The sequence below is a fragment of the Nesoenas mayeri genome (assembly GCF_963082525.1).
Source record: "Nesoenas mayeri genome assembly, chromosome: 3".
Lineage (NCBI taxonomy): Eukaryota > Metazoa > Chordata > Aves > Columbiformes > Columbidae > Nesoenas > Nesoenas mayeri.
The window spans coordinates 90,308,338-90,379,127 of record NC_137544.1 but is presented as its reverse complement, the minus strand read 5'-3'; the positions used below and the strand labels follow the sequence as shown (position 1 = coordinate 90,379,127).

General features: G+C 45.6%; 1 protein-coding gene across 2 annotated transcripts; it reads left to right on the top strand.

Annotated features, from left to right (window-relative positions):
• Positions 1–11,140: 11,140 nt before the first annotated feature.
• On the top strand, positions 11,141–69,257 carry LOC308038371 (uncharacterized protein). Of its 2 annotated transcripts, XM_080340865.1 has the most exons (5): positions 11,141–11,647; positions 29,385–29,460; positions 30,701–31,191; positions 54,128–54,181; positions 66,287–69,257. In XM_080340865.1, the coding sequence occupies exons 1-5, from the start codon at positions 11,543–11,545 to the stop codon at positions 66,413–66,415; spliced, it is 855 nt and encodes a 284-aa protein (XP_080196991.1). In that variant the 5' UTR covers positions 11,141–11,542; the 3' UTR covers positions 66,416–69,257. The 2 variants fall into 2 exon arrangements, with proteins under 2 accessions (XP_080196991.1, XP_080196992.1); XM_080340866.1 differs by lacking the exon at positions 54,128–54,181.
• The last annotated feature ends 1,533 nt before the right edge of the window (positions 69,258–70,790 follow it).

The following is a 70,790-nucleotide window of genomic DNA, read 5'->3' as shown; positions in this document are numbered from 1 at the left end:
ATATTGCTCTGGCCTTTGGCTCAGGTTTTCAGATGTGAAGACATAAGCTCCTGCTCACACATGGGCCATGGGCAGCTTGGAGACAAGCCTTGGGCTGTGGTTTTGTGGGCCTCTTAGCATCCGTCAGGCACTAACTGCAGCTGTCAGGGCACTGTTCCCCAGCCTTCTCAGCAGCCATTATATATCCCCTCCTGATTTAAAACTGTCAGCATGGCTCGTGGGCCAGGCAAGTCAGCATCAGGGTCCTGCCGAGCAAGCTTGCTGAGCTCAGACTGCCCTGCTAGCACAGAAGATCTGCTGAACAGAGCGACAGGCTTCTGTGGGTGTCCCAGCATTACATGCCATGCGGAGTCAGGTCTTTAGGCAGCAAGTTTTATCTCATGCTGATTCAGATGCCTCTGGTACAGTGAACCATAACCTAAATCCAGATATTGTCCAGACTGTTTAGAGGCTGTCCCTTGCACCCACAATGTACACAGTGTACACACTGTATTGTTTTATATGAACAAGTACACAATAGAATTGTTATGGACAAGTTTATGTGAACAAAAGTTTTGTGTTTGTTTGTTTGTTTGTGTTTGTTTTTGTTTTTGTTTTTTTTTTTACAGCTTGAGATTTTGACTTTGTAGCTGAGGGTCTCCTGTAAAATTTAAGACCAGCTACTGCTGCTCATGTTCCACTGCTGAAGCAAGATGACTGAATGGACAGAGGATGCTATCCTACCCATAGATAAAGAGGATGCTATCCTACCCACAGGTGAAGAGGAGACATCTGAAGGCTAAAACTGTAAATAAATACCCTACACTTCCACATAACATGCCTGGAGTAGTTATAGGGAAAACCAGCTATTACTACCAGAGGAAATCAAAGTGTACTTTGTAATTTGGGACACACTTAAGGTCCTGTATGTGCTGCAGGAATGGGCCTACAATTGCTGTGCCACTCCCATCATCCCCATGTGTCTTTTTTGCCTTTGCAAAATGACATTGTGTGACTGATGTCAGACAGACAGGACAGAGCAATGGCTCCCAGCTCTGAAGATCTGCGGTGTCGCTTACCATGAGGAGCAGGTGGTTCAGGCTCCCTTCCAGCAAGGTGGACACGAGGTCGTCAGTCACAGGAGAGTCCTGGGCTTTACACTGTTCCTTGGGTCTGCCAGATCATGTACAGGACAGACATGAGAGAGTGTTAGTGATTCACAGCTGATCTTTAAAGTAAAGGCAATCTCCAGGCAAACACCTCTAAGCATAGATGAATACACACTCCAGTTGTGAAAATTAATGTGAAAATTATGCCCAAATGTTTCCAGTTATTCAGAAGAAAATTGCAGTGTCAGAGAAGATAGAAATTCCAGGTTAGCTGGAAGGGAAGAATGAAGATGCTTGAAAGTAAGGACTGCTGGTGGCTAGTCAACCAGCAACTTAAACATACATCTGTCATGCTTTTGCCAAGAAATCCTTCCTCTGCAAACCAATCTTGATACTTGTAAGTATATGGTTTAAGTTCATAATATTCTACATAAATGTATATATATATAGATAGTATGTAAGTATATATAGACAATATATGTGCACATGGCAGTATTTTAGGTTTACATCTGTATCAGCAAATGTTCTGGGGCACTACAACTCCATTGTTTATAAAATTAATAGTTGATTCCTGTTGATTTATTCTTGCCATGGTTTTGGCCTGTGCCAGTTAACACTCTTCCAAACAATTCCCAGGCACGACTGAGAGAGTTAGTGTGGGCCAGGGGCCGTTCCCAGCAACCACTTATATCCAAATGCCTTGCTTGAAGGATAAAAGAGTTTAATGTTATAGGTGCAAGCCATCAAATGCCAGGGCCCTCAGTGCCAGCGAACAGTCCTGGGCATGTTTAATTTACTGGTATAGACATAGCCTAGGAGCCCAAGGGATTAGGCAGGCTTTTAAGGGTTGCATGCCTGGACTTAGATACTTGATTTCTCCCAAGATCCATTTAATGGGACCTTGTGTTTTTTGTGAACATGGGCCTTGACCCTTTAAATGTTCTATCACCTTAACTAAAAAGCCTTGCCTTCTGGTGTTAATGACCCTTTGGTGTTTTCCATAAATAGCAGACACCCAGCAGAAGGTAAAGTGGGTTGTAATTACACAGTTTTATTATCACTGCCTTCCTGATGGTGGCATATAACAGCAGCGAACTCTGTTTAATTAACATTTTTTTTGTATTTTTAGGAAGAAAGTCACATAAAACATAAGAGAAAAAATAAAAACATACAAAATAGTATTTTTTTCAAGGCCTGGCTAGTTTTCATCAGGCTTTGTAGAAAATAGTTTCCTTTGCCTTCAGGTAAAACCTGGAGATTTTAAGATTACACTGATTTTGCTCTATGAAAAATTATGGAGGGACTGACTAGAATTTGCAAGGGAACACACCTGCAGCTGTATTTATTTATACAGATCCTTGTGGTATAATGTCTCTTGGGAATGGTGCTATTGAGTTTCCATTATGTGAATATACTCGAGCTTTTAGCTTTTTTTTTGTGTCCTCTGAAGAACGGCACAGAAAGGTCTCTGAGTGACAGCAGCAAATCTAAATTGATATGAAAGAACAAATCTTTTTTTGGTCAGCATGTAATTACAGTGCTCCAAGTTGCATACTTCTTCTGACCCATCTGTCTGCTTTAACCACAGCTCTTTCTTCTAACTCTTTCTGCCTCACTATTACTATAACTTGAGTTTCATTTCTGTCAATGCAGCCACCACATTAGCATCACAATACATAGGCCAGGGATGAGATGAACACTGACATAACGTGTGTCTGTTCTTATCTGTGTGAGTCTGGTTGATCTGGTGGGACTGCCACTCTGCTACGCAATATGTGACTTGAGTATCCAACCATCCCAACCACAGCCCACTCACTGTGCAAACAGGTGTTGGGACAGCTCTGATACTGTGATGATGATACGGTGTGGTGATGATAGCAGCAAAAAACTGGGCAGAAATATATTGAAAGCTATTTTATCTGCTGCTATAATGACTTTCTACCATATATACAGCAAATTTGGCTGGATCTTCAGAAGTCGTCCTTCGGGTTTACACAGCAGAAGAGGGCTAGGAAGAGGTGACATTAACATCTGATCCTTTAGACTGAACCTATCTGTCCCATTTTTATTGAAATTTGCTACACAGGTATGCAGGTCTCCCGGAGATGGAATCTCACACACCTGCTATTTGCACTTGTTTGTGATGTGTGAGCAGGTTAATATGGAGGATTTGATGCTATGTGTCTGAGCTCATTACCCATCTACAGGGGAGCCAGAATACAGCTGAGTAGATTTGGCTGAGAAAGAGGAGAGGTTTTTCAAAAACAAGGTCCCGAAAGTTACTAATTAATACCTCTAGGAATGCTGGCTATGGTGTGGAAATTAAGACCAAAAGAATTTGTTTCTACATTGCCTCCTCTGAATGCAGTCAGGTCATGTGGGCCATACTTGTGTTCTCCTTTGAGGACTAGGGGACTGGTGGTGGGTGTAACTTTTGTCACTTTCTGGTGCCCACCACTTATACACTCAGACAAGGAGAGGTCATCCTAGGGTGGGATTTGGAGGCAGGCCCTGTCCTTTCACTCTGGCCTTTTACACTGTTCTTGGGCTTAAGCACTGACAAGGGAGTGTGCAGAGCCCCTGGGATCAGCAACCTGGCTGGCCATGTGTGAGACATCCAGACCTTTGGATAATAAAGTGCAGCTTCCTGCTTGTGTATGTGCTCGTCAACAGAAAGCAGCTCGTTGCTGTTATGTGGCAATCCTTGTTCTGCCCTCAGCCCATGAGGAAGAAAACAGAGGCAGAGCTGAGAAAAACCAAGCATCCCTCCAGACCTCTTTCCTTTCTCCTAGCAGTGCTAGGTTGGTGAGGGTGAGCCGTGCAGAGGCAAAGTGGTGGTCTCTTGTGCCCTCTGGGGACGAGTGGTATATAATACAGGCGACAGAAAGTGTTGGATAGGATTCAGGACTTTTCACAACGTTTCTCTTAGTCAGCCCCCTATAGGGCAGGTTTGTAGGACAGGAGCCGACCTGGCTGTCCTGTCTACCGATTTGGCAGATCTTGCTTCTGTCCTGACAGCACCTCTTAGCTGAAAAGTTTTACCCTAGAAACAAAGAGACATAAGGGAGTGATGTACAGTAAGGTTTCCATGAAAATATGTCATCCCCACCCTTTATTTGCCCTTTATCTTAGCCCATTTTCTCTTGCCCCATTTTTTGACCATTTTTAGTGCTAGCGTGCCTGCATGCAGAGCTCACAGTTTCTGATGCCAGACTCATTTCCTCCCTCCCAAGGCCATTTTCATCCTTGTTTACACAGCCATGCTGCATAGAGAGCTGTTCCAACTGCGATTTCTGGTGAATAGCTTGCAAATAACTGTCCTTAATTGTGAGGAACTGATAAAGGTTTTAGCATTTGGCCTTGGCCTCTAGAAGAGCCGGGGGCAGAGGAGGGGATGTGGTATGTGTGTACCGATGCAACGTGCATTAACAGAGTTCAGAAAGCAAGGAGTAAGTGACATGCTTGTGATTTATTCTCATTACAAAAATATTCTAACGTAGCTCTTTCTGTGGCTAGTCTAGCAATCTGAGCTTTTGAGGTAGAGGACTGTGAAGACAGGTTGTCTTCTTCTATTCCTCAAAGAGCAGTTTTAGTGGATGCTTGGACCCCTTTGGTTGACTTTGGGCTTTTTTGTGGCCACAAATCCTCAGTCATTAGAGCACTTTTCGGTTCTACAGTTATTTTAAGGGCTTTATATTTTACCTCTGAGCCTTTCTCTGAGGACTCTGCTGTGCTGTCGCTCCTGCAGAGGCCTCAGGCGGTACTCGTACTCCTCAGCTTTCCCTGCCATGCTAAGAGCAGCTCAGTAGCACAAGTTTATGCACTGACTGTCTTCCCTTCCCACTGATAAACTGGAGCTTGGCAGCAGCTGGAAATGGAATGCAGGTAGGCTGACGGGAGTGCTAGCAGTTCTGTGAAACATCACCAGTGCCTGGCTGGTGTTTTCTAATCATCTGATGGCAATTTGAGAGGTCTGACCAGGCTTGCGCTGAGGCACTGTGGCCAGGAGTCCCCCAGGCTGGCCCAGCCAGGGTCCAGCATGGGTGCAACATGGTTGTTGCCCTCCTCAACCATGCATCATGCCCACAGCAGAGACAAGCTGCAAGGCAGGTTCCAACCTGCACCTCCTTTGAATTCTTCCTGGAATTTCTTTCCCTGATAACACTACCCTGGCTCTTTTTCACTTTCCTTAGAAGCACTGAAACTGCTCACAAATACCCATCTAGATGGGGTGCTCAGAAAGAAGAACTGGGAAACCTCTTTGATGTTGAAAGCTGTGTTTTATTTATGTACTTGGGATAAGCCCAGAGGCTGTCTGGGCAGCCAGGAAGTTCTAGAAAGGAATTTCCCCCCATCAAACTAGCAACCACAATAATATTTTCTCCTTTGCTCTGCAGAGACTAAGTGTGCTCACTTCCAGCGCTTTTGCTTAAGAAGTTTCCTGCCTTTGCAGGAACCTAGGGCCTTTTTCTCTGATGCTGCCCTTTTAAGCATAGTAGTTTGAGATTTCTTGTCTTTGACCTAAAGACCTGAAGTCTGAGGCAGCTGATGAGCTGGTTAGCCCTCTCTGTGGGGTAGAATGTATAGACTGGATGTTTCTTTCATGTTTGGACTGACTGCTCCTTGCTAGCTACATGGCAGGGCTCAGAACCACTGTGTGATCCCAGCTGAGGACTGCTATTATGAAGGCATTTGAAAAGGAGGAGACATGAGTTGCAGCAACTGTATTTGAAGGAAAGGAAATCCTTTAGCCTGATGAGGTGATTCCTCTTCTCCAGAGGTTAGAGGGAAGAATCTATCTAAAGCAGAATCATCACTTCTCTTTTCTTGTGTTTCTGAGGAGCCAGGCTGCCCTGCTACCCTGAAGCTTCTGGCTGGCCAAGCTAAACTTTTGGCCCTGTGGGTGCTGTCCAAGTGGATGCCATGGGGGCCCTTCCAGGCCTGTCTGCAGGGGACCAAATGTCTGCAGTACAAGCTAGAGAAGCACGGTGTAAACAGCTGTGGTAATCCTGCTCTCCCTGGTTCTCAGTGTATTAGCCACATGCTGGCTTTCCAATCAGCCTTAGCAATTTGTGGGAAGAGAACGGGCAGCAAGGGAGTTATAACAGAGATGGTGCTGCCAAGCACTGATGTTAAGAGGATCATCTCTTTTCCTTACTGCTGTCACGTGACCTATGTAGGCATGGTCATTGTTTCTCTGTAACATAGCAGGGATCAGTAATTTCTGAACACTTTTCAATTTCTTTTCTGCTTCTTTTCCTCTTTTCATGGCAATCAAAACTATACCTGCAAAAACATGTATCCTAGGTAGTTCATTACTCAGGTGTGCCTAAAACAGATATATCTCAAAAAGAACAAATAGCTGTCAGTCTCAGCGGTCTCTGATCAGCTCTTCCTGACACTTCTTTAATGTCCAAAGTGTTTGCATGGCAGCAGCTGGCTCAGTTCTGGGACAGTTTGTAGCCATTAAGTTAATGGTGGCCATTTCTCACGTTTTGGTGCCTATAGCCTTAGTTAAGGGCTCCTTTGTGATTGCATGTGAGATGTTTTCCAACTGCCTGCCCCACACTCCTGGTATAAAGATCACACAGCCAGAGCCTGGAGAGCACCTGTATGCACTGCAACCTCATCCCTGCAGCTGGATCACAGGGTGTTTATGGTTTGTATGAGGGTAACTTGACTTAGGTTGGCTTGTGTTAGGGCAGACATTGCACAGAGGCAAAGTCCGAGATGATCCTGTCTGGGGGAGCCTACAGGCTTAGCAATTCACACACTGGGAGGAGAAATGCTCTGTGGTACTTGCCGTAAGTGATTGGTGGCCGGCTCGGTGATAGAGCTTGGCGCCCTTTGCCTGTTTTGTCAGTCATACTGTTCTGGGAACTATTCTCATTATTTTTGTGGACTGTTCTTCTCCCCTGCTTTTACCTACATACACTGGACTGTGTCTGAGACAGTTGGTGGATGGCCCTGCTCTATGGAACCATTCAAGATGTGTCTGGCTTTGGGCTCACTTCTTCCTCCAAGCAAGCTCTAGGCTTAGCTTTCATCCTGCTTCTGCCGGGCTTTTAGCATTGCCCTTGGCAGACAGATGCTCTTTCTGTGCCTGGCACTGGCTGTAGCTCCAGTGTCTGTCTCTAGCCATCACCCATTTAGGGTCATAAGTGAGAGGGGATGGATGAGGTTTTTCCAGCTCATCCTTTTGTCTCCCTTGGTGTAATGAGGGGAGATCCCCAATAGATGGCACTTAAACCTCTTCCCTGGCAGGTTTTTTTGTCTTCAACATCGGGATGTTCAGCGTGGTGTCTGCACAGATGCAGTATGACTCTGCTATGGCACAGGGCAGCGTTGGGGAAAGGGAAGCAGAAGAGCCGTTCGGTGTGTGAGGTGGGCCGAGCAAATCCCCGGTAACCTCAAAGAGTGAAAACAGCCCCTCCTACCTTGTGAGAAGTCTTGGCCAGGCCTGCCTAATAGGGCCTTCTGCACCCACACACATTCCTGTTCTTGCATCTCACAGTGTCAGTGATACACCCTGGGCAGGGTAAGCTGCAGAAGGTATTAGATTGTCCTCCAGGCACAACAGGAAACACAGCTCGGAGGGAATCTGTGAATTAAACTGATCCTCTCTGCATTGTTTTCACCCCTCCTGCCTGTCTCTCCTATTGTACTGTTTGGCTACAATTCCCACAGAAGAATGTCTCTGAGGGAAAATAAGATGTGGCACACTGAGAGATAAGACAGTTCTCCAGGGATGTGTTCCCCATGGCAGCAGCATGTGGGAACACATGGGTATTGCAGAAGTAAACTGTGATCCTGCATCAGCTCACCGCCTTCTGCCCTCCTCTGTCTCTACAACCCCATTTGTTCTTGCACGGGGAGCTTGCCACTTGCCTTCCTTCTCCTCCTCGTCTGACCAAGAGGAATTTGAAGAGATCTTCAAGCAACATTGGAGCAGGCGTGTGGGCTTACCATAAATGTTATGTAATGCATTTTTCATGTTTTTATCATGTGACCAGAGGAAACTTGGCCTCTTTGACTAGGTTCGAGATTTGGATATGGTTTGAACTCAGTGGGCAGATCAAAACTCCAGGGGTGAGAAACCCACAGTGACCAAAACCAAAACAAAGCAATCACATGAGATGCTTGGGAAGTGAAAGCACTGAATTTTGCATAGCTCCAGCAGTGTGATCTAGTTATAGGCTAGATTACAGCCTGGAAGCATAAAGCTAGGGGCCAGGAGATATGATTTCTATTCTTGGATCTCCCACAGCTTTCCTCAGTGACCTTCAGAAAATCAACTAACTTTCCTCTGTCTTAGTTTTCTCCTTTGGGAATAATACTATTACTTAGCCCTGGAAAATATTTTCCTATCCTTGGATAGAAGTTACTTGATAGTGTTCTGCAACTGCTATGTGTGTGGTGAGCAACACCTCCAGACCTCTCAGGAAGCTTTCTTTCCAGTATATGTTGCAGCAGTATGACTTGTGGCTGGCATTGTCTACTGGGAACCCATCTGGCATGTCAAACCTCATCCTTGGGGCAGGAATCACATAAGACAAGAGCTGGAGCAGTAGGTTACAGCTCTGCTTTCTGCAAGGGCTTCTCTTCCTCTGGTGCTCTGTTAAATTGCTTATTGCTGGTTGCAGCAGTGTGTCCCTGTGCCTCATTCTGAGGAGGTGCTAGAAGGTGTGGATCAATGGATAGCTTGTGATCTGTTGGTGAGTTGTTCCTGGCATTGTGGCAGTGGAGTGAGAGAAGCCACATATTTTACCAGTACAAGGCACAAGGTTAGCTGGGGAACAACGTGAGAGTTTCTCCTGGGCCTGCTGAAACACAGAGATGCTCATGGCAACACAGTCTGAGGAAACACTGGGAGCAGGTATGTATAACTGGACCTGCAAGAGACCTCAGTGTACCCAAAATTGGTGTTAGTGACTGTTCTGGTTATCTGAAATACAAAGCAAGCAAGAAATAGCTGCTCTGCAGGTATCTGCTGAAACACATGTAGGCTTGCAGAAGATTGCAGAAGCAGAGTTAATACAAGGAATTATAGTATTAGCTTCTCTCACATCACAAGTGCCAAGACAAAGCCTCATCAGCACTTGCTTTTGCTGCTCATTGTTAGTAGCACTATCCTAGCAGCTGGTCAGGCAGTCTTGCACGAACCTACCACCAGCCTGTGGTCACTGCTGCTGTTTTGTGCCTTAGTGGGGTGGTGTGAGCTCAAGTAGAGGCTGTGAGGTGTTGGGGTGGGGTGGCAGGTTCTGCTCTTTGTTTCAGGGAGCTTTTTCAGTTTTGTTGGTTCGGAAACAAAGAACTGGCCCCTGGCATATGCCTGTCCCAAAGCTTGAACCTGGAGAGCTCAAATATGGGAAAGCAATCATACCCAGTAGTGTAAGCTGACTGTGGTTTATGGGTCATATCTTACAGACCCTTAAGAGGAAAGCCAGCATCTCTGGTGCCAGAATAAGGAATGAATAAAGGCCTGGGGAATTTGGCTTTATGTGAAAAAAATGAATCTTCTTAAGTGATATTTACCAGGGTAAGAAACTCTCAGATGTTGGGCTTTGGGATGTACCTTGATTGTTGGTTAGGGATCACAAGTAATTTTTACCTAACATTAGATGTATTATTGCATATCTGTATGGAGGATTCCTGCTTTCATCTGGCATTTTACTCTCTCCTGTTGGAGGCAGGATGCTAGACTAGCGATCTGATAATGTACACACCATTACTTGTTTTCCTGTATTCATGCAATAAGGAAACCAAAAGTATCTAGAAACAATATATGGTGATTTAGAGCCATAAGATTGGATGGTGATTTCAATTTGGTGTGAACTGGGGCAAAACCAGGTGTAAATAAATCTACAGTGTGAATGCAGAACTCACGGGGTAAGTATTGTTTCATAGATGAGATAGTTTCCTGCTGCAGGCATCTTCTATGAAGGCAGAAAAAGGCAAAGAAATGCTGTTTTCTGGCTCAGACTCTGTGCCTGCTGTACTCCTTCAAGAAAAATACTTGGCTAACTGGAGCTGAACTGAGGCCCTTTCCCCTGAAGAAAAGATGTTCTCTTTCTTTTCTGCAGTCAGTATTTTATGAGTGCTCTTTCCTTATCTCAATACAGGTGTGCCGGCTGAGAACGGGGAACTAATATGTTAACCAGCCTGTGCTCCTCTGGAATTCATACACAAGTGGAGACCTCCCTCAGCACTTCTGAACTTGTCCAGGAAGAAGGTTGGGACAAAATGCTCTGCTGACCCCAAGGGACTGGTAATGGGCAAAAAGGACCTTTCACCTAGACACGGGGAGTTTATTGCTGGCATAGAGTTGGCAGCGGGTGAAAGCCCTTTGTTGTTACTGCTGGCAAACCTGTCGGTGGCTTCCTGCAGGTTCAATGAGTCTGGGAGCGTATCAGTCAGTCCCTGATAACCTTCCTGCCTGTTTTGCCAGGGAGGTGCTGGAAGACAGGCCATGGAAACAGAGCACCTTGCTCATGCCCAAGGGCAGCTGGTGCAGCAGGAGCCGGTGCCATCCTGGCCCCGTGCTTGCAGTTGGTCTGAGCAAAGGCAGTGGCGAGCTCCCTGGGTGACTCGCGATGGGATATACGTGTGCTCTCTACAGATCTGCACTCTGGATCAGGGAACAAGACAGGCAGGTCACAGCAGCCTGTTACCCTCCTGCTGTTAGCGGTGCAGCACAAGCAGCTATCGGTCTGCTACATCCTGAGCAGAGCCCGCCCAGGTCGGGGACCCACGGCACGCCGCCCGGAACGCAGCGGGCCTCCTCGGTACCGGACTGCAACTCCCCGAGCCGGCGGAGCTGGCACAAGCGGGCACTTCATCGGGGCCCCTTTAAGTGGAGGCCCCGCCCCGTCCCGCCCCGGCCGGCCAATGGGCGCCGCGGCCGCCGCGCCGTTTGTTGCAAGTTTCCCGTCGCGGACAGGGGCGCGGGGCTGCGGCCGTGCGGGGGTTCGGGGCGGCGGCGCCTGAGGGCAGTGGGGCGCGATGTCCGTCGGGGGCCGCCGGCGTCGGGGCTGAGGGGGGCAGGGGGGGAGCGCAGCCATGAGCGCAGCCCGGGGCCCCGGCTAGGGAGCTCTGCATTCCCTCAATAAGCACTCTGCGCTGAGTGTCTCTTGTCCCTTGCACCACGCTGCCAGCTGGTACCTCCCTCCTTTCTGAAGCGTAACCGGGGAGGGGGTGGAAAGCAAAGGAAGTTTGGTGCTTATTTTTTTTTCTTTAGGCTTTAGAAAGGGATTCCCTCTTCCTTCCCCCGCGGAGGGCTGCAGGACAGAGTGCGGTGGCGGACGATAGAGGGGCGCAGCTGTAAGCCGGCTGTCCGGAGCCTTGCCCCCGCCACCCCCGCCGCCGCGTACCTGGGGGTGCTGGATGCAAGCTCTGCGGAGCTCCTCCAACCGTAGCGGCAGCGGCTCGGCAGATGTAGATGCGTGCGTGTGTGTATGTTTAACCCTTTCTTGGTTCCTCGGATTTGTACCATGCTGAAGATCCTCACCAAAAAGCTCAAGAACCAGAGTTTGAACGAAATTCAACCTTTCCAGCTAAAGGTAAGAACAGGAGGTTTTGTCTCGGTTATTTTTGCACCCTTCGTGTAACTAATAACGGGGCCTTGAGACACTAGTAACTTACAGTGTTTATTACGCTGGGCCAGTTTCCTCTCAGCCAGTGTGCTCAGTAGGAACTGGCCTGGGCTGTATTCCTGCTACTTAAGTCCTGTTCCTTTGCCCTCAGAGTTACAGTGCACAACCTAGTAGGTAATACAAAAAGATGGATAAAGGGAAATGTATCTGTCTATTCCTTAGAAGGATTAACTTTTAATGGTGTTCACATCTAGCTACATAGGCATTCATAGTCTAGTTACCTTTGTATGTGTGCCATCTGTAGTCTCCCAGCTCTCACCTGACTGGAACTCCACTGTGCTAGGTAATGTACAAACACTATTTGTCTAAAATGCCTTTCAGCTCATTATTTGCTTTTCTCTCACTTCTGATCTAGAAGGCTGGAATATAAGCTAAAGTTTGTAGTCTGGCTCACTGTGTTGACCCATGGCTTTCCAAACTCTGCTTACATCCTTTCTTAGTATTAAAAAAAATAAAATAAAAAAATCCCACCACAAATTCACGATAAAGGGTTTCTAAGCCCTTCCTGCCAAATGCAAGGAGGAATTTTTGAGCCATGTGCAATGGGATAAAAATGGAGTCATAATGAGTTACTTACAAAAAAATCACCAGATCCTGTATTGACAAAAGCGTTGTGAACTGAGGATACTTGCTGAAATCAGTAGAGTTACTCTGTTTCAGCATCAGTACTGTGGAAAGTCTAGTGCCTGGCCCCAAATCAAAGAAGGGATCTGGAAAAAGTGGCAGCCTTCATTGCCTGAGTTGGGGGCTGGGGATCTGTATACCAGACTCTAGAGGAGTCTTTTGTATGTGTTACACAGAGGCGGTTTGCTGTGTGGCTGCATTTCTGCGCAGTCACTCTGGACAGGCTGATGGCAACTTTCTTGGAAACAGTGCTGGTGTTTCCTCAAAGTTTGCTGTGTTTGTGTACTTCTTCATGCAGGGATTGCACATCCTGTGGTTCTTGGAGGAGGCAGGATTATATTTTATTTTTAGAAATAAAATAAGGGCAATGCTTTAGGTTGTAGTAGATGGATTCAGTGCAGAATATATCTGCAAAGACACAGGGGGATTTCTTTTGAACACTGTGTTTCTGGGTCTTGTGGCTGTGATCACCTCTTTTAGCTTTATTGTTTGTCTCTTGGAGCCTCAGGTTGTGAAATGATGAGAATCTTTAGAAGCAGCAATCAGGGGTATATACAGCCTTCAGGATGCTTGGAGGAAAGCAGGAGAACCCACAGGAGTGTGTATCTGCAGCCATTTTGTTCATATTAGTGCAAAGGTTTCATGCTGCAAACAGGTGGTCTGCAGTCTCCTCAATAGAGGAGACTTAGGCTTGCACTGTTTCTTGCCAGGCTAATATGTATACCATCAGAGGTAGCATTGCAGTCTGCTCTGGGGAGTGGTACAATGACTGGTATACATGTGTATGGGCAGAAAGCCAGACTTTCAAATTCTGGGTTTATGTAAGTTTTGTAGGCCTTTGGGGACCATGTGCAGCTGCCTGGTCTTAGTTGAGCCTTGTACCAGCATACTAACAAGTTAAGAGACAGCACTGCACAGTCTGCTAGGTGTGGGCAGTTCTTGCAGGTGTGGACATGGGATAGGTGGCACCAGCAGTGAGTGTTGTGGGAGCTTCCTGTGTCTGCCCTGTGCATGAACCCTCTGATGAGGTCAGGTGTCCTGTGCTATCTCCCTCTTGCTGCCTTCAGATGATGTGGGGCTGCCAGGCACAGACTGGACTTCTGTCTTCTCAGCTTCCTCATGTTGGTTTGTGTCTGTGCAGTATGTATTCTGGCATGTGTGGTACGTGCATTATTTAAAAGGTCCAGCCTGCTGTCATTGAAACCTAATGAAAAGTTAGGTGTGATCATAAAATCAGAGAATGAGTGACCAGTTTGGGTAGAATAAGAACTGATATGCATTTACCATCCAAACCAAGAGCTTTCTGAGCTTCAGAAACAGTGTACTTAACCATTCTTCTCCTTCATTACCCACTTGCTTTTGCACTTTATGACCTTTGGAAGTTCCCAAATTCAAGGAAAAGCAAGCTGCTGTTGCGTTTCTAGCTTGCAACACTCCTGCAAAGTCCTGGGAGCCTGTCCCTGGGTAAATTGTCAAATCGTTTTTGTAAGCCTGGGAGATTTGACCAACCTTGGAGTGGCATCCAAGTTTTGGGGATCTTTTGGCGATTAAATTTCTGCCCACTGTAAAGATCTTGTTTTGGTACCATGTGTCCCGAATTGGTTTGGTGTGACTATGGCAGGTCTTCTCCCCCACTTGGAGAAGCTGAGAGGCTGCCATTGCCTCCTGTTTGTGAAACCAGGAAATATATGCAAGCTTTGGGTGTTGATGTAATGGACTTTGTTTTTTCCCTCTACTAAAACTGGTCTTTAGGCAGTTGACAACTAAGGCTGCTCAGAGGGCTTTGACTCAAGAGGTCTGCTAGTTCATGCTTGTGTTGCTGAGGAAGCTACTGTCCCTTTATTGCCCTGTCACCAGAAGTCACCCTAATGGAAAGGGAGGGTTTGACTGACTGACATTGTGTCTGCTGTTGGGTTAGCGTCTGCTGCCAGCAGTTTCTGGTAAGGGTGGCTGGGCTGTGAAGTGTGGTAGTTAAGGCTCAAATTTGAACCCTTACTTTGGAAGACTGGTCCTGCTGAACTTGCTGTCTCCCTAATGGACACTTGTGACCCTGTAGCGGGGGTGGCTCAGTGGCAGCGTTTCCACTCCTGAGCTGTTGTAGTTCATAGTCCAGCCTGTTGGCTTAGGGTCCCATCAGCTGCTTTGGCCAAATCCAAGAAAGGATTGTGAATTGGAGCCTTGTGCCTCAGCCTGTTGTTCCACCTCTTGCTTCAGTGGTCTGGTGTTATTTGCTAGCAATTAGGCCAGATTCAGAAGCTTCCAGTTTTTGGATGGCTGTTAGAAATTGAGATCCAACAGCAGATCTGACTTTACAGGTAGGAGTTCATCTTTGATAGGAGCTGACAACTGGGTCTGTTACAGAGCAGATTTTGTGAGACAGGAGAAAAGTGAGAACAAGGGGTTGCCCCATACTGTAGTGGCATGCTTCAAATAAGGAAAGTGAGAGAGACATGTAACTCAAGGCCTGAAATTTTCATTGGTTGTCCAGTCTCACAGTCTAGTACAGTTTTTTAATTATTTTCTTTTGTAGTTTTGGACTGGTAGCCCTGAGAAACCTGTCCTGAACTATAAGTCAAATTGTCCAAGGAGCTTTAAAAATGCATATCCTGGGGTTGCATGTGTGTTTTTGTGATGGAGTACTGATACTGAGCCCTAAGAAGTACTCTCCAGCTGACTCAGTGAGCTGTCTACAAATGAAATGTCTTACTCATCCCCACAACTTGGGGTAGAGGTTTCTCATACACATGCGTTTCTTCCAAATCCCTCTTCAACTGTTGTGGCCTTGCATGGCCTGTGGCTAAAGTGTAGGTGTCTATTTTCTAAGCTTTGCTTGCAAGCAAGCTCCTTGGGGCAGGGGGCATCTGGCTGGAACAAGTCTGCACATTGCCAGTCAAACTAAGCCCTTAATTAGCGGCCCTAGGTGTTATCAGAATGAAACAGTTGGATTGTGGTGTGTTAAAAAATTAACTGGCTGGAACAAGTAGCTGAAGAAAACTAAGCACTGGATTCCATTCCAACTTTGCTGTTGACAAAAACTACTTTGGAGGCAATACAATTGTTCTAGTCCACAAGAGTTGTTAAATTACTTATTGTCTTGGCATACTTCTTTTTGTCCTGGGCAGGGGTAATTAAGATATGTTTGCCATTTCCTTAATGTCAATCAACAAAATGAAGTAATATGTGGGTCTATTCTGGTGTCAGAGAACTGCCTTTCTCTGCTATGTAGTTTTAGCTTTACACTTGCTTACAAGGAAACTGTGGGTTAGGCATTAACAAAGCCACCGAGTCAGTTCTCTTCATGTACCTTGCAGCTTGTACATATGCATCTGCAGTTCTGGGGACTGGCAAGTTATTTTCTGCTGGCATCTGCATCCAGAGCCAGCTATGAGACTCTGGTCTGGCTGGCCAGCCCTGATCAGTGACCAAGAGTTTTCCTGACCATTCCTATATGAAGGGTGCAGTTGTCTGTTCAAAGTGAACCTCAGGCTTGCAGGCAGTGACTTATGAGTCACTGTCCTGGTGATAGCTGGTTATTCTGCAGTGCCAGGAGTGTGTTATTTAAATTTTTTTCTCCTCAGACCAAAAAAGAATGAAGTAGAATTGTTGTTATTGAGGCACAGTGAGTGTGCTTTCAAAGGGCTGTGTAAGGGCTCATGCTTTGTATGAATGAAAACAGATTAATTTCCTTCTTTCTTTGGGTTGACTGCTTGTCACGTGTTCAGCCAGCCACTGGTCTTCAGGCTGGCTGGAGACAGCTTGGCACAGTGAAAATTTAGCTTCATCTGTCTCCTGTGGAGTGTAAAGGTTTTCTCTCCATCATGGATTTTTTTTTTTCAGCACCTCCCACCAAACAGGTTTATTGCTCTAGGGCTGGAGGACTCTGTTTTACATTGAACCTTTGCTTTTCTTCCTACTAACACCTGATAACATTAGATGCTTCTAGTTGGTATTGATCTCATTCAGGAGGGTGGTAAACACTTGCATGAATATAAGTGTGTAAATATAGTTTTGGCTATTGGAGTATCTGAATATGCCTAAAGTTAGGCTTGTGATAATTTGGACTAAAATTATGTTAGTGGGTTAGAAATACTGTGATAGATGTTTAGCTAAGGAAAAGAATAGAACATGCAATCCCAGTCACTCAGAATTCTGAAAATTTAATACTATGTATTTAATTCTTGCATTTCAGTGAAAAAAAGATTAATCTAATTTGCTTTGCTGGATAGTGCAGTTCTACTTAATTTCCTGCTGTCATGCACTGTCTTACAGCTCCTGCATGTATGTTGCACTGTTCAGGAGGCTAAAAGTTTCCCTGAGTAGGAAAATAGCTTATATTTAAGTGAAAATAGAAAGCAGACTCAGGTCATCATTTATTTTAATTATAGCTCTTGCAAAACAGTGGGTTCACCTTTTTTAAAGTAAAACACAAGGCCTGCATCTGCTTAGGACACCTCTGTGGAGTGGTGGGTGGGCAGGGCACCATTCTGCTGCAGTGTACCAGCATGGCCAGCTTCTCTGGGTGTTCCTGGGGTCACAGAAGTGTTGTTAGGATGTCTAAGTATGGGAACCAAGGGCTGCATTCCCTTTTCAGTGGGAAATACACTCCCACCCACAGTGTAGGCAGCACCAACCCCTCCTACCCCCATGCATTTATCTGTAGCCCCTGTTCTCCTGTTTAGTGGGATTCGGGTTGCCGGGTGACCCAACTCTTCCTAGCAACCAACATCACAGATATGTGTGCACTCAGGGCTGTTTTCTACTGCAGTAACTGTTGTACGTGGCCGTGGGCAGAGCCTGTTTGTCCTCCTGCCACCATTGACCAGCAGAGTTGGCCAGCTGTTTTTGAATAGGCACCAGCACCACCCACAACTGCTCAGCACGAACACCCAGGCAAGGATTTAGAGAAAAGCCAATTAGTTGTGACCTTTATCTGCACAGAAAGCATTCCCTGTGTGGTATGAACTGTGCTGTGACCCAGGCTTGAAAGTAGATGTGAAGGATGTATGGACCAATGTGACCTATGCAAAGCTGTCTCCATGCCAATCTGGGCAGGGGCTTGCCCAAGCTGTGGGAACGTGGCACACAGGTGAAACACAGTTCAAAGTCTGGATCGTTATGGACCAGTTTGGTTACTGCTTGGGGGCAGACAGCTTGGGGTGCTTCTGGGCATTTCTCCCCTCTCTTGCTATATTCTTCTTGCTTTTCAGACCCAGTATAACCTTCTCCCTGCTGTAGACTGGTCTGTTTACATTGACCTATCCTCCGTGTGTCCCTCAGTATACATAGAACTGAATTGTTCAGTTGTTGTAGGACAGGCATTTTGAGGCTGCGGCATCTAAGGAGCTGTCTGAGGCAGAGTGAGCTGATCTTACATTGTGAGTAATCTCTCTTCCTCCTCTATAATTACTGCAGCACACCAAGCACTCAGCCAGGTGAACTTCTGTTGTTCTTTGAGACAACCCTAGCAGAATGGGAATGCTGCAACAGAGTACCCTTGTGTGGGTTGCTTCTCTAGTCCAGCCTTGGTAGCTTCATGGAGGGTGAAATAGTGTGGACACTTATGGAAACTTCCTGGTGTTTCTGAATGTAAGAAAGTATCTTGCTCAGAAGATTTGCACCAAAGCTGCCATGTAGCTGCATGTGTAAAAATCCAAATCCTGGGTCTTCCTAGTTGTTCTGGGTTAGCATGGCAGAATGTCATCTGAGGGTGGTGGGGACTAAAAGCCCAAAGAAGGTTTTGTGAGTAACCGTCAACTTTGCAAGCAGCTTGTGTGGACCAGTCTTTCCTTCTAGACCTCTGTTCCCTGAGCACTCTTAGCCAGCCAGCCCACCATCCAGGCTCACTGTAGAAGTAAAGTCCTGCTGTGAAGCCCCCTCCAGCTTGCCAAGGGCTGAGCTGTAGTGCTGGGAACAAAGATCAATGCCTCTGTGCCCAACTGGCATGCATCTTCTAAATGAGGGTAGTTGGCGAGGAGATTTGGTAAAACCTGGGGAGGTGTCCCTTAGGCTTGGTAGACTGTGAGTCTATGGATTCTCTTCCTCAAATGAGCTGCCATCATGAGGTGCTGGCATGACTGGATTGGTTTGTTGTGGCACCCAGCGAACACACCTGAGAAAAGCCCTTTACAGCTTTGCATGGAATCACCTCCCAACCCTTGTTCCAGCATCAGCCCATAAGAGATGACCTAAGATTTCAGGGCTGGAAACACCTTCTGAGGAAAAGAGGAAACTAGTGCTAGAGCCAAAGCACCCTGAGGAGGTTTTTATTAGTCATGGCTCCCATTTCAGGGATGGGTTGACCTGAGGTTTATTGCCTGACTGCAAGCTAAATGGTCCTTATCTGAATTTAAATTTATGAAAGGACAGGAGATGCTTGGATAAAGTTCTCTCAAATATCTCAGTATTCATTAATGTCCATAATGAGAGCAGACGGACCTTAGTTTCTGGCATTTCTTGGGAACAAACTATTGATTTGCCTTGGGTAGCTGCTTAAGTGATTTGACAGGGCTACAAACCTGTTTTTGAGCTGTTGATTTCAAAGAGATCTCAGAATTCAGGTTGCTGGTGGCATAAAGATCCTATCCCCTCACACTCATTTTGTTCAAAAAATCTGTCTTGTCTTAACCCTTCCTAATGGGGTCGCATTGTTTCCATGATGCAGGCTACTTTTTACCTGATGTCCTTGCTTCTTGGCACAAGAGGCCACAATCTGCCAAGCTCTAAATGGGCATAAGATGAGAAGAAAATTCCCTTTGGTTGAACGGGGAATTTCACATCTTGAGGAAAGGTGCCACGGGGGCAGCTAGATCCTCCAGTTTGCTGAATGTGTGTCTGGATGTAAGCTGGGAAAATATAAAATAATCCTTTCATATCCTGTCACCCGGTTATTACACACAAAGCCAAGTGCTTGTTCTAGACAGTTGTCTGCAGCCAGACTCTTTTGGTGTGGGGGTTTATTTTTATTATTATTATTTTTTGTTGTTGTTTATTTTTTTCTTTGTTCCTAGGCATTGGTTATTCCAAATAAATGAAAGTTCTTTGGCCAAAGGCTAATTAACAGGAGAGACCAGTAGTATTTGGTGTGGAGGATATGAAGTAAAATAATTTAGAGGCTTAAAAAAATCAGCATCTTCCACAAATATATTTTTGTTCATAGAAAACCCTTTATTCTGGCTTGGACAGAACGGGTCATTCTTGGGAAACCACTCAGTGGTATTTTGCAGGGGGCTGCAGTGCAATGCAACTTTTCCCCTGTCTTGCTCCTGACACTGTATGCAGGGGTGTGGATTTAGCAGGTGGTGCATGGACATTGTCTCAGTACCTCTCTGTGGTGAGTGAGGTGAGCTGGATCTGTAGGAACACTGTTGGGTTTTGTTCTGCGCATCTCCTTGTGTTGTGACATTGCAAGTAAAAGCATGTGCTGCGTGGCCTGCCTGTGAATGAGGTTCAAGAGCACGCATCCTATGTCAGACCTACAGTCTGTTTTCCCAGTATCCTCTCTTCTGCAGGTGCCACAGGTGGGCAACTAGCGGAGACTGCAAGAACAGCACATACTTTGGTTTTGGGGACTTCTTGAGACAGAACTGCTGTCTGTGTATTAGTAGCCCAGTGGACGACTTTGACCTAAACCTGTCTACTACATCAAATCTATGTAGGGTCTTTGCATCCAGAACATCCTGTGGCAAAAACTTTCAAACCTTAACCACATGTTGCTGAAGGATCACCTGCTGTTTGTTTAGAACCTGCCTCTTAATAAATTAATTCCATGCTTTCTGGCTCATATATTGGAGAAGAGAGTAAATATTCAAATTGTGGCTTTGTGCCACTCATCTCTAGCCCATCCCTCCATGTGTGGGGTGAAGAGACCACCCCTTTGGCCAGATTGTCCCAACTAGGAACCACTAGAAATCACACAATGCCTACCAGGAAAGGATCTGGTGCAATGAGAGCCATTGCAAGTTTTTACATTGTCTTAACTCTTACTTTAAAAACACCCCATCAGAGGGATCAAAGATCTGGTCTTGAAGGATTATCCTGTGTTACTGGCTTGCTCCACTGTGAAACACAAGGAGTTTGGTGTAAATCTGTAGAGATGAAACAGCTTGTGTCTGCTTATACTCAGAAGGGTTAACACGGTAACTTTAGAGGAGGAGAAGCCTGAAATGTCTCATGTGCTCCAAATGCATTTTCCAGCCTGACTGTAAGGCATTGTTCCTTTTGTTTGCAAATTCTGGCTTATGTAGTTCTTTATGGCTAAGCAGAGGTGAGTGTCGAGTGAGGTCTCCCAACACAGGCAGCTTCTCCTCAGCTAATGAGTATCTTGGGGCAATGGCAGTTGCTCTCTCTGGGTCTTTTGAGGAGGGAATGGAAAAACTGTTACCAGATGCATTGTTTATGGCAGCTGCTGTCAGCTGTGTTTCCCTGGTAGAGGAGACTAGTGGAGCTGGGGAGTTGCTCTAAGCTGTTAGAGAAGCTGGTCTGTGCAGAGAGACCTCCTCACAGCAATGTAATAACTGAGCTCAGCCAGTTGGTCTGGGGTGTAGCTTGGAAGGAATGTATTTAGATCCCTGTGGCCTAAGCAGGAATGGTGAGCACTGGTGTGAGCAGCCATCTCCCACCCTCCCCCCTCAGCAAATGTATTATAGATTAGCTATGCTGCAGGTGCTTTTCCGGTTCTAGGTGTCCCTTGTACTCTCTTCCGCTTATGTCTGAGAGGGTTGTCAGCCTGTGATAAATAGTGCTGCTTTTAATATGACTGTGTTTGGAGCTGAGGATCAGCAGCAAAGTGGACTGTAAAATACAGATGGAGCTAAGTCACTATAATATTAATGCAGGGGGGATGAGGCTTAGTAATGAATGTCTTTAATCCTCCAGGCTCCTCCTTGTCTTTCTGGACTGCTGTGCTTTGTGGTGTCAACACTGCTTCTGTGGATGTGAGCCAGGGGAATGCCAGGGCTCCATGCTGTGAGCTGTCAGAGGAGTTGACCTCTTTTGCAAAGAGATCTCTTTAGAGCACAACCGTTTTGTAGGGTGCTGCTTCTTTCTGATGGGTGTTTCCTGATGCTTTACCACTGTTTTCTTTGCTAATTCCCTTATGAACTATGTGGGTAAAATGCCATCTCCATGTAACAAGTAGATGCTAGTTTTCCAACAGAATCCTTGAAACTTGGACATGAATTAGCCATAAATCTTTATCACATCAGCAAAGCCATGAGCAGGGTAACAGAGCTGGAGAGAAACTTATTGTGTGGCTCTGTCACATGACTGCCAGCTGAGGCCAGGCTGTGCTGAGTATTTGTAATGAGCAGAAGCTGAGTGATGGGAGGAGACAAGAACACTTGCTGAAGACTTACTGGGATGTGACACATCTGGAAACTTCACTTCCAGGTAGAAGTGGAGTTGGAGTGTATGGTGTATCTCACCACACTAAGAGCTATAAACCTAAACTAGCCTCTTAGGCTAACTTCCTAGGGACAGCTTGAGAATTTTGTAAAAATTCTTGCTACCAGAAAGGATGGTACATATCACAGCATGGAGCTGCAGTATTCCCCTGGCTCCCATACTGCAGCAGCAGTCTTATTTGGTAAAACGTAGTGGTCTGGGAAGGCAAGGAGAAAACTGGAGGATTAGAGGCTTTACTTCAGCAGTAATACCTTTGTTACCAGGCCCCATCCACCTGCTGTGTAAGGGCTGTAGTGACTTCATTCCATCGTAATTTCCAACACTGTGAACTGTTAAATCATAGCTGCAGTCATGTTCAGGGCAATGTTTACACCAAGAGACTCTGGTTCTCATAGTGGCTTTGAGGATAAATAAACTGAACGGAGTCCTCTAAGATTTGGAATGTGCTCAGTGTTAAGGACCAAAGTCTGGGTGTCTTTTGCCTAGAAGGCTTTTTAAAGTCTCTTATTTTAGTTGCTAGCATTCCTTTTCCTCTGTTGCCACACAAGTTTGGCTGGTGGAAGGAGCATGTGCATATAAGTGGGTGTCTATATCACTGGTCTCTGCTGAGTAGAACTGAGTCTGTTCTAGTGTCTTTACAAGTATGGCCTTTTGGAGGTTTATCTTGAGTGAAATTTAAAAGGATGATCATGATTTTGTTCTTTTAACAAAATTCACCCAGAGCTTTTGAGAACAGACCCATGGTATGTAGGAGTCAATGGAAAAGGCTTTTGCTGTGGCTCACCTGGTCCCTATGTTTAAGACCTGATCCCTAGCTGTTGTGAAACAGTGGAGCTCAACTGTAGACATAGCTGCCTTCAATTCCCTGTGGCTGGAGAACATCAGATGTGTGCTGTTTCTGGTGACTATGGAGTCCATGTGTTTATGCACCATAGGCTCATTGGTGCTGTATACTGTACCTCTCTGGAGAAATGGTGATGCATTGGGACCTGCTGTATTTTTTAAAATGATTTTTAAATTTGCAAAAGCCTCTAGTGTTTTTATCTTTAGTCTTCCCTTGCAAAATCATCTCAGTTTAGCCCTAGGAAAAGCAGGGGGAGATTTAGAAAAGGAGGTTAGATGTGGACTCTGACTGCTGCAAGAGAAGTGATGTGGGGCAGATAAGAGAGTGTAGAGAGTCCAGCTGTGCTCTGTGTGTTTGGCATGAACCATATTTTGAGCATTCTCTGTGCCCCTTCCCAGTGCTAAAGCCAGTTCTGCTGCACTTGTCTCTGCACAGAGTCACTCCACTTGCAAATGAGGATCCCCAAGCCTAGGGCAGTGCCCTGTCATCTCTGTAACTCTAGTCACGTTTGGCCACAGTTGTAGCTTCTGTCCAGGAGCTGCAGAGAGCAGATAAACATAATCTTGCTGTGCCAAAAGTATGTTTAAATGACATATATTAATTTATTCGTAGAATTACAGGAGGATGAGAGAGAAGATTTAAAACAATAAGAGGACCACACATGCAACTCCCTGCACCCACCTCCCTCTCCCATCCTCACTGTTCTGTGCAAGCCTAGTGCTTTCCCCTTTCAATATCTAGGTAACCCAAGTTAAGCTCACGCTTGCAGAAGTCAAGTTCAGCCGTTGTTCCGCAGAACAGAAGCTCAGTTCCTATGTTCTCTGGATGATGAGTCCCACCACCTGCACTCTGAGAGTTGCCAGTCACCATGTTTACCTGTGTCTGTGTAAAGTAAGTAGTCAATGGAAATGACATTGTGGACTCTGCTACCTAGAGTGACTCTCTGCCTCCCTCAAATCTGTGGAACAACCAGTGGTTAACTAGATTCTAGACCTATGCAGAAGACTACAGGCACAGCATTCCTACAAAAAATAGGAATTTGGCTGTCTTTGGCATGGGAGAGGCCTGTAAAACAAGGGCCCTTGAGGTGTGCTGTGTTCCACTGACCCACCACCACTTCCAGTGACTTGGCCAGACAGCTGCTCTGTCAAGCAGGACAATGTTCAAGGGTTATGAACCCTGGGTTTGAATTGTAGTCATTTGCAAGGAAATTGGAAAAGGAGTTTGAAGGCGGAGCTATTATGAAAGTTAAAAAGGAAAATAATAATAACAATGGAAAAAAAGACTTTATAAAGCTTTTCCAAACTAGGACTGTTCTGGCTGGAAGCTTAACTCTTGAAGGACCCAGAACTAGTTTAGGTAGTCATATCTCACATGTGGATGTTTGAAGAGTGAACTGAATTTAATCTCTAACTCTGTTGCTTTTCTTGAGGAGAGCCTCTTTTACTAGCATGAATTGTCCTTGTAATGCTGAATACCTCTAAAATAAAATTTAAAGGAGAACTTGGCAGAGGAGTTAGATGTTCATTTGAAGGTCGGTTTGACTCACTCTTTCCTTCTTCCTCATGTTTTTCCATGGCTCAAACCTGCCTTTCAGTGTCTCATAATCTCCCTTGTTTTCCCACTCTCTCTAATTCAGAGTTTTTTATAATTGGGAAGATGGCACCTCACTCATTCAAAATCAGGCAGTGTCCCATGGCAACTACAGGGATTGTTGACCTGGTGAAAAAACAGTGTGGAAACTTAGTCAAATGTTTTTACTGAAGCCAGGCAGTTGGGAAGGAAAAGAGCCAGCAGCAGAGCCCTGTGCTGTAGGATGCCCTGTCTCTAGCAGCTGCTTGGTAGGCAGTGTGGCAGGGAAAAGTGAGCTGTGGTTTCACTTCCTCAGTCTGAAGAAATGAAATTGGGTTCCCCGTGGCAGAGATACCACTAATCATGGTGCGCTGCTCATCCTTTTCTGCTTTTGTGCCAGGAACCAGCGAGTGAGACCACCTCAGCAAAGTCTCTTTCCCAGGGCACGTGGAAGGCACTCTACTGGAGTGCCAGGGCTTGAGTGAGCAAGCCTGTGTCACAAACAGCCTTAAATGTGGCAGGACAAGCAGCACTGGCCTCTGCTGGGGAAGTCACCTCCCTGGAGGTGAACTTCCTCCTTCCCAGAGGGGCACTGGAAATGATGCTGTCCAGCCTGTGTGCATTCTTGATTCAATCTGGGAATGCCTGTGGTCAGCTTTATCTTTGTCTTGTCTGCTCTTCACACACATACCCTCTGTTGCACTAAACCACCCTATTGGTGTTTACAATACAGTCATTAAGTGAAGCCTGTTGGGAGAGACTTGTTCTGCCTTAGAAGTGAGATTCCCTTCTCTTTTGTAAACTCCCAGATGATTCTTAATGTAATTACTTTTCATCATATGATAGCAGGTTAATTTCTCTTCTGTAAGCAAAACAAGAGGAACTTGGCTTTAACAGCGGGTGAGGTTTTCTTATCCTCTGGTGTATTTCAAGGCTTCAGACTCTAAGGGTGACTGGACCCTTGAGGAACTGGGTAGCTCTGGCTGCTGCTAGTTATCATTTCTCAGTTGACAAGCAGCAGTGTGATAAGAGAGGCAAAGATTTTTCTCGCTTTTTTTTTTCTTTTATCTGCTAGTTTCTTTTATGTTAAATCTCCTTCAAAGTTATAAGCTTTACACTCAATTTTCCTTAAATACCATCTGGTTATTCTTCACAAAGTCATCTTTCCATAGTGGAGGTTGATGCAAAAATCAAATGCATGGAAAAGTTTGTCCGTGTTTCCATCTGGCGTGGTAGGAGTCCTTAGCCTGACAGAAGGCATATCTGGTGCCATAGATGAAGAACCCAAGTGTAAGACTGAGATCCTCATCAACAGGAGGCTGCTGTCTTTGAACTTCAAATCTGATGCATTTCCTGAAGAAAGACTGGAGGGTGGATGGGTACTCATCCTTTGTTTTCTGGCTTGTTTTGTGCCATGGCTTGTGAACATTTACACATCTATATGCATTGTCTCTTTAATTTTGCAGGTTAAGGTACAGAGTGTACTGGGAACAGTTCTGGACAACCTGTTCTAGTTGACTCAGCTTGAGTAGGGACTTGGGCTAGATGATGCCAAGAGGGTCTTTTCCAGTCTAAACAGTTCTGTGATTTATGTGCTGTGGATGAAGCCATGATCTAGTGGGATCTTTGATATGAAGATGAAGTTTTCTGTTATCGCAGTCACACAATTCTGAGTTTGTGAGGCAAACAAGGCTGTACTGCCTCGGACAAAAGTAAATCTGTAGCTAGGATAAGGCAGAGACTGTGCAAGGGAGGCTGGAGGCTTGAACACAATACTGCTGTGTTTAGTGGAATGCTTTTGAAGAGAGGACAGTGTTACTGTTAAAGCCTGAGAAGAGTCAAGGGAGGGAGCATTTACCTCCTACTAGTCAGAGCATTAGTCTTTGATTCTCTGTGTCTATATTGTGTCTTGAAATTCTTGTTATCCATATACACAGTCCTTTTTTCAATCTACCATTAATCTTTGCCTGAATGATATACTACAGCAAGGAGTTTCATGTATAAAATTTAAACTCTGCAAGATTAATGGTTAGACTATGAACGATGGTTCTCTGTTAGGGAACATGGGAGCTAGGGTCTCATACATAGGAATTTCAGTTCCCACAACCAGGATATAGTCTGTGGAAGGATTTACTAATAAGAAAAGAATGTAACAATACTAAAATAGAAGACCTTTCTGAATGACAAATCTGGGGAAAATGACTATCTCTCATTGAAAGATGTGAAAACCAAGCAGAGATGAGAGGACTTCTGAAAGACAGTGCAGGTGATCGGACATTAGAGATAATGTGACTTCTGAGTTTTATCAGCTGTGTACTTCATGCATAAAATGCACATTTTCTGGATTTTAAGGCTTTTTTAGGGTTAGCCTGTGATGTGTATTACAAAAATATTCTAATTTCTGAGGACATTGTCTAGAGCAAGAGTATAATAAACCAGTGGGTGTAGTGGGAGAAACCAAGTCTGAATATTGGGAGAAATGTACTGCTGATGTGTTTTTCCAAAAGAAAAAACAGGTGTCAGGAAGAGTGGCTTAACAGGTGTCTCTAATTGCCTTGATTCTGAAAAGCACTTGATATGTTGCTCATAAAAAGTGTAGTTGATTTTAGAAGAACGAGTGCTTACTTTTCCATGGCTAGCATCGGGAGGATGATTAGCAAGACTGTGGGAGCCCCTTTTTTCCATGAAGCCTTTTGTATTGTCCTAGTACTTTAATTTCTTTGGGATATCCTGTGGGGCCAAATCCGCAGACTCAATATCTTCTTGTTTGAAAGAGGTTTCTCTTTTCTCACAAGTGCTCTGAACAAAGCCTATAGAGAAGTGTTCAAGGCAACTTACAGGAGATTAGTCTTGGGCTGCCTGTGGGACTGGGAAGACTTAGCAGAGGAGACTTATCCATATGAGACTTAGAGGCTAGCGAAATTGCACTTGTACAGGGAGGAGTGAATATTCTGGAAGCCTAGGACCAGTACACACAAAGGCCTTCAAAATGTCAATCATTGACTCAAATCCAACTCCTATCTTAAGCATCTCAAGCCAGTGACATTGTGCAGTAGCTCTTTGACCTGCATGTGCTAGATGTCATTGCCTCTTTTTTGGAAGCAGCACCATGCCATGTATTGACATTTACAGCACAAAAACTGGAGGTGATGGCTTTCCCACGCAGAGCTGTTAAAACTCACTGAAAACCCAGCTATTTCTAAATGGAAGGTTGTGGTTTTGTTTTGTTTTTTAATGTAGTAATGAGCCACAGACTAAGATCCGTACCTCTGGAGTTAGAATTGGAGCCTTAGCTTTTGTAATGAAGACAGGACCACTGTCTGTCTGTACAGCAGCTAGCACAATGGCATCTCAGTGTCAGCTGTCCCCTCTATGTGAACTACCATGGCACAAACAAGGTATTATACCTGTTCTGGGGACAAATAGAAGTTTATTAATTTGGCAGTGTTCCTCAGTGCCAGCTGCCTTTATTAAATTACGCATGTGTGTGAATATGTACAAGAGAACTGTAATTGCATGGGAAAAACAACCTCCTACATTTACTTTAGGCACATCAGCAATGGCGATAAGTCCATGCCACTTTCCCCATTCATCATTTGGCAGTTGGGCAGTTTAAAGACTAGCAAGGAAGGAAAGTATTTTCTCATTTCTTAAAGGGCAACATGAATATAGAAGGGCAAAAGGTAGCTTCTAAAAAAGGAGGAGAAAAAAGGTGACAACAAGCTTTTGGGGGAACAAAACCCCCAAAGGCAATCCTGGAGGATGGTCACAAAACAGGTGTGTTGACTAAAGAGCTGTCAAATTCAGTATCAGTCAGAATTTCTCCACTATTTCTGTTTCTCTGCATAGGAACCTAGTTAAGTGCAGTTGTTCTTTTGGGTCTCTGGGAGGCTGAAGCACTTCAGGGACGTTTCCCTAGGAACAGTGGTGGAGGTGAAATGGTCCAGTCTATAATGGTTGCATGTTCCCTCATCTATAAAAGTCAAGCACAGGGTATCAGACACTTTTAAGATGGAAAAACAGAATGTAACCTTTTGAAACCTATTGCCACTGGATTCTGTTGTGCCCAAGTAGCTTGTGAGACTCAGCTAAGAATGATGGGAATGTTTGTTCTGAATAAAAAAGTGTAAGCAATAATAGAGCTGACATTGCAGTGATATGTTATTTCAGAACTGTCTCTTTTAATGGTGTCCTTTGACTCATTTGGTTTTGGCCATTGCCAGAGACACATACTAAGCTGCATAGCTCAAAGGTTTGATCTAATAACCTCCAGGTATTCTCTATTCAGCAGAGCAAGTCACTTAGGAATGAGGTAGATAGGGTTTCCTCTACATAGGAAACGCAGCAGCAGTGGGATCTATCTGACCTACAAAAGCTTGGTTTCAGATCTCTTAAGCCTTCTCAAGAGACAAGTACCAAGTTTGTTCAATGTTAGAACATGTTTTGAGTAAGTGGTATTTGAGTATACAGCAAGTGGCTGGTGAAGTCCATTGGCAATGTTCCTGAAAATTCCTGATAGACAAAACATATGAGTTGTCATTACTCTTGGAGCATTTAAAGGTGTTCAGTGGCACTGTAAGAATCTGTGCTGGTGGGGACAACAAAATGTTATTGCTTGCATTTCTGTGAAATCATGTTTTTTATTTCTGTTGCATTCTTCAGAGTTGTTCTGTTGGAAAGCAAAATGAGTCTGTTTGGTGGTTTATGTGTGTATGCCTTCAAGGGGGAAGTGTGGGTACATACATAGGATGGCTAAAGTTAACATGCCACTTCCATTTGTGGGTGCCTTGCAAGATGATAATGCTGTTGACAGGATGTGTCTTTATTTCAGCAGTGGGTTTTGGAGATTCAGTTGTCCACGTGACGTGGATGTGGTAGGCCATGATGGTTGTAAGCTGTGTGTCTGGGGAGTGAAGCGCAGGGTGTGTTCGTTGTGCTTGGGAAAGAGTTGGTGGTGCAGTAAGGTGGAAATAGTGGTAGGTTGTGTGTTTTCTGTTGCTGCAAGTAAGAGGATATGATGGGAGTTTGAGGCTGGGAGATGAGGATGTGTATACAAGGAGGTGCTACAGCTGGGTGTGTGCGGTTAGGTGGGGTGGATGCCAGCAGGATATGAGAGGAGGAGGGTGGGGGAAGTGGCTTGGGCAACAGCAGAGCAATGTTTAGTGTTCTTGATGAAGCCTTTTCTTTTTCCTTGTCCCCTAGATCTCCTACCCCCCAAGTGATGAGGACAGCGATGACTCTGAGGGAGAGAACCAGGAACTTGCTCAGATCGACAGAGGTAAAGGGATGAAATAGGAGGGTCCTGTGATGCTACATCTGAAGTCCATTTTGCTTTTCACTTGTGCTCTTGGAAATGCCTCCTTTACTGTCCACAACCAGATGCATTAAATCAGTCACCTTGAAGTCTTTGGGACCTCACAGGGAGAAGCTGCTGCTATCATATTCTGCAGTTGCACTATTCTTATCAGAGACAGACATTGTTAACCACATGTTAAGGCCCCAGTGCTGCAGACATGGGACAGAGAAGGTCTACATTGGGCCAGCAGCAGAGCTGGGACTAAAAATGTGTCTTCTATTCCATGTTTGTGCACCTGCATCATTGTTTTTCCAGGTTTTCTCTTTCTTGCCATTTTGAGTTTTGACCTTCACTTTCCTCATTCCCCTGGACTCATTGTCTGATTAACTCGCTCCCTTGTTCCTGTACTGTCGGTATTCGGCAGTCCTATTCTTGACTCTAGCTGAGGGTATTTGATAGAGTAAGCGACAAGTGCTCTGCTGTTGTTTTTGGACCTGGTATGAAGCAGCTTAGAGCTGCAGGTGAAATCTGTAGTAAATGCATCTGTTGAGCTATGCTAAGTCTCTATCATTTGTGCATGCCTTATGTTTTTTGTTTAGCCAAATTCAAATGGATTCTTATGCAAAGGCGGAAGTTAAATTTCTGACCCACAGGACATGTCATGTTGAAATTCAAATGTGTGCTCCATGTGCTTAGCATAGAAAGAGCTCAGCATAACAGGTAAAGTGTGCCCAGCTTGTGGCTGAAGGCAGGCTCTCTTGTATGACAAGCCTTGTAATAGAAAGAGGACTTTCACCTCCAGAAACTAGATCTTGATTATGTGAGCCACAGACATGCTGATTAGAATAATGTAACTTGCTTGCCTCCTCTGTTCTCAGAACTGGTCACTAGAACTTAATGTTTTCAGCTAGAGGCAAGTGCCTAACAACATGTTTGTAAGATCATGTCGTCTTCATGTTCAGGGGATGAGGTGGGCAGCTTGCTCTGCAACTAGCCTTCAAGGTGGTAGTTTGTGAGGAGATGTCTAGCAGTCTGGTCTAACCAAAGATTTGGAAATATTCAGCTGAGGGATGTTTCTTCTGGGGAAGAAAAGATGTGAAAACATCTCAGAAGTTTACTTGGGAGGAGATACAAAAAATAGGTCAGGAGAAAGCAGGCCCAGTTTACTAGGGTGTGGGACACAGATCTGCTGTGCCACTCCTCTATCTCCTCCTCCCACCAGAGAGAAGACGGAATTGTACCTTGACCCCTCTGGCCACCAACCAGCTCCAGAACCAGGAGAACCAATGCTGCAAGGTTCGGGCCCTCTTCCATGCCAGCCTTGACCGCCACAGCTCAGAAGAGGAGCTGGAGCGCATCAACCGAGAGTTCGCCGCTGAGAAGCGGAAGTGGTCCCAGGTCAGCAGGCTTGCCTGCTGCAGTGACAGCAACAACACCTCCTCCAGTGATGAAGAAGTGAAGAACTTGTGTGCGATGTCCTTCCGGCCTGTGGCAGAGCAGGCCGATGGCCTGCACGCCAGCCCAAGCCCCGTGCTGTTCAGTGCCTCCCCTCCCAAGAGAGTCCAGCCCCTGGTACGGAGCCCAGCCTCCAGACCTTTAATCTTCACAAGCGTTGGGGCAGGCCTTGAGCAAGTCATGCCCTGTAAGAGACATCGACAAGGATATGGGGATAAGGTCAGCAGGCCCAGTCTTGACCTGGAAAAAATGCAGCAGGTAAGGCAGAACTTCATATGAGGAAAGCAGCATCACTTGAGAGAAGGTGTCATAAGCAAAGACTGAGAAGGATTATTAAGGCAGGGCTCAGTAAATTCATAGAGTTGCTTCTTATGATCACATCTTCAGGGACATAACTGATACTTTTGCCATCTGTCTAGGATAAACTAGATGCCTCTCTGAGGGGTAAAGCTGCTGCTACTTGAGTGGCTCTCGTTACAGTTGGGCTGTTCTCTTGCTACCTTCATTAGGAAGGCAGCATCCATACTGTCTGGTTCATTGCATTACATGGGAACAAAATAGCTGGAGTTCACTTTTTTCAAGTTACTCCTGCTGCCATGATCTCATCTATACCACTTACTCCAAAATAAATTAATTGCTTAGGGTTGTATAAAGAAATACCTTTGTGATGGAAGTGGTTTTGGACTTGATGATAATGGGTATTTCCACACTCGTTGACCTCCTTGGGCTCAGGTCTCTCTGTATCCTTGGAGTTTTACAGCAGTGTAAAACAGTGCTTTTTACCTTCGTAACACTTTACAAATATAAACTATTTACTGTCTGCTTTAGATGGAGTTACTCTTGATTTTGCTGGACTTTTGTAGGGGCCTGTAATGGAGGTATATAAATGCTAGTTTTTCTCATTTCTGCAAGGCTGAGTAATGAGGCATGCCCTGGTGGGGTGGGCTGCCCAGCGCTCTTTTGGAAGGTGTTGCTGTAGAGTTAGTATTTCAGCTTGTTCTTTATTTATTTTTCTTGCCCTGATGTAGTGTCAGTTTGAAAGAGTATCTGCAGACATTTGCTGACCCCAGTAAATTGCAGTAAGTTAAAGATAGTTATTTTCAGTTCTGAATTTCCTTTAATTAGGGACGAATTTCGCTGCTTCTAGTTGGTTGGATGTACTAGTTTTAACCTCACTAACAACACACCCTTTAAGCCTACAAGATGGATCCACTAAAAGAAAGGACTATGTATTTATTTTCTAAGATTCATACAAGTGAGACCCTTCCATTTCCCCATTACACTGCTGCTTATTCTTAGTCCTGCTGGCAGTGTACATCCTGTGAATACATAATACAGGGACTTATTTATGGTTTCAGTACAGTTTTCTTCACCCTCTCTTTACCCTTCTAGCCAAGTTTCTGCTCACAGAACATTCAAAAGGCCCAGTTTTGCACTTCACATCACCCAAATCTTCTACTGATATTGACAGACTTTAATTAGCCTTACATCCTAATGAGAGGGGAAGAAAGCTGTTAAGCCTGTGTCCAGCCTTCTTTTTATCAGAGTACATGGCAGTAAACGAAGAAATATTCCTTTTGGCCCAAGTGCTTTCTCTGATTTGTATCCCAGGCATAGCATCTACCTGCTCTAAGTTCCTTTCAGCAGTGTGTTTGGGAGTATGTTGGTGAAGGTTAGGGGCTAATTTAAATAAACTTTCCAAACTGTTGTGGTTTTGGTTTTGGTTTTTTTTTGGTTTTTTGTTTGTTTGTTTGTTTGTTTTTGTCGTTGTTGTTGTTTTTGTGGGTGTTGTGGTTTTTGGGTTTTTTTTGTTTGTTTGTTTTGTTTTCTGGGAAATGCTGGGAGAACGGTTTGTTTCCTAGTCCATCTGTCCTTCTACACTTCTAGATTAATTGTAGCAAATAGTTTTGCAGAAGAAGTTGAAATCTGAAGTGGAGGTGGGGGTGTGTTTTAAATAACATTATTACTGTAGATGTGATTAACACTTCTAGGTTGTGGAATCCTTGTTATAAATAAAGGATATTCAGCTAGTGGTTTTAGTTAAAAAGTGTGCTGCTTTTATTTTTGGGAGTGGGGGAGAAGTGGAGAGAAACATGCAAAGCGACATGCAGCCTGAATATTGTGTTTGGTCATTTGTAGTATTTTAATAGTTTTAATTGATTTTAACCAGTAACTTCTTGGAGCTTTATGATGACTCGTTGCTTGCTACATGTACTTGTTTCTGCTACAAAATCATGATACAAGTAACAGTAGTGTGCTAGATAGGGTCTTCTACTGACACATGGATTTCCACCAGTTTAGCTAAAATCAGCAATCTGATTTGTTATGATTGTCATCTGAAATCTGGGTCTTGTTTTGAGTTCTGTCACAAAATCCTTGTATAAAGCTGGGCAAGTCTCATTCAGTACCTCCATTCCCCACCTGTAAAATGGGAACAGGGTGTGTGTTTCTTGGTCTCAGTTTCCAATAAAAAAGCCTCTTATTAACTGCCTGGGCAGCACTTGGCATCGTGTGTGTGATGTGTGTTTTTTGTTTGTGTGGATTTTTTTGTTTGTTTGTATTTGGTCAGGTAAACAATGCAAATGAGGAATGATATTAAACTGGCTACTCTAAGGCTTCATCTGGGCTCTGAACATCAAACTAGTCTTGCTTTGTGATTCTTATCCTTACTATCATGTGCTTGCCCGTGAGAATACAGCTAAAAAACATAATCAGATGGAAACTGTTTTGAGCAGCAGATGTGGTTTTCCCTCTTATCACTGAGACTTACTTCCCATTCCTGCAGCTCTGTGGAGCTGACAGATGACAAAGAGTATCAGACAAGATTAATTTGTGCCAGAAACAAGTATGTTCTGAGACAAGAAGACACTTTTGGGTGCATCATGTGGTATGGGTTAATTAAGGGTGGGTGAAGAGATGTTGAGTGCTTTGCCTTTGCATCAAATCCTATTTGTTCGATGGTGGTGGAAAATTGGTCCAGAGAGTTGTAGTGTGGAGCGATTCTGTGTTGGGATACTTAAACTGTTCTTAGGGTGGAACAGATAAGGCAACTTTTGCAGGAAGGCCATGGATTGGTGGCATGTAGTGTCCAAATGTCTTTGTGTTCCAGTGATTTGGTGCCTTTTGGTAAGGAAGGGGAGCAAATTGGGAAACACAAGCAGGTTGGGGGCAGTCTGAGTACTTTTAAGGGTTAGGGAATTGCTGTGTTTCTACCTCTATGGCCTATGGATAAATGGAAATCTCCATAATCTGGGCCTTTCAGTTTAGCCTCCCTCAGCAGGAAAGGCTGCACAGGAGCAGGTTTACAAAGTCCTGTTCTGATTAGGTATCAGGCCATGCCATTCCAGCTTCACACGGCAGTGTGATTCTGCCCTTTTGTGCCTCAGCCATGAGTCTGGAAAGTGGTGGGTGTATTTCCCACCCTGGCTGGTCAGCTGGCCACCCAGCCTCTTCCCTGTTGAGGCTGAGCAAGGGCAATTCAATGCATGCTTTTCTTCACCAAAGGACTAGAAAATTAGCTCAGAAGACTTTTTTCTTTCTCCTAATTGGGCAGAAATACCCTGGCTTGTGCAGACTCCTGCGTTGCTGCAGTGAATGCCCTCTCCCAGCCACCCCTGGATCATGGTCCTTGGACAGCAACATCATTACATGCAGGCCCTGTTGCCAGCCACTTGCTATTTAATGAAAGTTGTGCATGTCCTGAAAAGACTGTGGCTGCTGCCACCCTGTTAACTTCAGCCGACCCGGCTTTTTTGGTAATGCTGAGAGCATGAGGTCAAGGAAAGCAGGGCATCTTTTGACAGCTCAGGGTGAAGGCACCAGGGGGACTGCAAGGGTCAGCTGAGGTGTAAGGAAGTCCATGGTGTCACGAAGACTCCTTGGAGCCACTGAGCTCTTTCCCAGGGAATGAGACTAATTGTTCCTGGCACATTATATAAACAGAAGGGAAGTAAAGGGTCCATTCTCCTGTCCTGTTTAGTGGGACTGTCTGTAGCTCCTTTGAAATCTACTTTTAACAGCTTGAAAAGTCAGAGTGCAGCATTTGCAGGGAGAGATCACAAGAGATGTCTGTTGGAGAGCAGCTTTGGGTTAGCCTGGTGAGCAACCCAAATTGTCCTTATATATGTGCGGATAGGTTGCTGGTAAGGAAAGACTTGTTTTAAAGTACAAGGCAGAGAGTCTGGGTACATGGGTGTATTTCCAGTTACACTACAAAGTCACTGGGTAGCTCTGAGCAAGTTGTGAAACATTTCTGCCATGGTTTACCTGTACGTATGAGTAGATAATATCAATATCCTTGACTTTTGGAGGCTTAATGCATTATTTTAAATACTTTGAGATGCTAGGATGAAAAAGGCCAACACAGAAGACAAAAACAAATCCTGTGCTAACATTTGGATTTCTCACTGCAGACGCTGTACCCTTTTGGTGTGATGGATGAGTGGAATTTTGTCTTGTCTTGACACTGGAAGTGGCCTGGGTGCAGTGTGAGCCCTGATCTGAGCTTAGCTGTGTAACGTCAGACCCAGCAGTCTTCCTGCTGCATATTTGAATGCTGGCATGTTGGTTGGACTGGGCCTGGTAGGGTGCTAGGTACTCAAAGCTTGCTTTGGGCTGATACTGGTTGCACAGAGGCTGCAGGATAGTACTTGCCATACATGACCAAGTACCAGCATGTGACCCCTGGTATGCTGAGGTCTGTGCTTTGGGCTACTACTGGTTCCAGGGTGAGATCTCAGTGTTCTTAGCACAGCTGGGCTTTGCCCTTGCCTGTCTTTCCAGGACTTGACAAATAGCTTCCAGATAGAGAATGTGTGAGCTCATGAGTCCTTTTCACCTCTTGGCCTCCCATTTGAATCCAAGCTGTGACAGTCCCTGAAAATTGTTATCATCTGTTTGCCTGTCTGAGCTTGCCTGTGTGCTGTGGGGGTGCTGGAAAACCCACTGCTGGTGCTGGTGGTAGTTTCATCACTGTCTCTGTCCTGGCTCTTGCTCTCCAGAGTGACTGAACAGAGTTCAGGGACCTGTGCTGCGCGTAACGGCTTACACCATTTCCTAAGCGGCCCATTGCCAGAACTTGCTTTTCCCAGGTGTGAAAAGTTGGGCCATAGCAGTTCTTTGTCCATAACTGAAGTAGAGTATTGAAGCAATTAATAAGGAAGCTGTTGCAGAAACTGATTGCACCATTACAGAATGAGAAATCCTGCTTCTGGTAACCTTCTGTAGTTTTGCTTTTATTTTTCACCCCCAGAAATACTCTACAGCAGCTGCTCCTCCAGCACAGAAGCCCCTGTCTGTCTCAGCCCTGCCAGCATTTGGCACTCAAGTTGCCAGCAAAACAAATGCTATGCCTGGCTGCTGCAAGGCAATCCTAGCATGAGAAAGTTTGGGGCTGAAAATGATTGGTTAGATTGTCTGGTCTACTTGCCTGCAAGGATGTAGTTCTGCAGCAGAAGGCTCTGGGACTTCAAACATGTACCACAGGAATGGGTGATGTGGCATGGTAGAGGTGTCTCATTCGTTGTGTCTTTGGAGAGGCTGAGGAGATGTTCTCTTCTGGTTTGATGTGTTTTATACAAAGACTCTGGCTCAGTGGCACCCAGCTGGTTATCTGGTTTGCTGCTCAAGGCATCAGCAGTCTGACAGTGTCAAAGAGAGGGAGGGTGGGAAGAAAGATGCGCTGTCTGGGAGGTAGAGACTGAATAGCAAGGGAAGGCATGAGGAACCCCACCCTGCCCTGAGGAGGTGATTATTATTCTGCCAGGCAGCAGTTATCTGTGCTGCTTTCTCTATGTCCCCAAAGTGTTCCTGGATGGTTATCTAATCCATGCAAAAACATACTGTAATGGAAGTGCCTGTGTGCTCTCAGGGCTATATGAATCAGAGCATAAAAGAGCAGTAACCCGTGTAGAACATAGTCTAGCTGCTTCCTAGAAAGGGTAATGATTTCCTCTTCTTTCCTGAAGGAGGCAGTTGAGTTGACTATGTCTTCACTGATGGTAAAGCTCACCTGCTGCCTTGGTACCAGCTCGTAAATGTCAAGGGCAAGGCAGGTAGGATAATCCAGCCCTATTCCTAAACTTTCAGCGTCAATCAGCATGACACAGGTTAGAGCACTCTTACAGGATGATTGAGGTTGGAAGGGTCCTCTGGAGAGCATCTTGTCCAACCCCTCTGCTCAGTCAGGCTCACCTGGAGCCAGTTGCCTAGGACTGTGTCTAGCTTTTGAATATCTCCAAGGATGGAGATTCTGCAGCCTCCCTGGACAATGTCTGCCAGTGCTTAGCCACTCTCACGGCAAAAGTGTTTCCTGAGTGTCTTCCGCCTGTCAAGGTCTTCAAGGTCTCGCTGGTGTATCAGCTGCTCTTCCCTGATTTGTGTTATCAGCAAACTTGCTGAGGGTGCACTCTGCCCCATCATTTAGATCACTAATGAAAACACTGAACAGGACTGGATCCAATATTGACTGCTGGGGTACATCACTAATTGCTGGCCTCCAACTAGTCTTTGTGTCATTGATCATAACCCTCTGAACTTTGCTGCTCACCTCACTGTCTGCTCGTCCAACCTGTACATCAACAGCTTCTCTATGAGGATCTATGTTCTCTGTACATTGTTGAAATACAGAATTAATTTCTATGCAAGTCTACTCCAATTCTGTCCTGCTCCATGACATCTGTTAATACGTTGTTCACCTTTCAGGTGTGCTGCTAGCACACTCTTATTTTGATCTCTTTCACCATTGTGTCAGCCCTGGCGCAGAGTGTATTGGTTTCTCCATCCTTAGGGCCAAACACTTCTGCTCTTTATCCCTTCCTGCCTTGTTTTGCCTGAATGCATTTTTGATCTGGTTTTGTAACACATGCTAAGGGATAACAGTTCAAGAGGGAGATGGACAAGTGAGCCACTATACGAGTGCTTCTATCTGGAAATATTTATCTATCTATCCCTTTTTTTCCCTGGGGTATCTGGCCAGATAACTGCCTTTTTTTTTTTTTTTTTCCTGGGAGCTTGCATGTTGGTGAATATAGCTATTGGGACCTAAGTACCACCTGGGATGTCTCTAAATGTGAGCCAGTAGTTAGAGCATCTGCTGAAACATCTGAAACCTGGTTCCTTGAGGTGCTGCATTGAATCATGAAAGTGGAGATTAGGATGGTCATGGTGATTTGGAGTGCACCAGAGAGCTTGGTTGAGGGAAAGGAAGATGAGGGAAGGAAATTAGATGTAGCTGAAGTTTAGGAGAGTATGTGTTGAAGGCAAGAGAGATCTGTGGATAGGAAGGGAAAGAGGTGGGTAAGAATTAGTGGAGACAGCTAGAGAGTAATTTTGTTCTACTGAGATTCTCAAAGGGACAATAATAGCACCTGGCAGCAGTGGCAGCAAATTATGAGCCCAAGGTTAAAGCCAAAGGCTTATCATTTAGATTGGCAGTCTTGCTGGCTACCTTCCCAACCCTGCTGTCTTTCTTTTTTCTCTAAGCTCTAAAGCCTGGTAAGAAGGTATTAGACTAAAGCTGATTCTTTGGCTGCAGACCGGAGAGAGGAGATCAAATGGGCATATGGGCACAACTGGCATGTGTCCTTGGGCTGTGACTTAGGGAGAAGTCCTGAGTGCTACTGATGATACTGTGCAGGGCTTGAACTCTGTGTGTGTCTCTGAGGCGTAGGTAAGTAGGCCCAAAGGGAGCAAATTTGGAAAAAAAAGGTGTTCCCACCTGAAAGTGGCTGCTGGAATCTTTGCATGTGGATAGACAAGGTTGGGGTCTTGACCTCTAGCATTTTTCTCTCAAAGAACAGTTCCTACTGAGCTAGTGGAAGGAAAAGCTCAGTCTGCCCTATCTACTGGCGCTACTTTATGGTGGGCTGCCAGCAGGCCACAAAAAACGTCACCTAACAAAACCTGGAGATCCTGACTGCAGCAACAACACAACTGGTTAAAATGTGATTTGAGGTGGGATGAATGGCAGTGATGGAGTGGGTGCTGCGTTGGATTCTCAAGGGTGGCCACCCTGCAGCATATAGATGTTCTGTTTCTTGTGTGTTGGTGGTTGCAGGTCCTTTTTGAAGAAGGTTTTCTAAGGGATGTTTTGTTTCTTGTTTTGACACAGTACAGTGCAGAAGGATAATGCTGGCATGTTTTCTGTCCCACTTTCTGAATTCAACCCAAGTAGCCTCAAGAGCCTGGCAGATTAAGAAGTTTTTCTGCAATCTGCTTATACTTTCCAGCAAGACTGGTTAGTAGATGTTGTTTGGAAGTGAAGGTAAGGACCTTCTCTACAGTACTCTCCTCTGGAATAGGGCTGGATTGTCCTCACCTCACCCAGCCTTGGTGTGTCTGGAGTAGAAGGGCTGCCTGGGCTGGGTCCCAGTGTGGCTCTTGAGTTGTCCAGATACCTCTCCCTTCCCACTCCTCCCTCAGCATGTGGCTCATTGTGATACAAATATCTCATCATTGCCTGGGGAGAAGAGGAGTGTGCAGGCAGCTTCATCATATGCTGTCACTGCCTATGTTGTATTTGGTCCACGGATGAGTGGATCTCTCTTCAGGCGTTTTAAGTGATGTCTTTTGCTTGTGGTAGTGATCTCTGAAAAAGACAAAGCCTTACAGTTCACCTCTTTAGAGGATCAGTGAGGTGAGCTTGAGGAGACTGGGAAGGGTAAATGGCTATTTAGTACCAAGCTGGCTATTCCTCTTGTAGTCCAGAAAGCATCCGATGATGGTGGTGGTTTTCTGCTTGCTTTTCTGATTTTTATATAGACTAAGAAACTGAAATGAGCAGAACAGATAGGTTAGGCTTTTTCTTTTGTTCATACCCTGCTACCACTACTAAGCATTGAATTCTCAGCTTAAGCACTTACACAAGTGACCAGTCTCTTCGAACTCAGAACCCACAGCCTACTACTGCATAAAAATCAGATGGTAAGAAACTTGTGCAAAAGACTACACAGAAGTAATGGTAGCAAGGAATAGAAAGCAAGAACTTGTTTTTTCCCTTTGCTTTCCACTGGCCCTGCTTAGCCCCCTGTCTCTGAAGTAGGACACCTTCCTCATCCAGCACAACTTGACACTGGTATTTGAGAGGTGACACAGGTGTGCTTTGCACCCTGGAGTTATGCTATGGGGCACTGCTTGTGAGTGAGAAGGAAGGAGGGAGGTGGTGGTTTGGAAGCAGCAGAAACAGGGCAGTCATGTGACGGTGCAGATTAACTATTAATGCCCGGCGTTTGTGCTCCAGTTTTGCCATTGCAGACTGAAAGCAAGCAGCTTGTCCTTTAGCATGTCTGAGACTTGAAAACACAGCAGCCGTTACTGTTCAATAGGCAGAAGCTGGCTGAACTTTTAAGGCCAAGCCTGTGACTAGAGTAAACACTCTAGGAAATACTGTTTTTTGAGACAAGCTTTGGTATGGTAGGATAGCCAGCCTGGCTGTCAACAACACAGCTGTCCTTGGCGTGGGCTGGCGTTTGGCTCTGATTTTCTGCCTTTGCTCTGAATAGCTGGCTCTCCATTGTTGGCTCACATGAGAACTGCACTGCTGGGCTCTGCTTGTGCTTTCTTTCAGCCTGTTGATGTCAATGGGAGTTTTGGGCATTGGTCCACAGCTCATCTCACAGGAGGAGGCACTCAATAAAAGCATCTACTTCTCAAGTAGATGGAGACTGAGCAAATTCACTTCTAAAACTCCCAGGCCTTCTCCAGAGCTGTGTTCCCAGACACATGCTTCTTGTTGAGCTGCAATTGGTTTTGAGGAAATGATGACTGAGTCAAAGACAAACCCTCCCTCTCCAAGCCAAAAACATATTAATTACATTTTTTTCTAAATTTAAGGTTTCAAAAGCATAAATGTCCTGGGGGCCACAGGTAAATTAAAAGCACAAATTAAGATACTTAATGGGAAAGCCTAGTAAGTTTGCTGGTTTTCCTCATAGAAAATAATCTTTTCAATCTCCTGTTGGACTTTGCTCATACAAAACAATTTCCATAGGAATGAATTTGCAAAACTGAGGATCCTCTAGAGTGGTCGGACCTTAATGCTAATGAAGTCTGTGGTCATGTCTATGCTGGGGCAAACTATATTTGTAGTTCTAAAAATGTGCTTGTGTTTTAAAATCCTGGCATAGCTTTGCAAGCTATAATTTCACCTTCATATGTTTGATTATAGAAAAAATGGGTTGAGCAGTTATACAAAGAATAAAACTCTGAATCACTTTGCAAGTTACCTTGTAATCCTATTGTAAGCATGCTCATTTTTGACGGCATAGATAAGTTATTTGCCTACCTGTGGAGATTTTAGGAACTCCCTGTTGCTTCAGAGGCTCCTATAGGCTCTGGTGTGATGGTATGTGGACATAATATGACTAAGAAACAAGGAACAAATCAATTTCTAAATTGCCAAACTAGTGGATCTGTGCAATTCTTAGCATAGATAGAACTATCCTTAAAATGAAGCCAGTGAGATGTCTTGTTTTCTCACTGCTGTAAACATGTTATTTGTCCCTTTATGGGTGATATAGTTTGTGGCTAGGGGAACCACCATAGGTAATGGAATGCCCTGGGTTTGTTCAGGAAAGTCTGCTGCTGCTATTGTTTGCTGCATGTGCAGGAAAGACAAGCCTTGCACTAGAGTGTGGTGTACCTGGCTAGATATGGCTATATGACCATATATTGAGCATACCTTAATGTAAGTCTTGAAACCTAAGCTGTGGTGCTTTGGTCAGAGCTCTGATTGGAATACCATGGTGTTCATGATAGGTGTATTTTCATCATAGTTCTGAATTTGGTGTGCTACTAAATCAAGCTCTTAACTTGTTTCCAACTTAATATAATTTCCTGTCATCCTCTGAATAGCTCTGCCAGCTCTGGTTTCTAAGTGTTTTTAGAGGAATGAGTGTAATTACGAGCAGTGGAAGTGGTGCTCTTGGAAAATGTTTTTCGAGCAGAGAGGCTTCTAGTATGACATCTTTTAGTATTCTTGCATCTTTCATCATGCACCTAATGTTCTTTTCAAGTCTGACTGTTACAAGAAGCATGAAAGGTATTTTTGATGTGCTGATTCTTCCTGTCTGCATTTTGCAGACTCTTTTACTATGGGCAGTTATGCTAAAACAGCCTATGGAAAGACCCTAGAGATGAGTGAAACAGTAAACCACAAGAAGCTGAAAAAAATCAGATTGCTATCTCATGATGGGCTCCTGGTAGGGTTAGAATCAGAGAGCAGCAGTAACTGGTGCTCCAACAGAGGCTTGCCTATGTTGCTTGGTCCACTGTATAAAACTCTGTACTGAGTTGAGACACTGGTTCATTTGCTTTCCAGATGCAAGCATCCAAATCCCTCAAACACCCTCAAAACTATTCATATAAATGTGGTATAAATTTTTGCTTTTGTTATCAACTTTACTCTGCACAGAGGATCTTAATGAACTTGGCCTTGAGACATTCAGGTTGGCCTTTATTCTCTGCTCTTTCTTCTTTTAATTAGATAATCTGAACTCCTGCCCTTCTCCAGTGTGGCAGGTGAATGAGCCCTCTTGGTTCTAGGACATGACTGTTTTGTAAGCATGAGATAGGTCAAAATCGTGAACTGAAAAAAGGAAACACTGGAATGATTTGTATATTAAAATTGTTGTGTGTGTTATGAGTGCTGGCATGTGTTATACAGGCTCTGATAGAGATCTTATTGAGTTGAAGGTTTATTTCCAGCTATTTGCAAAGCGGATCTTGATGCAGACAAAGGAGTGGCATACATGAGGTCAGCAGTTCTCAGACTGGTTATTTGAGCACAGCTGTAAGGATCGCTGTGCTCTGCTGATACCTGTTCAGAAGGGTGGTGACCTGCTTCTGGCTCTGAGCTGGCACATCACTGCTCTTGCACAGGGGAGGTTCAAACATTCAGCAGGAGTAATGTGTATCCTGTGCTGGAACCCATGAAGCTCAGTGCATTGCAGCATCCAGGGAAAAGCACTGTTTGCCGATATACTTCTAGCGCTGCTTGTGTTGGGTACTAGATTCTGTCCCATCCAGACCCATGTGCAGCCTTGAGGATGTGAGCGAGGGGGATACAACAAGAGTATCGGAATCCACAAGTGCTGATCACCGTTACTGAAGGGAACCATGTATGTATTTAAGAGGTTAAGGACAAAACACCAGGTGGGGGATACTGGCTCCTCTGAAATCCTTGCAAGCTGTTCACATGGGTACAGGCCTAAGCCAGCTGTTCCAATTTGGTAGGTCAAACCCCATCACAGGCTCTGAGCTTTAATCCACAAACACCAGCCCAGGCCCCGTGTGCTGTGAGGCAGGTGTGGACATGCATGTGGGCATAGGAGAATGTTCTCCAAGCACTGTGGTTAGTTGTGTGCTGCATAAATGGCTTAGCTCCCTGGAGAAAGAGGCCTTTTTAGTATTATCCAGCTAGCCACTTCAGCATGTTCCCTTGTCACTAATGTGTATGTGACATTCAGCAAGGTGGGGGAGTAGGGGGACAAGTAGGTTGTAGGGTATGTAGGAACAGTTGGGTTGCATCATAATTTCTCTCTGTGTTATTAATGTTCTACTATTCCCACTTTATGGATGTCTATTTGAAGACAAAAAATGCTCTCTGGTTTGTGAATCATATTCTGTCCTGTAATTTCTAACATAGTACTAGTTTATGTAAAATTATTTTCATGTGTTCATGCAAACAAATGAGATTTCACAAATAGAGATAGTCATGTCAAAGGACAAGATGCTGAAATATGCTGTGGGGCTGTGCAGACATACCATATACATGTGCACGAGTGTCTTGGGAGGAGAAGGAGCAGGCCTTTGTGCCCTGCGTTCAGACTCTGTGGAGCCTGAGCAAGCCTCATGGCTTGAATGTTTGCTTGTTTGTTTGAAACAGGCTTGTTTGGGCTTCCCAGAGCTGTTTATGCAGTCAGTCTGCATTTGGCTTTTTCAAATTTTCTCCACTGTCCACAAATCCAAGTTCTGATCTGAAGATGTGACCTTATGTGTTTTCTGCTTAAAGTTGTGTTTGAGTGCTCCCAGCAGCACCAGCTGAACCCCAAGGCAAGGGTTCTCATGGGGTAATGTCCTTTGCACTCAGCTGGAGAGAGGGTGCGAGGCAATTCAGTCACCTTTGGAGGTTCCTAGTTTGAAGAACAGGCCATATCTGACTTCCATGCCACTGAAAAATCCTTTCCTCATTTAGTGCAATGAGTGTACCCCACGTTGCCCTATTTTTGAGAAGCTCCACTAAGACCAAACCTCTGTGTAAAAATCTGCTGAAAAAGTGTACATTCCAAGTTCTCCTCAGAAAAAAACATTGATCTCCATTGGACATTTTTTGTGGGGGATTAGATAGATACGGTGTGGGTTTTATATCTCCTGAAAAGTCCCTTGTGCTAACTAGAACCTTTAGGGCAGGTTTTTGGGCTGACAAACAGACATTCAGGGCCAAGATTTTTATACTTTTAAACATGAATATTTGCTATCAACATCTAAAACATTCACGTTGGATCAAAACCATGAAGAAATTGCCTTAAAAATCCAGAATTGAAACAATTTTGAGCTCTGTGTGTAGAGGGGGGTGTATTGTGTGTGTCGGGGTTTTTTTTGTTTGTTTGCTTTCTTCTGTATGTACAGCTACCCTTTCCTCTGTCAGGGCAAATGTGAGAGCATGGAGTCTCTTCCAGAAATCTGATGTTCCAGATGCCTCAGCTGTTCACTTTCTGGCTCGTATGCACGAGGCCTTATGGCTTACACAGCACCTTCAGAGAAGACTGTCTTGTAGTTTTTCAGTTAGCTGAGGATGATGTGAATGTAATCTGGCACATGCTCTGGTAGCACCTGTGTGCTTTAGGTTTGGAGCAGCCATCTGTGGATTCTCTTCCTCTTTGTGTCTCTGTAAAGTCACAGTTGACAAGTCTGTACCTTTCACTGATTTTTGTTCTTCTTTGCCAGGGTGTACAGCTGTGTGACTTTCAGAGCCCCGTGTCTCCCTGCTTAGAGGAAACTGTGTTTACTCTATGGCATGACTTGTGCTAATGTTGTCTTCCTGGTGTGCTCCAGGACAGCATTTAAACAGCAAATGGTGGAAGTGTCTGGGGCTGCTTGTTTCAAGCTCCCAGTACTGCTGTTTCCCATGTGCTGCAGCAGCACTGAGGGGAATGGGATAAAGCTGCAGGAGGCAGTGTGCCTTCTGCCCTAGCTCTGCCATGGCAGAAGTCTGCAGGGAAGAGAGGGGCTTTGGAGTCATGTCTGAGACAAGGCTTCAGTTAACAGCGGCAAGCTGTGACCGCAGAAGTGAGACAAGCTATAGAGACATCAGAGATATGTTAGCCTAGACTGGACATTCCCTGTGGATAGCTTTGGAACTGAGGCCAGGAATGAAGGGAGGAAAGTCACGTTGGCAACCCTGAATTAAAAGCCTTGTAAGCTTTTTCTCAGGAACTGCTACCATGCCTGCCAGCTGTGAAACTAGACCTACCCCCTCCTCCCTTCTCAGGCTCTAGTGAGCAGGAGGGGCAAGCCCAGCACTTGAACTTTGGTAACTTTGTCATGTGCAGATGAATGATAGTGAATTAATGAATCAGTCCCTTTCTTTATATTTTTGTTACTCTGCAGGTGCTGGAGTTTTCAGTCAGATCTGTTTCCTGCACAAATGGAGCTTTGCATTTTTTTCTGGCCTCAAAGAAAACTCAGCAAGGGATTTCGGGTTGGCGAAGAGTGAATAGATGAACCATCTGATGTACCCTGCAGATCAGCAGACTCAGACTGCCAGACCAGCAGTCAAAGTGGCTGCTGAGCCAGAGATGCTCCATACAGAGTGTTCACTTCCTCCATCCCCAAATTCAAATCGAAGGGCTAGTGGTAAAAGTGCCAAGGCAAATGTGGCCTGTTTTCTGTGCCTAGGGAGTCGAGGCTTCTGTGCAAATCCAGAGCATATCTGGAACACCATATGTCACAAAGGTGACAGAGGAGCAGTAGAAAACCAGTCACCTATGGGCAGACAGAGTCTATTTGCTTAGACGATGACTCTGTAAGTAGGTAGCTGTGTTTGCATTAGCTGTGGCTCTAGTGTGATGTTCAGGCTGAACTTCAAACAGCAGCCTGTAATTTGGTTAACTTTATCTGCTCTCTGAGCCTTGGGAGTGGTGGGAATTTGGATGCTGTGCCAGGTGGCAGACTGTGCTGGCCAGGCTTCAGCTCACACTCTTCTGTAGCAGGCACTGACCAGGCCCAGCAGCGGGTGCCACTCTGTGGTGATCACCTGTGTATCTTTCCAGACTGAGATGCCACTGGCTTGTGCTTAATTAGAGAGCGATCACTTGTGCGATTGACTTGCTGTTCTGCCAGTTAAGACTGACCTGTGGTTCAGGGTCATTTTATATTTGCTGTAGGCTCTCACCCATTTTTCTTCAGTACTGACCTGAGACCCCTCCAGTAGTGCACAAAATGAGGTCACTAATGACACCACATTGGAGGGGATTTTGGTAACCACCACTGTTGTTTTGTTGTGCCTTTTATGTTCCACCATTTGCTGAGTGTGTGGTCCCAGGCAAATCCCTGCAGTACTTATTTTGTAAGGCCTTGTCTATGGTGGGGGTTTTTTTGTTTGTTTGTTTTAATTTGAATTTTTTTCTCAATGATTATTTAATAATCAGCATTTCCTCTGCTGCCCTGTCTGGAGGTGCTAAGTGGTCAGTGTTTGCACAGTATGGAGGCTGTGGATTCGTGGCACTTGCTGACAGAGGTCTTGCCTGGAAAACTGGGGCTCGGGTGTCTAATAGAGATGGGGACCCTTTACAACAGCTTCAAGAGACCTGATGTATTGATTTTTTTGGAAGGTATTTCAGACAGATTGAGGATAAATGTGGCAAAAAAACCCATTAATGACTAACTCAACTGAATATGAAATAGAACTTTCTAGAAAGTTATTTCTGAGGCTTTTCATGGTATTCCACAGTATCACCACAGCTTACAGTCTTTGGGTGCTGGGGTTTGTTTTTGTAGGCGGGGAATGTTGGCCAAACCACTTGAATTAGCTTGTATTTTGAAGTGCTGTGAGACTGTTTAACTTCTGGTGGAGCAGTGTGCAGGCTGTGATGGATGATAATTGTGATTTAAGGCTGTGGCTGAAATAACAGCCCTCCTGGTGCTGCCCTGCTGCAGTGGCTGGGCAGGGAGCTAGTGTCCACGTCTGGCACGTGGATGGGCTGGGTAGTGGCCTTGTATTCCTGGCCCCAGACAGTGGTTGCTCCCCTGGCATGGGGCATCTCTGGCTGAGAGCTGCACGGGGTGATGCAAATGCAGAGTGCCCTGAGGTGATTGCTGGGAAGGCCTGGCCCCCTTGTTTCTCTGCTGATTAAAGTCATGTGTGCCTGAGAGCCTGAGCCTGATTGGGGGGTAAGGTCAGCTGGAGTTGCTTCAGCTTTACAGCAGTAAGGAGGAGCCTACGATCTACTCTTTTTCTACAGTTTTTGTTCTGCAGAGCTAAGAGGTGATGCCCATGCCCTAGCAGCACTGCTTGGTGCCAAGGAATTTAAAAACCCAGTCCAAACCCAGCCTACAAAATAGCTTTAAAAGTGGGGTTTTTTGGTGTGTGTGGTTTTTTTTGTGTTTTTTTTTTTTTTTCTTTTTTCTTTTGCGTGTTATCTTCCCAAACCAATTGAGAAGGCAGACTTGGAATTGTCCCTGCAGAATACTCATCATCATGTCGGTGAAAGGACAGAAGCCACAGCCTGGCTCCCTCACACCCTGCTGCATGGGCATGCAGCTCTGCTTGCTTGGGTGGGAGATGTCTGCAAATGCAGAAGGTGCTGGGCTGCAGTGTTTTAGGCTGGAGATGCCTGGAGCTATTGGGTTTGAGAGGGACCAAAAGCTTCAGCCTCACTGCTGAGCTCTGGCTGGGGCTGTGTGGGACTGCATGCCAGGCTTGTGGGAGTGCTGCCTTTGGGGGTAGCTGCTTCCCTTCCATTAATTCAACCTGTGTTGTAAAAAGGGCCCTGCTCTAATCCCCCCTTCATCATGAGTCTGCTGCTGGTTTGCCTGCTTGTGTGTCTCCCCACTCTCTGGTGGCTCGCAGCTATGGGTCCATGGCCCCCTGGGATGGCTGCCCTGTGCCACACAGTGGGACTCGGTCAAGCAGAAGCCTGCAGCCACAGTGTGCCACACAATAGCCACTTTGTGCAGCTCCCTGACCTCATCTGCCCACTGTGCTGCAGCTGTGCCCCTGCCCTGCGCCGTCCCCCTCCGCACACTTTCCCAGCCTGAGCAGTGATGGAGCAGGGGACAGGCTTTGTTCAGCAGCCAGCTGTGGGGAAGGCTGCTCCTCCTGGCCAAACCTGGCTCTGGGAGTGGTCGGGAAGGAGGTCGGGCAGCTTTCTGCTGTCAAATGCCTTCCCAGGAGAGAAGGGCTTTGCGGCTGTGCTCTCTCAGCCATCTCAGCATGTGCATGTGGCGCATCAGTGTCACTTCTGCACCGGTGTCTGCTTCACCTCCCTCTTACAAGAAGCATCTTGTTGAGGCCCCTTTAGCCCCCATATTGGGCCGTGGAGCTGCTTCACTGCCTTGCTGTCATTTTTTTCTCTTTGTGGATATCACATCACTGAGTGCAGTTTCTCCCTTTGTATCAGCCTTCAGCTGTGACTTAGAGTGCAATTTTTCCTCACATTCTAATGTCTTCTTTTGGTTCTTCTGAACAAAGCGTCATCAGTTTGCTTCTGTATTTTCTGTGATGGACATTCAAGCTTAGTCTGCCTTGTTGTTCTTGGAAGACTCTGGTCAACCGAGAAAATGGCAGGGTTAACTGCACGAACTAAACGAAGTAAAACAAGAGTTACGGAGTTGAGGAGATTTCTTCTTAAAACTTTGTCTAAAACTTTTTATCCTCTCAAAAGCTTTAAGATGTCAACAAGTGACAGACACATCCATACCTTCAGTCAAAGTACACGAACCCTTCTGTGAAGGGTCCTCAACAAAACTCACAAAAGGCAGACTTCTGGCCTGGTTGATGTTCTCTGGTCTTTGAGTCAAGTTACAGCACAGTTACTGAATACAGACTTTTTGTAAATTGCTAAGTCTTTTTTCTTAAACAAGTGAAATTCCCTGCAAAATTCTGAAGGCAAAGCAAGTTGATTATATATCAGTATGTAGCATTTGTTGAAGTGTGCTCATTTATTGTAAGTTAAATGATGAGTTAACTGAGAGTTCCTGTGCTCTCTTAAATGAAATAGACTAAACTGGTTTGAAAAAATTATAGTAGTTAAACTGTATCCAACTCTAGACAAGCCCTTAGGTTTAAAACTACAATCAGATAATAAAATTAAATAATAACAATAATGAGAAAAAAACCCAACACCAGTAGACAAAAGAGTGGTTGCTTTGTCCTGTGGAATTAGTGAAAATGAAACCATTGTAAAAATAGAAATGTGCATAGGAAAAGCAGATGTAAGATGAAAGGTGTTTATTAATATGCAAGCTGATATTTTGCATTTTACACTTACTTAAGAGATTGATCAAACTCTTAAATATTTGAAAATTAAGCTGTGATGCCTGCCTTTAAACTGTTTGTTGGCAGAGTTCTAACTATTTATTTTTGAACTGCAGTAGCGTGACACAAATTGATCCTTCTTGAGGATTTCACTATATCTAGAATGACCTTGCATTAAGAACACCTATATTTTGTTTGTTAATATATATTACAATCATCTGGATGATGCAGTTTGTATACAATAGTTCTGGATACAGTAGCTTGTGTGCATAAGCAAATATGTGTGTCCCACTTTCCATCTGGGTTAGTTCAAAACTGATCAAGTCGGTGTTAGAGAATTTGGAGCACTACTGCTCAATTGGAGATTAAGCAAGGCTGGACTAGAGAGCTGTGCTCTGAGAGAGACAGGGGGTGGTTTATCTCTGCTCTTAATGTGGTATTTTGATGTGGCAGTTATGTGCAGCAAAGCCACATGTGCCAGTTCAGGGGTTCATTACTGCATGTCATTCCGTAAATATGTCACTCTCTAAATGATCATTTCTAGTCCCTGTAACTTTCTTTTGAATCCAGGTCCAGGATGGAGAGAGTCACTGGATTAAAAACCGAGTATCTGTATAAGGGGAGGTGAGATTGGTGGGAAGGTTCTTAGGTGGAACTGATTCTGCTGTTTTCTGAGAGTTTAACCCTAAAATGTTCCAGTTCAGGCTTATTTTTAGAGCATGGCATAACTCTTGTGCCCTCAAAAGGGCTTTCCACATTTCCTTAGTCATGTCATTTCTTCCTTTTAAGCAGAAGCCACAGTAGATCGTAAAATAGACTTTCCTTTATGCAAATAATAGTGCTCCCAAACTGTAGGTTTCAGCTCTGATGCCAGCAGTCCTGTTGGAAACTAACAGGAGGGACTTTTTAATTGAAATAGGGAGGCTGAGCACAGATGCTGCCTCTCTTTCTTCCATTTCCTTTTCTGCAGGTGGAAGAAAGAATGCCAGAAACCAAACCCTAAGGTTTATTCTCAGCTCTGCTACTAACATTCTTCATGACCTTTGGCAAATCTCTGCTCTTCTCCTTGTCATAGCTCCCAAAAAAACCCTCGAGGAAATAAAACTGCACTTCCAGATTGGCCTAGTAGTTAGGAATAATTGTGGGGTTACTAAACTGAATGTGTCATTTTTCTTATAGGCTGTTCCCCCTGGCTTTCAGCTACTGCAAGCCATGTAGCCAAATAAATGTTATTTCAGCTCTGTCTTGTATCTATGTAAATAGGAGTTAATGAGTTGCTGCATCTTGTGGCTGGTTTGTGACGTGGAGGTCTCCAGAGGGAGGATGAGGAGAGTCTGCCGTGGAAAGTCCCTGGCAGTTGCTAGGCAGCACTGTGTTGTAGCTTCCCTGTCCGAAAGTCTGCGCTCAGGTTTGGCAAGGAAAGGGAGAACTGAGGTATGGAAAACCATACAAAGATACTTGACTTTTTGTAAAGCATGGCTTTACTGTGCTGGGTACAGAGAGCATGTGGCTGCAAGTGGGGTGGAAACAATTTGATTAAATAGAATAACATTCGATAACTAGCCTTCTATCTATTAATTCTCAGCTGCAGGATCATGTGGCTGGCTTGCTCTTTCTCTCCCTCCCTTTGTTTTGCGTCTTATGATTATCTTGGGCCTTTGCAGTGAAGCTGGAAGAGTGTAGCACAAGCAGTCTTGCTTCACTTCCAGTCTAAGTGGAAGTAGGAAAACCCAGCAGTTCCAGAGAGCTACCTCTGCTGAGGTTTATGCTCCAGTTTTACAGCCTGTGGATGAGGGGATGTCATCTTTACGTGTTACTACCAAGTCCATCAAGAAGCACACCAGAGATCACTATTAGCTAAATAAAATGTTGTGGAGGGCATCCCGCTCCTGCTGCACAATGCAACCTCTTTGAACTGTAGCAATAGTGCAAATAGTGGCAAGATCCTCATTTTGATTAAAGCTCATCACAACGGCATTGCTAATAGAGCACCTCTGTTTTCTGCTAGAAGCGTAGGACTTGGGGTACAGCTGAGCACTTGAATTCCTCTTGGTACAATCTGGCTGGTTGTCCATCCACCCACAGGCTATTTCAGACTTTTTGATCGGTCTTTGTTGTGTTCATGTAGTTGCGGTCTCTGTTCCTCCAGATGTGTTTTAATAGAAGGCCAGGATGAGTAAATTTAAGATCTAGTTGCCTTGTCCAGTTTGTAGTTGGGAAATGTCTCTTGTTGCACCCCAATGAAGTTATAGGGGGATCTTTAGATGGGACCTCACTAGGCACTGGACCCCACTGGACTATACTAGAAGGGGTTGTACTTGCTCCCTGGCCCACAGAGTTGTGTTTAAAGATACTTTTGCCCTTTCAGAAGAGGATCCTTTGGTGATAGTGAGGCACTGTGGAATTTGGTGTCACAGCCTTGCTCCATCCTTGGGGTTCAGCCAAGTACTACTGTAAAGCTCAGCTTTACAGCAGCCTAGAGAAGCTGAGAATCTCACCCAAAGTCATGCAGATTGTAGTCAAATAGTATGTGGCAGGGTCTTGCTCTTCTCCAAAGCGTGGGGCTTGAGATCTGAAGGCCTGATTCTCATTTTTGTTGCTTGACCCTACTTTGTCTCACACATTTTATCCCATCAGTGGGCTTGTGGCATGAGCTATCTAGCTTACCCTTCCTCGTCCCCATCAGCCAACATTTCACAACATCTAGAAGAAAAGCTTATGGAGAGACTAGAACTTTGCAAGACCTCACAACTCCTCACTTTGCCCTTCCTTGCACCCCTGGGGTTTGTCAGCCCCACCAAGTTCTTCCTCAGTCTTTTTCACTGTGTGCCTGTTGTGAGGGGTCTTAAGAAAGGCAATAACCTCACAGTAAATACCAGCCTTGCAGTAACTGCACTGCAGCCTGGCTGGGAATAGAGCCCTGTGTTTTTTATAGGAATTCCCAGAGAATTACTTGTTTAGTTGGGCAGCACTGGCTTGGGTTAGTTCAGTTCAGCAGTTCCTTTTGTCTCCTTCTTCCTGGTTTGTGCAAAGACCTGTTGGATCCTTTTAAGTTCTAAACCTTGGTGCTGCACTGTAGCCTGTGCTGCCAGGTCAGACCTGAGGGCAGAGGCATCACTGTTGAATAACAAAGATGGCATTAAGATTCACCTGCTAAAGGATTAAAAGAATAAGCTCAAATTCCTCACAGCACCTCCCTTTTCCCCCATGCATGCTCAGACAGTGAAATATACTTTCCTCAGACCCAGAACTACCCATGGACAAGTTTTGAGACTCGCTGCAGTGCTCTTCTCTTTTCTAGCCATGTAAGCAGGCTGTGAGAGTGCTGAGGGCTGGATTTTAGGTCCAGGAAGATGGTGAGCATAGAAACGGTGGACAGGTCTCCAACTCCTTCAAGTCTTGGGCAGCTGTGTGGACTTGGACTGCAAAGGTGTGCTGGTGGGGTATGGAAATGACAGAACGTGGTAGAGAAGTGGACTTCCCTCCCCACTCCCCAGCAGCACTTTCTACTGGAAAAATATATTATATTTTCACTTGAGCACTGTCTTCAGTTTTGTGTTTTGTTTTGTTTTCTTCAGTTTCTTTGGGAGGTTGTTTGGGTTTTTTTTAAGCTTTTTGAGTTTCCAAACCTATTCTTATTGTGTTGCTTTTGTCTTCTGCTGGAAAAAGAAGGAAGGCTACAAACAAAAAGAGAAAGTAGAAAGATCTCACGAATTACCATCCATGTCAGTAAAAAGGTGACATGTCTTTCCACAGATCTTTTGTGTTAAGAACTTAACCTGAAAAAACACTTCAGTTGGTTTGTTAAAGTGTGTGTGTGGTGGGCAAGTGTTTCCCCACACTTCACACAGCTTTCCAACTGGAAAAGGGTAGAAAACAGTCATGAGCTTGGAAAATCTATTATTTTATTCAAAATCTGGTGGAGAAGTTTCTTCCTGACATGCCTCCATCACCAAGTTTTTCACTATGAAAAATGTAGTTGAAATATTTTTTTATGGAAGAACTGTTTGCTCTTGAAGTCTTGTTTTTCCACTTTGAGTTGGTTTTTTTTTTAAGTGGAAAGAATTACTTTTTTCACTTGCCAGCTTCCAAAGCACTGCCTCAGAACTGGGCTAGAGCTGCAACTCACCTGATTATTTTTGTGCTTACACAGAGTAATTGCTGTTTTAAGTATATCCTGTTTGCTAAGTTGTGCGGTTCCTATGTTATGACAACTTTAATAGCTCTTACAGTATATGGCAAAGGGATTTAGGTCTATGGACAGGTGCTTTTTAGTTCTAAATAAATAAACATAATGAAAACAACTGTTAAATAATGATAGCATCCACATTTACATTAGACTTTTTTTTCTTCATAAAAGGAAGGTAAATTCACTCGCTTCAGGGCTAAGTCTAACCACTAATTGACAGAAATTAGGAAGAAACTTCCTTTTAGGCAGCTGTTCCTTCTCTTTCTTTGTGGAATTTCTTGTACATTCTTTTGAAAGTCAGGGTATCAGCCACTGCCAAAAAACTCTGTGCAGGTTGGATGAGACAGTCTCAGATTAGGCTGATTACTTGATGGCCACCTCTGGTAGTTCTTAGTCTTTCATATCTCATTTAACCATCCATTCATCTTGTTTTCTGGTTAAATGTTGATGAAAAGAGACTCCCTGCAACCTCCTTCTTTCTGTTCCCTGGTGCTACTGCTACTAATCCCTGGATTCTACTTCTCTTTCAGAAGATGCTGCTCAAGAAGAATTGTGGAGCGAAGACTAGAGTTATTAAAATTCGTGTAAGTTGCCCTTTTCTGGTGCAGTTCACAGAATCACAGAATGTTAGTTCCTTCATCTTTCCACATATATCTAAATGTGGTGATTCTCTTTTAACATCTAGGCCTAGAAGATTATTTCTTGAGGTTTCCTGTTGCTTGATCAGCTGCATAACAGTGGCTAGTCTGGAATATAGATTGCAGTTGCAATTTGTTAGGTGCTGGTGAGGCTAATAATATGTTGGCTTTTCCATTTTGGAGACTATGGGTTCAAAGCTTCCTCAGAGTGAAAGTCTGCATCCCCTGCGGTGAGCTCGTACAGTTATGTATGGCTGTTCTGTAGAGTGTAATTTGGATCCTTCTTGACCAAGGGAAGTGGTGTTTGGTAGGGGTGAGAGGTACTGGTGGATAGCTGTAAAGGGACTATATCAGCCCGGTGCACTGGCATCTGCAGAACTGCGTGGGATATGGGACTGGATGGCGGCATATGAGGGAGCTATGTTGCTTGGGTGGCTTTGTAGCTGGGATGACACTGCAGTGTCTGAGCATCTCCTGTTTTGGAGCACACACACGCCTAGCAGGTCTAGGTTTACTAAACTCTCCTGCTTGTAGTCTGTGCTGCCTGCACCTCCAAGTCTGTCTCTAGTACTCCAACCCCTGACTCTTCAGCCAACCACTGTCTCCTTTGTTCTTTGTGAGTACCTTGGCTTTCTTTTGGTCGGTGCTGTGCAAGATGTGTGTGTGACCTTGCACATGGCAACCAAAACAAGTGCCTCAGTCCATTGAACACCATATGATCCTCCACATTTGCGATACACAGGCAAAAATAGGTCAGGATGAAGAAAATGTTTCTGATAAAACTGTTACTTTCACTGCAGTAGTTGCAGCCTTGCAAGAGAGATGAATGACAGACCAGGATCCTTCAGGGTTTACACCTTGCCCAGCAAGAAATGGGATTGAAGCTTTATGGACTCAGAAGCGCTACTGTTATGGGCGTGCTGTTTGGTGCCCATGCCCATCACTGCTTTGTGGATGAATTTGGTGTTTGAGAGGAGGAGGAGCAGGTAGAGCTGGCTAGAGCCTTGTGCAGAGCTGGATGGTATTTCTCGAGCTCCTCATATGCCTTCTGCCAGGGTACTTCAGTCCTGTCTTCCAGCAGACCCACTTCTGGTTGCACAATTAATCCTGATTTGTTATATGTTCTCTTATGCTCCTGCCTGAGTTGTTTTCAGTAGAGCTTTCTGCTTCTGTGCCCTGTGAGCTCTCCCTGGACTGTGCCTGTCATTCAGACCTACCAACAGTCTAATCTTACTGCAGTGTTTCAGTGCAACTTGTTTATTTCCTTCCTTTATCCCTGTCCCACGTGCTTTCACTTTTTTTTTCTAAGTGTTCCTGAACTGGAGCTATTTCCAGTGCAGCTTAGTGACAGTCCCCTGGTCCCTGGGGTTTCAGTGACACCTCAGTGGGGTGGTTTCCCCTGATGCCTTGAGCTCATTGTTGCAGCTTACTCTTGTGTCCTTGAGGAATCTGAGAGGCAGAATTATCCCTTTGCTCCCTACTGATCCCATGTCTGCTCACACTAAAACAAACAGCAGAAATTGAGAGCACACACTTCTGACAGTACAGAAACAATGCTGCTCTGGCCAACCTTGCCAAGCTGGGACAGTGTATCTCTACCTAAGGTGCTTGTGTGGTTTCTATGACAACAGCATATGGTACTTCACAGTCTCTTGTTGGTTTGTAGTAGTGAAAGAGCTGTTAGGTAAAGGAGCATTTTTGCTTCCAATTTTCAAATGATTAAAAGTGCTCCCTTTTGTGTACCCTGCTTAGAAAGGAGGCTGCATGTTCCTGACAGAATACCTTGCTGAGGTGCCTCAGCTCTGGAAGCAGCTGAGAGAGATCAATACCTCTGAAGGATGATACTGTGCTCTCAGTATAAAAGGAAACCTCAATCCAGCCAGTAAGACATGCTTGGCACAGGGTTCCTTCTCAGTGTTGCCCAGCAGCAGGACAAGAGATAATGAGCACAAGTTGAAATACAGGAGATTCAGGTTGCCTGGAGAAATTGTGAAGTTTCTGTCCATGGAGATGTTTAAAGCATGCCAGGACATGGTCTTGGGCAATATGCGCTTGCATATCTGTCTGGTATATTGGTTGCCTTGACCTCTTGGGGCTTTGCTGGCATGTCAGGATACATGGTAGATGCTATCTCATGCATCATCCCAGCTATTTTTTTCCCTCCCTCTTCTGCTGCAAGTCTCTCATTGGAAGGTGAGATGGAGGAGCAGTGTTTTTGCCCTCTGGCACTGAAACACAGTTTCAACCCTTGGAAATATTCATGGTCCTTGGGAGTCTTTCTCAAGCAAGTGACCTAGGCTGAGTTTTGCTTCTCCACATGCTGTTTTAATACTAAGGTACCACCTTATCATTTGTTCCTGTACTTCAGTTTCCCATGGGTCAACTCAGGCGGTGTTAGGCTACAGCCTTTTCACTCAGCAGTTCTTAAGCAGGATGATGGGACAGTGATGTGAGAAGTCTAATAACCTAGACAGATTAAGGCAGAGAGATTAATAAATTTCTCAAATGTGCCACAGCTCAGTTGTGTTTGAAATGTGTTCAGAAACAACAGCTGTGAGAGGTCAGAGCCTACTGTGAAGACAAATATTAAAAAACTCCTTTTTGCCCCTCCCCAGTAAAGGATAATGGAACAGGAGAGTTGGCCCCTGTGGGCAGGCGAGCAGAGATAAATTGGAGGTGACGGTTTGTGTATGAAGTATGGATTTGTGCATAATAGATGTAGCATAGCACATGTCAGTGCAAGATGAGGGGTGGATATGGGCCTACACAGGTGTTGCACAGTGAGGCGAGCAATGTGTGCGCACAGACCTGGTCACTGGTGTCCCACAGTGTCAGCCAGTGTCATGTCTGTAACTGGAAGCAAGGTGAATCAGAGGGGTTGCACACGTGTGTGGGTGTTTTTAGCATCCAGGGCATATTTGCATGATACAGTCAGGTGCTGTGTGGAGACACTTCCTTAGCCACTGGAAAGAGGATGGCTGTATGAGCACTTGCTCATAGGGTGTAACTGCCTTGGTCCTGGACCAGGCTTGGTCAGCTGTAGCCAGCTCTGAATGCAGAGACACATCTTCTGGAGTCTTTCTATAATACTGCAAGTCTTCAGTTCTCCAGGCCATCTTGGGATGAAGGTTAAAAGTCTGTCATCTAGTCCTGTTCTTGTTCCTGTACAAACTTCTACATGCAGTCTCTGAATGGGATTGGTGGAGCTGGGCAGCAGTAGGTGGGTAGAAGACATAGCTAACAAGCCCCTGGGTATCTTGAGAGCTCTTGTTGGGACAGGCAGAGAGGGAGTGAGGATTTCAAGGCCTATCTGATAATCTAACTGATCAGAGAGATGTGTTTTCCTATCTAAAAATAAAACAAGAATTTTAAATCAGAAAATAAACCTCTTGTGCTCTTGCTGTGATCTTATCAGTGCTGAGAATGCCCTCTGCTTGGACAAGAGCCACATCCCTCGAATTACTTCCCTGTCTCTTATCTCTTTCATCTGCATCCTAAAAGGCCACTGCAGAAACATGCTAGGTTTTCTTCTCCTAAAACAAGCAACCTTTTCAGCTTGGTGTTGAGCAGGAGATATGCTGGCCTGAGCCTTCTTGGCAGATGTCTGAGCTATTCACAAATGCAAGGCATACTAGGTGACAGAGCAGTATTGGTACAAACCTTTGGTTCTGGCTCCACAGCAAGAAGTAAAGATTTTTAAAAAATCAGAAGACTCTTTGTGTATGTATGCGTACATATATGCATACACGCATATATATGTTGCCTCTTCCATCACAGGCTCCAAAGGTGCTTTGCAAGCCTTGCTAAATAAAGCATCCCAGAGGCATATAAATATTACTATTGCAATTTCAGAGTGAGTAAAACCGGGAAACTGGCAGAGAATGTGACTTGCCTGAAGAGAGAGTGTGAGGAGAACTGGAGTCTGGGCTTTGATCTTCAAACCACATACCTTATCCTGCAGTCTAAACAGCTCTGACATTTTGGGCAGCAAAGAGCCCAAACTGCAGCTTGTTAACACTTTGTCCAACCCTGCTGGTTGTCTTTAGTGTGTGGCTGGGTGCCTAAACCTGAACCTGCCCTTTGGAAGCAACAAGAGAGACTCATCTCCCTGGCCAGCCCCTTCCTTGGGTTACTTGCTGGGCAGAGGCCCCTCATGGAGATTTTAGCACTCTAGTTACCTAGCACTTCAGTTACCTTTAGCACTCTAGTTACCTCAAGCTCATGTCTCTTGTTGATGGGCACATCTCTGCTGAGCAAAATGAAGGTTGTCATCTGCCAAGTGAGAGAACAAATACCCATTTGCTTATTGGGGAAACCAGCTCCTCCCAACCTAGCCATTGAGCTGCCTACTGAAGTTCTCTGCGTGGTGATAGCTGGTCCTGGAGAACCCCAGCCCTTGGTCTGAACAAAGTCTTTTGTTAGGACTTATTCAGAGTTTCTTCAGCATGAGGAAGGATCCAGTGTAGCCATGGTTGGAATGCCTTTGTTAAAAACTATCCCAAATATCTGGCTCCAGACATTGTTTTATTTAGCATTTGTTTTAATGGATTTCATGGCAAAGACTAACCACCCTTCAGCCTGTCCATAGCAGACAGAAGAGGGACTGTCATATCTCTTTTCTGCTTCCTTAAAGAAAATATTTTTTATTGCTGCATGCTTTTCATAAATTCCTGCCATGTATGTCCTTGTGCCCGTTAAATCATGTAAATGCTTGCGGAATACACATTGTGGAATAACCAAGAGCTCTGTAATGCAGACAGCACCATGAAAGTAGTGAGTCAGGAGGCTGACATCCTATTCTCAGCATTGTCCTTGCTTAGTGGTTTGATGCAGGTTGTAGGTCTGGTTTAAGAAAGGAAGGGCGAGGAAGGGTAGAAAGCTGGTTAGGGCTGAGGTGCAGCCCAGTGACCATCTGCTTCTGGGACAGACCTGTGTGTTGGTGGTAGCTGTGGCTGGTGATGCTGTGGTTCAAGGGACTGGGAAGTGGCAAGGCATGTTTCATAGAGAGGGGGACAGATTTGGTGACTTTTGGGTCACAGTTGGGTGATGGAGCAGAGAGAGGTGGGGGATGGCAGAAAGCCACAGCGGCTCTACCGCTGTTTTCTGAGAGACCTTCAAGTCCAAGATGGCAGATTAGGCACATCTTTTACCACTGCATCCAGGCCCATTGCAGTTGCTCCTTGCTCCCCTTTGTTCATGTGGCTGTGGGAACCTGACACCCATTCCCCCTCCTGCTCCCCAGAGCTGTAATCCTCTTTTCCCACACACCTCTCCCATAATACACCCACCTCCTGCACTTGGCTTCCACTGCTGGGGTGGTTTGTCCAGAGGCAAGTGCACTGTGTCAGCATGTGTTTGCAGCCTGCTCATGCCAGGGTAATTAATACTCACTTTGCAGTTTTAATTTGGGTTCCCTTTAAGTTAAAAGCAGCACACTGCTCTGTGCCAGCCTGGCTGGGGGGGAATTGGGTTGCCCTGACCTCATACAAACTGGAAGCTGCACATGCCGAAGTAGGCACCATGTGCTGGCTCTGTGAGAAGCACGGTTCCTGAGGTTCCCGACCCAAGGGAGGAGGACTGCCAGGGCAGCCGGCTGTGATCCCTCCAGAGGGAGGGAGGGAAGACGTTCATGCCACACGGGGAAGGCTGGAAAGGGGAAGGAGAGGACAAGGTAGTGTCACTTGTGTATAGACAAAACAGCTATGGACTCTCATATAGTTGAGGGATTTAGGGCCAAATTGTGCCTTGCCTGTGTCTGTGCTTGCTTTGGAGTATGGAGAGGACTTGTGCCTGTACCTCTTCCTGCTCTGGCACACGCAGACCATAGGGTGTCATCAGGAACTGCTGCAGGTGTGTGCAGGGAAGCACAGGCCAATTTGTATCAGGAGAAAAAGTGGAGAAATGACACAGCTCACTAGTGGGGGACAGGGTTAATTCACTTGTTCCTAAGAGATTTGTGTGGCCTTCAGAGGGACCCTGGAGCAGTGAGTTCCCCAAGTTGGCCAGGGAGCACTGACAACCTGGCCCTCTAAATGACCATCTGTCGCTTTTCCTTGTGGAGTCTCCTTCCTTCAGACTGTCAGGCAGGCAAAATCAAAGCTTGCAGTCCGCTTTCTCAAAGATGTGTGAGAGAGAGGAGAAGAAAGGCTTATTACACTGGTGCCAGCAAGGACCTATATCTGAAAGTGGCCTATTTCTGCTTTTGGGCAAGTGACCAGCAAGCATCTGCTAGGCCCTTTGAAGTACCTTCCAAAAAAGTTCAGTGTTGTCTGTCTGGTGGCACCTCTCGAAGTCTGGTAGTTGCCATCTAACAGGTCTGCACACACATTTACAAATGTTTGATAGATTTATTTTTTTTTTTCCCTTTCTAAGAGGAACAGTAATGTGTTTGTAAGCTATTGAACTGGTCTTTGCAATGTGATTGCATAAAAGGAAGTAGGTGTTAGGCAGCCTTATGTTGGTGAAGGAAGACAGACCTTTCAGCTTTTTAGGGAAGGGTAATGAAGAACACAGAAAAATAGTGATAACTGTGAAGTTTTGTTTTCCTTGTCAGAACAGCATTTGGAATTTATATTTTCTTTTCTTGGAAGAGAAGGGAGAAGAGTAGCCTTAAAATGAAGTTCAGTCATGGTTTATCTTTTAGCTCTCCCCTGAAATTAAATTGCATGTAAACTTGGGGTTGGAGGAGAGACTTTAAGGAGGGAAGAGGTTTGCCATTGAAAAGTTATTCTTTGAGGTACTCCAGGTCTGTGACTGAAATAAATTGTCAGGCCTCATTGGAGTTAATGAAGAAGCAGTTATATGTGAATTGCTGCTCCACTGGAGGAGCTGGTCAGTGACTTTCTTGAAAACTGCCTGAAGTGAGACTGTAATTGGAAAGAAATCGCCTCTCATCTGAGGGGCACAACATCTAGATGCTAGTTCATCCTGGCTGCCTGACTATGGTGTATGTATTATACACAGGAGAAACTGAGGCACAGATGATGGGAAGCGACTTGGTCAGGGCTGTGTCCAGAATGACAGATGTAGCTAGGAACAGGCCTGAAGGTCCCCTTCCCTTGCTCGCTGATGGTGGTTTCACACATCGAATTTGAAGTGTCACCAGTTTCTTTTCTAACTGCCTGGCAGGGCTGAGCAGAAGACACAGTGCAGTTAAAAGCAGTGTACCTGTAAATGTTCCCCTGGGGATTCTGACAGCCTTTACTCTCTCTGTGCCCTGCCTGAACATTGATACTACCTCTGGCTCTGTCCACTCCTGGGCAAGGTGATTGTCTCACAAACAGCATTGCAGGCAGGCACTCGTCTTTGCCAAGGCTCTTCTGGGGATTTATTCCTTTTCACACAGGGTGGTGGTGGGAATCGGATGCATCTTTACAACTTGCAATTACATGGTGCCTTTCATCCCAAAGGACTTTTAACAAGTGAGTCTACAAACTGCAAAGGGATCATTCACCCACCACTGAGAGGCATCTACCACTGGAAGGCAGCATCCTTTAAACAGAGCTCGGCAGTGTTTCCCAACCACCAGCTCTCAAGGGTAGGAAAGAAGAGACTCCTGTGCTTGCTTGGCCCTGAGTAGGAGATGGGTTGGCAGGGTGCACAGGCTGATCTGGTTTTGAATCCCGCCAAGATAGTAGAGCTCTTATGAAAGAGGACCAAAGAGTATGAAGCAGGACTTAGTTTTGTATCACCCTTTGCACACCACTCCCTTCCGAGACATTGTTGTGTTAGGTAACTTCATTTTTCCCCTCCTGTGGGGGTTGTCATTCCCACAGCTGAAAGTACACTTGGACCTGTGCTTGCTTTTGCTTTGTCCAAAGAAGAGAACCATACTTCAGTAGAATCAAGAGACCAAAACTGAGTTATTTCACAATCTGCATTTCAGATATTTTCCCAGATTTCATAGGGGTTAGGGATAGGTTTCTAGGAGGAAAGTGAGTTTGTGTTAGTAGATTTATCCTTTACTTGCTTGTCTTCTTGCTATGTACTTTTTCCTTGCTGAAACACAAAATTGTGTTACAGATGGATTTATGGAGCAGTTGCCCGTTTCTGCTTTCTGTGGGCTCCTAATATGATTGAAATTCTAGATTTCTTCTGTGGTCTCTGGCTCTCACAGGTGGTCTTTGAAGCACCTGCATCCAGTCACTATCTGTACCATCTTTAGGTGTGCTTTGTTAATGTGCTTCTGATATGTTTCAAGCCTGGTTGCTTATTTACCACCTGTATTTAATGGTGATAATGCAACTGGTGAGTACAGTACAGCTTTACAAGAGCATATAAAAGCATGTCCGTATATGAGGGAAGAAGTGTGTGTCTGGGTGCATGCTGACAAGTGTGTGTGACCAAGGCAGTCGGCATGTAGTTGCTTGAAATGTGTGTAACACAAGCCCAGCTCCCTTAGGAGCTCATCTAACTCAAGTGAGCTGTGCAATGAGCAGCATGGGCATCTGCAGGTGCTGAAGCTACTGTCTGTTCTGGGCAGTTGTACGAGCAAGTGATGAGCTGTGCTCCCCTGGATGCTGGTGGAGTTCAGGCCCTGCTTAGCTTGAGTTACGATGTGAGCAGACAAGATTTGTACAGGTGGGGACAGCTTTCCGTGTGATTTCCAAGTTGAAAGGAGGTCTGTGTGTGCACGGAGGGGTGTGGACAAGCGACCAGGGAAGTGCATGGGGAGCACCTGAGACTGTGAGAGCAGGGGAGCCTGTGGAAGCGAGTGTGGGGCTGTGTGACAGAGTGAGCATCTGAGCACGTGCGCCTTCCTGATGGCAACCGAGTGCTTGTATCTTGGGCTGTTCTCCAGCTGGGTAAATACGTTGCTTAACGAATTGAGGGCTCTGGTTAATGATTGCCATTAGCACAGGGCCCATATTAGGCTCCATTTTGTGTGAGTTACCCAGCTCTCTGAATGCCATTAAAGTGAACACACTGGCCTTTAATGTCAAGCATGGAGTGTTTATGCTCTGAGGAGCCTCTGCAGGAGCTGTCCTGGGGTTGCTCAGTAGGGGCTGTCAGGTAGGTTTATGGCAAGTTCTCTGAGGGCCTGCTGTGGCAGCAGCTCCAGCAACCTTCTGTAGTCAAAGCAATGTCCTAGGCATCACAGGCTGGTGCTATGTGCTTGAGAAGGGAGGCTGGCTAGGACATTTGCCCAGAGTACAGGGAGGCAGCTGGCCCAAGCAACAGGGTGGAAGGAATGTGTTCCCCTCTCTGGCAGCCAGCCCTGTCTGTCTTCTTTCTGAGAACACATCTACAGAGCTTTGCTTTGTGCTGCTCATCAGAGCCAGACCACCACATGCTGGGATTCCAAATGCTGTCATGGACTAAGCCAGATCAGGCCTAGTTATCCCCAGAGCAGGATACAAGCTCCTAAGAAAATGTGCTCTTCTGCAAGAAGAGAGGGAAGTGATTTGGTGCTGCTGCTTTCTTCCTTCCAGCAAGGTCACTAGCAGAGGTGCTGCCCTACCAGTCATGGAGTAGGTACAAGACAGACCTGTTCTGCTTAGGGTTGTAAGTGACTGTAGGTTGGACAGGGTGTTGCTATGAATAAGAGAAGTTGCATTACTGCCTGGACACAGAGCCCTTCTCACCTTGCCCTTGCCTGCTGTTGTGTTAGCTGCACTGTTGAAAGCCAGCCATTGTCCTGTGGCCACTTAAGAGGTGCCATGATGAAGAGGCAGGATTGAATGCAGTTTGAGCCTTACTTGCAGGTGTCTGGCCACCGGAGAATCTTTGCATCTTCCTGGGTCTTCTCATGTCCCTGTCCTTCACCTCAGCCCTTGTTATGTGCCAGTCTCTCTTGTGATGTTTTGGGAAGGCTCTCTGCCCAACATGTTGGTGCCAGAAGGAAGCCTGGAGAGAGACTCCAGAGTGCCTTCCCACCCAAAGCCTAGTGAGTTTTGTGGATGACTTTCATCTGTCCTCTGGACCAGTCTTTCCCCAGCATCTTCTCCATCTGCCATCCGCCAGAAATGAACTGATTCAGCTGCCTTCCCTAATCCTGTCTGGCATTTCAAAATGGAGGGGACTGCCAGGTTCTTTGTTCCCATTCCCTCTTGGCACTGGTGGGGGACCTTCTCTGCTCTGGAGAAGGACAAATGTGCTAATTTATTCTGCCCCTTAGCTTTGAATAGGGGTTGCTACGTTACCCCCCAGCTCTGAGGTTTGCCAGAGCACACACCATATATAACCCCACAGCAGGTGGCTATTGAGTAAAGGCGCTTAAATCTGCCTCTCTTGTTTCTTATACTGCTGGCCAAGGTGTCAGGGGGATGTAGTGAGGCATGATTTGCTGGCTCAAACTCCAGGCACAGCTGATGCCAAGCACCATGTTGGCATTTTCCATTCTCAAGTGCCCATCTTAATTTCCAAAGGAGGTACCCACTAGGCAGGAACACGTTGCCCACACTGGCTTTTAAAGAGGCCCTTTCTGAAATGAAGGCTGCCCCATGGGACCAAGCTGCGACCAAGATCCTGGGAGCAGAGGCTTCCAGATCCTGCTGCAGTGACTGCAGTGCCGAGGACCTGGCTTGTACACTTCGGTAGCTCTCTTATTTGGTGTGACTGATTGGGTGAGCCTGACCATTTCAGCAGCTTTCGTGGAAAAGCTGCACGTGCTTGTCCTGTCGTGACAAGTTGAAACCTAGCCAGGATAGAGGGAGGTGGGTCAAAATATTACCTTGTTGTGCTGTTATGTCATTGCAGCTGTTTGATAGACCTGACCTTAAAGTGCCAAAATGAACCTCTGTCTTAGAGGAGACAGTGGAGTTGGTAGTTGTTCCTAAAAAGCCTAATTCTTTGAGAAACAGTCCTTTAGTGCAGGCTGAGCAAGGGAAACCATGTGTCTTGCTTAGGAAAGGCCTGAAAGAGTCAGCAGGGAGGCACATAACACAAAAGCTCTGGCCAGATCTGCTCCCACTGGGTTTTTTCTAACCTCCGTGAAAACAATGCTGAAGCCCTTCCCAGCAGTGGTGTAAATGAGATGAGGGGACATGTGCGTGAATTTCTAAGCTGATGAACTTCCCAGCGTATGGCACTCAGTAACTCACACCTATCCCTGGGGATTGAACTCTGCAGGATCATGACTGAATACTCTGCTGGCCCATAATGCCATGAGACCTTCTCTCCTGGCCAAAGAGTGTCTGTGAAGCTGCTGCCCCACTGTGCTTCTGCTTGCATAAGGAAAGAAACAAAACGAAGTTCCTGAGAAGTAAAAGGAAAACACTCCCTATTTAACAGAGTAGAGTCACTTCTTTGGCACCATAATTCCACAGGTCTCATCACAGCCTATTGGAGAACAGCATTTTTGTCCTGTCATGCAGTGTAAGGGCTGCTTGGCTGCTTGGGTATTTCTGGCCTCCTTGATCTGGATCTGCTCTGACCATGTCCTGAACACTGGGAGCAAAAGGGGAGAGAATGGTCTTTTGTGACCATGGTACATCCCAGGCAGGATCTTTTCCCTCTGGGCATCTCTCAGCTATTCCTCACTGAACTGTGGAGTCTGAAGCCAAAGCTCTGGAGGGTTTCAGTGTGTTTGGGGCTTATAGACTAAGAAAAGGTGATTTGTGAATCCTTATTGGAGAGCTGTTGAAAGTAGGACTGAATAATGAGTCTTCAGAGATGACTTGATTTATCTCCCTTCTCTAAAAGTGTGGTAGATCTTCCTTCAAGGCCAAGTAAATTTGACTTTAGCTTTTCCACACGATACCTTCTGGCATTGGTGCTTTTCTGACTCTGGGACTCTAAATGCATCATGGATATCCTGTATCAGTTAGTGGTTACAGGTGCCATGAGTCCTGGTCATGTGGATACCAGAGATCACAGTCCTGGGAGGGGAGTGGACATGCATGTTTTCTTCTTGAGAGATAGGAGCAAGGACATGAGCAAAGCACTTCACTGCAAATGTTCGTGCCATTTGCTGCAAGTACAAGTATGGCCATGCCTTCAAGGGGGTGTAGTCATACAAGAGGGGGATGTGACAAAGTACTTGAAGCAAGAACATCACTGTTTGCAGCTTATATGAGCACTGACTTCATCTCTCTTTTTATTCCCCTGCAGAGCATCAACGGAGGCCGCCCACCGCCCCACTTTGTGTATGATCCATCCACCTTTGCCTTCCGTTCCCTCAGCACCTTGAAGCCGCTGAGCCCAATAGCTCCAGTGGAAGAACCGTCATGTGCCTACTGAAGGAGTTTCTCCAAAAACCTCAGGAACTATCAACCAGCCACCTGCCTGGCAGGGAGAAGGGGAGGTGGTGATACCCAAGGGGATGGGTGGGAGAAGGGGACAATGACACATCTTTGCAGCACAGCCTCTTCGGAAGCAGGAAGCATACGGCTTTGCAACAGTGCCTGTTTTCATACCATTGCCATATCTAAATAGTGGCAAAGGGAGAGATTTTTGTCGTTCAGGGCAAAACAAACCAGTCAGGTCTACAAACTGCAAAGACAGCCACTAAGGCAGTGTCAAACATGGGGATGGTGGTAAAGGAAGATAACCCTGAGGGGTTCAGGGGCTAGTATGGCCTACATGGCAGCAGAGATGAGTGATCAGGGTGTGAAACCAAGTCTGGTCAGTTTCCCAAGAGTACCTGGGTCTACAGTGCTTTGTTATAGACCTAACTCTTCTCCCACTCAGAAGTGAGCTCAGGATTGGAGACAGAGGCTGTACAGGGCTGCCTGCAAAGCAAGAAGATCCCTCTGAGATATAATTGTATTCACTTCATGCTCTCTTGAGTGGAAGACCCTAGGAGAGGGAGGTGGGAGTGGGTAACTGGCACATCTAGTTGTGTGTTCCAGCGGGTCTGCTGGCAACTCTGATATCATCTGAAATGGGAGGCATGAGCCTCTCACTTGTAGATTGGGGGTTAGAATAAAATTTTATTGATAGAATGAAAGGTCTGTCTTCAACTGTCCAAGAAAATGCAACACTCACCCTCAGTCCTCTCCGCATCATCAGAGAGAAGAACTTGGGGGTGGCTGTGTGCTCTTGGGTCTCCTCTCTGCTGAGGCTGTGTTCTGGGATATGCAGCACTTCTTCATAGCATTGTCCCAATGCACTGCTAGCCTAATGTGATGCTGAAGGTAACTGATATCAGCAAATTCAACAAAATCTAATGTCTCTGGCAAGCTTTCCACTCCCTTGTTATGCTGGCTATTAAATTGAGGTAGACTCTTGTATCAATGCAACAAGTATTCCTAGATGTAGCATGGAGTGGGAGAAAGAAGTCTTTGTTTTGTGGCCACCTGTTGGTGGAAGAAACAGGAGAAGAGCTTGGGTGAAGCTGTGGGGTATTTCTCCATAGACAGTCCTGAGGCAGTCAGGACCATGTTGGGCCTTGCAGCTACTGGAGTTTGACTGAGATCTGGCCTTGAGGCATGCATGTGTTTTGTACCATGAGGCAACAGCTAATAGAACAACCTCTCGCCTTTCTTGGTGAGGCAGAGGAACAAGGCATTGTTGCCCTTGCTGCACCTCTTCGTCTGGCTGTTCCCCACCTTGAGCCTGTATCTGGCTGAGTGCAAGGGGGAGTGGGTAGTTTACTTCTTGTCTGGATCAAGAGGAGCAACTGTGAGTAATACAAAATATTTTTTGGTTTTAAATCTGCTCCAGTGTGGAGGTCTTTGTTACTCTTTGGATGAGACCAATGGTCAGTCCAACTGCCAGAAGGAGGCCACACAATGAACCAGCATTCAGTGGTGCTTTCTGGGCCTGTCATTGAAACCCTTGGGGGACACCCAAAGGCTGTGTGGGCCTGGGGACCTGAATCCTCCACACCTACCCACCACCCTCTCCAACCACCTTGTAGGCAGGCAGAGCAGATGGGCAAGGCGGTGAAGGGACATCTGTCCTGAAGCTGCCCCAGCTCTGCCTGCTTTTTGGCTCCACAGCTGGGCCACCCTTTGCACCAGCACCACCTCCAAGGCATTGCTTGTGTTTGCTGGTGAGATACCTCTGGCAGAGCATTGTTGTTTCCTGCAAGAAGTCTCTTCTTCCAACAGAGGCCGATTTCTCCTGCCCTTGTAGACACTTTACTTTCCTCGTTTTAATGGCACACCTCAGCTTTTTAACTGCTGCCACATCAAGCTGACTAGTGCAAGACATGGAAGCGTTGCCCTTTCGGACCAAATCCCTGTGCTCAGGAGAAAGGACAGCTGTAGCCTGGTACCTGTCGGAAGAGGCACGTTCCACATGCAGGTGGCTGGGGCTGCAACCCCTGTGTCCCCAGGCTTTGCTCAGCAAGAGCTGCCAAGGTGTTTCTGCCAGCCTGCAGGTGTGGCAGGCTGCCTCTTGCTGGGTGGCAGTGGGGAATGTGGATGTCCTGCCAATACTGTTGCCTTTTAGTACTTTTGTAACTTTTCTCTGTCTTTTCCAATCAGAAGGAAAAAATAAAAAGAAAAAAAACCCACAAAAAACCTACAGCAACAATGAAATAAAGTGTAACAGCTGCTACATTCACATCTCTGGTGGGTCTCATGCATTTGCCAGCTGCTGGGTGTCTGTGGGCAGGCATGTAGGAGGGGATGAAGCAGAGTGAGCCATGACACAGCACTGCCAGTCCCAAGTGCTCCCAAATTCCAAGCTGTGTCTATAAGAGAAGTGATTTGAAAGCAAACTAGCAAGAGCTTTTCTGAAATGAATGCCAGTTTTGTTTGGTTTTTTTTTTTTTTTTTGCATGTAAGAGCTGCTCCCTTTGAGGCTAGCCCTAATATGGTATGTTTGCCCTCACTGATGTTTCCCTTACCAAGAAGGTGCTTTGGCTTTTGAGTGACCTGCCTATTATTTGGAGTTTGAATGTGACCTGGCTGGAGGTCTACATCCCCCCAAAACAGAAGGGTGGGTGGCAGTACAGCTGGTCTTTGGCTTATAATTTTAGCCTCAGTAAATCTTGCATCTCTGTCTCAAGATTCTTAGCAGCCCTTTTGCTTACAGCCAGAGCATGCATGCTCTGCCATAGCATAACTCTAGTTCACCCCTTCCTCAGGATCTTGCTCTGAAAACTACATCTCAGGTACTTGTAATGTGTATTCCCCACCCCTTGCAATCTCCTTGAGCTAATTCCTGTCTCTTTCCTGCACTGCTAGTTCTGTATCGTAACCAGCATCTCACAAGTCTATTGTCTATCTCCCCTTTTCCAAGGCCTCCAAGAGATACCAGCAGTCCTACTTAGGCTCATTCCCAGGAGGCCTTTTCTGCTCTTCCCTCCAAGCTCTGATCTCCTCTAGGCTTCCTGCCATTTCTCTTATCTTAAAATCCTCCCTTCTTTGACAGCTGCAGCTCATTCTTAATTGGCCTTGGCCCATTTTCCAGGGGTTGTAAGGTGGACTTGCTGGCTCCCCCAAGTCTGTTGCTCTCATACCTCCCATACAGAAATGCCTTTCTCTGTGATGTTTCTTCCAAAACAGCCAGATTGCTCAGTGCACCCACCTTTGGGGCCCTAGATGCCATTCAAAAACATAGTGGTTGCTGCGACTCCATGAACCCTGATCAACTCTAGGCTTCTGCCAGGTCAAGCTTGTTTATAAGTAGATAAGTGCATAGAGGGGGATGTGTTGACCTTCTGTCAGCCAGGCTGTAGGTACGGACACTGATTGTGCTTAAGGCAGAGGAGCAGAAATCTGGCACAAAGCTTTGCAGTGTGCAGTCAGCTACTTGGCCAGGGTGAGCTGGGGTGTAGAGCTGCTTCGGCTGCCCCAGGGCTGTAGTCTGGGCCTTCAACACGTGTTTGGGTTAAATTTAATTATGCCCACCCTGATCTCTCCCTGCAAGCTGAGTCTCTGAGTTAATGATGAAACAGTGCAGTTTTTATGGTAAAACATGATGATAAGCCTTCATATAGCAACAACTCTGAAGCTATAAGAAAGCATGTTGGTGGTATTCATGAAGGTCTTAAGGGGTGCTTTTCAGCTGCAGTTACCAGTGTAACTGGCAAAGGAGGCTGAGGACATTGGCCTCACTTGGATGCCAGACCCTGGTCTGGGAAAGGGTTTGCCAAAGACCACTGTGGAAGACATCAGCAGAAACCAGAGAAATGAGAGTTAAGCTGTGGTCTTCTGAAAGCTGTTATTGCTGTAGCTGCTGTGCCCTGCTGCTGCCTCTGGCATAAATGAGTGTGGGGCTGTTCACTCTGTGGCTTCCAAAACACCTTCTGCAAAGACTCTCTCCACTGCTGTAGCTGGCAGGGGCACCAGCTGGTGTGCAAGTGAAGCTTTTTGCAAGCGTGGTCAGCTTGGTGCAGGTCCCTCAGGACCTCTGCTTTGCTGGAGCTCTCGACTCCAGAGTTAGTCCTCCAACCAGGTTTCGGTTTTGACTCGGTGGGGGAGCCTGTAACTTCTAAGCCGAGATCTTTCTCTGCCCTGAGCTGATCTTGCTTGGAGATCTGCAGGTGTTTCCCTCCAGAGCAGACAACAAACCCTGTGAAGAGAGGAGCTCTGTTGTGGTGTGATGCAGCCTGGGCACGCTGAACTCAGCTGTGTTAACCATCTGCAGGAGGGTGAATGGGGACAGACGGCTGTTTGAAGAGCTTGGCCATGGTTTCTCTATGATTTAAGTGGGACCTTTT

Excerpts from the sequence above, each read along its gene's own strand:
- LOC308038371 (XM_080340865.1), top strand. The coding sequence starts at position 11,543 with ATGTTTAACCCTTTCTTGGTTCCTCGGATTTGTACCATGCTGAAGATC. Across the intron at positions 11,648-29,384 it reads TTCAACCTTTCCAGCTAAAG|ATCTCCTACCCCCCAAGTGA; the intron begins GTAAGAACAGGA and ends CTTGTCCCCTAG. Across the intron at positions 54,182-66,286 it reads CTAGAGTTATTAAAATTCGT|AGCATCAACGGAGGCCGCCC; the intron begins GTAAGTTGCCCT and ends ATTCCCCTGCAG.